At 35.4% G+C, this 72,089-nt stretch overlaps 1 pseudogene; it reads right to left on the bottom strand.

The window, feature by feature from the left end:
- Window positions 1-36,749: 36,749 nt before the first annotated feature.
- On the bottom strand, window positions 36,750-42,277 carry LOC145164454 (uncharacterized; annotated as a pseudogene).
- Between the last annotated feature and the right edge of the window lie 29,812 nt (window positions 42,278-72,089).

The following is a 72,089-nucleotide window of genomic DNA, read 5'->3' as shown; positions in this document are numbered from 1 at the left end:
CACCAGAGTTAGTGACTTGACGTAGCCATTCCACCACGTTAGGGCTCGTTCGGAGAAAGTACAGGCGGCAAATTTTACTTTGCTCTCTTCAGGCATGAGCATATCTCGAACGCGGCTTCCGTTTTCTCTATCCATTGGGATAGAGCCATTACTCCCCCAGTTCCATTAAAGGGGATGGGTTTGCTGTTGGAGAAGTCCTTATAAGTACATTCCCTGAAACGACCCTGGTTTTGACCATTAGTAGAGCTATTTATTCCTCCTCCTGATCCGTTGTTACTCATTTGTGCCATTGCTGCAGTTACGGCAGCTGTTACAGCAGCCTGAAAGGTAGCAGCATCCATCGACGGAGGTGGTGGTGGAGGTGATGTTGGTGGTCCTGTAGTATTGAAGCGTCGGGGATTCCTTCTTGGCGGCATGATTCTGCCATAAGTTAAGAGACGAATTTTTGTTAAGTCTTCAGAAATGATTATGGAAAGTCTTAGTATTATATGTTTTGTGTTCTGAACATTACTTACATTTGTAAGTTAATGGAAACTCACAATAATAAGTGTATGATTTCCTTAGAATTTTTAAGAACTTAATGGAATACTCAAAGAAATAATAAATGCGTGTCCATCTCATTGATATTAATAATTGATACAACAATCAGGAAAATTTGACCTTACATGGGTCTAGGGTACATCAATGATAAAGGGAAAATTTGACAGCATTCGGGCCCCCGAATTGTGCACTCACAATCCGTCGGGTTTACATTTAAAAAGAAAGAGTAACACCAACACTTAGTCACTAAGTATATATACATAACGCCAGAAGTACGCGCTCTACTCCGAGCGGGTGGCACGCTGCGGACCATGGTATGTGGTTGTGGAAGTCTGAGCTCGGGCTACTTGACGTTCAGCCTCGATGATGCTCCTCTCCATTGCGGCTTGGTTCTTACGGAACTCCCTTACTTCGGATCTAGCAGCAGTAATGTCCTTCTGAAGGGAAAAGGTGTGCTCTATTGTCCGCTCATGTTCTTCGTCCAGACGACGAAGACGTACCGCAGTGACAGCATCGGTGGCCCCAATGTCCAAGAGTTGACTGGCATTCACTCTTGCTTGCTCACCTTGGTTGGCAATGCGACGAACCATGACAGGGAGTGCCCTGTTAGCCAAACCCCCATTGCTGATGTTATAAAAGCCTCGTACCACGCCTTAGGGTGGGCGTTGCCCTTGTTCCCTGCTCCATCACTTCAGATCCACAGCCCAGCGGGGCGCCGGGCCCTGGAAGTTCCTTTGGGGATTTGGTGCTCCTCGGGGAGGATTATAGATCTCTGGTTCCGAGTCAGTGCTCCCACCATCTCCTTCCTCTTCTGAATCTTCATCTGGCTCTTCCTCGGGATCTTCTTTGGAATCCTCTTCTGGCTCTTCCTCGGGAAGCTCTTCGGGATCTTCCTCTGGGTCCTCCTCAATCCAGCCTCCATTACCCTGGTTAGGGTAGTAGGGAACCCCAAGAATGTGAAATCCTGCCATTTCGTCTGATCGAGAATAGAGGTACGAGAATTATATATAAAACTTGGGAGTAAAAAAAATATAATTTTTGATAAGTAAAATTTTTTATTTAGTTGACAATTCCTAATTTTTAATTAAATATCGAGGTTCGCACGATTATTATAGTTTTTTTATGGTTTTATAAATACTCCTATAGTATTTCAAATTTGTATTGATTCTAGTATTTTCTTTGGTAAGTTTTCGACTTGTTGCTCACTACGACCATTCTTCGACATACGTTGGTCACATCCAGGATAAATATAGTTGATCAGACTATATTTATTCTCGATCTGATTACATACCCCGAGGCCTAATCGTAGTGTCGCAACTTGCCTTAATACTTTTGTAAAATTTTAGCTATGATACGAGACCGATGCATGCGTGTACTTATACTTTTATAAATATATATATATATATATATATATATATATATATATATATATATATATATATATATATCATTTTAATTTATTAAAAGTATAGTTTGTGAAAACGTTTTGTCAGAGGGTTTTAGTCCCTTTGCATTTATAGTTTGTATATCTTATGTGGTTCGATATACTTAGTTCACTATAAACAATGCTCTGATACCAATCTCTCACACCCCCAAACCAGAATGGGGGAAACATTCGGGGGTGGATGACTTCACGTAGTATCATAACAATTGAATATTTGTAAAGAATGTAACCCAACCATCATAAATATAATAAAAGTTACATCGTTGCATGTAATACATGTTTCAAAAGAATATTACAAATATGATGATTTAAAATGTTTTGATAACAGACGCCTTAGCGTTCCTTCTCTAAAAGCTGATGGTTACCTGTATTACTGATTCCCTGAGAAATACAAGTAGTTTTGAAAAAGTGTCAACAATTAAGTTGGTGAGTTCATAAGCGTTTTTGTACTAAAATTTGTATGTCTTTCGGTAAAAATAACTGAACGTGTTTTCCAGAAAATCCAATATTTTCTATGTATGTGTGATAGTTTGAAAAGGTTCCAAAGGCTGGAATGCAATAGTATCTTTCATGCTAAAATGGTGAAAGTGGATTTATACATATATAATGTAACACTGAATGCATTTAAGACTCTCGTAAATCAAAATATTTCGATTTTTCCATGTGAGGTTTATAACCATGCTATTGACCCAGACTGCCTGTAACAACGTTCTTCAGGCGTTGCAGTGTTATGACTTTTGTCACCCCAGACCTGCCGGTCTAAATGTAGCTAACAATTTAGGTGCGAGATTGTCAATCTCGTATACATCTATACACAAGTATCATGCTCTCCCTACAAGAGATTATGGTTTATAATACATGAATTGAAATGTGTACTTGAGAGTACGGTGAAGCCGGATGTCTCACAAAGATTAGTATCAATAGATTTACGGAATGAAAAGTCCACATTACTTGTAAATAAAAGTATTTCCTTTTTATCGTGTTTATGTAAAGTTGTCTTGAATATTTCGTAAACTATACATATTATAGTTTTTCAAAAGTATGTTCCATTTGGTGATAAAAACTTGACGTAATACCAACTTTACATGTAAAGTGTAACGTTGGTATTAATGTTGTTTAACATTTATAAACAGGATGTATGTAAAATATTCGAAACCATATATAACGGTGCGTATTTGAACATAAGCTTTTCTCGTGTTTCACTTGTATTCCCCCCTAAAACATGAAAAAGACGTGAAAATGTAGGGGTATGAACTGACTCGGTTGAAGTGGTGGCTTGAAGAAGTTGAGACTAAAAATCGAGCAGAACTTCGACTAGAAAAGCTGATCTCTCGGGATTCTCGGGAATTCTCGAGACCCTCGGGAGCGTAGAACTTCCTTCAGGGCTTGGATATGAAACCGGAATGCAACCAAGATTCGTAACCCTCGCACCCTTTATATAGAGGCTGGACATGGTGCGAACGCGGAGCGTTCCTGCTGGGTACGCAGGGCGTTCCCCTGAACGTTGCGCTCTCCGAAGCTGAAATACGCCATCGCTTACGAACCTCGGATGGGATGACGAAGGGACAGGTCTGCGAGTACGAACGCGGGGCGTTCCCTTCGGACCAGCCTCGGACGAGCTCCGTTTTCGACGTTCTTTATATGCACGTGAAGGTGAGAATATACTCTACAACTCTCGTTTAGACTTCATCGGCTAATTTTGAGTTTATTTTTAATAATATATTTTTAACAGGCCGGGACTGGAAAAGTCCGTTAAAAATCCATAACTTCTTCATCCGACGTCCGTTTTCGTCTGTCTTTTTACCGTTGTATTACCATTGACGAGATCTTCGATTCTCGTTTAGGTCGTGTTGGCTAAAAGTCGCTTGATCTTTATTTCGATTTTTTAGCTGTCTACTGCTACTCCGAAACTTAGAAAAATCATAACTTCTTCATACGAACTCAGATTTGGAGGTTCTTTTTATGTACGTTCACGGTTTAATGATATCTACAACATTCGTTTAGATACCCAAGGCTAAAAATTATTTTATTGAGATTTCACTTTTTACGCTTAACGGTGTTTTACTGGTTGTGTCGCGGATTTTCGATTGGTTATAATTTCTTCGTTATAACTCGGATTTGAGTGTTCTTTATATTTCTGAAAACCATGACACGATATCTAACACTTTCTGTATCCCAATTGAGACTTTAGAATACTTCATTTTTGACGCTATTTTTATTGATTCAAAATAGTTTATAATATTTGACTTTTTGAACATTACATTGACTCGAAATATCGGGTTGTCACAGATTATCTCCATTTTTTTTCAATGTCGGTTTGTTCAGATTAAAAAAACTATTTACCAATAAGCAAACGTTAAGGATTTAAATAGAATCTAGCTGATAAGAGTTGATTCTAATAATTCTTATGCTTAAAGACTATCATACCTTTACCATTAAATTTCAAACTAAAAAAGTATATATACACTAAAGTCCAAATATTTTCAACGATTTGATAAGAAAGTCCTAAAATTTATTTTTTTCACAGTAAAGTCCTAATTCATGATTTGAAAGAAAGTCATAAACATTATTTTTTTGACAGTAAAGTCCTAATTACCGGCTAACCGGCAAAAAAAGGTAAACGTGTCTTAAACTGTCGGTAATTAGGACTTTACTGTCAAAAAAATAAAATTTACGATTTTCTTGTGAAATCTTTGAAAATATTCGGATTTTAGTGTATATATCCCTTATATAACACATGATCTTTTATATATATATATATATATATATATATATATATATATATATATATATATATATATATATATATATATATAAGTTCAATAGAGAACCATTATTAATAATTTTTCCAAGGAACCAAATATTTTTTTTTAAGTTTTAGAGCTTATTTTTTATCAAAAAAATAAACTAAAAAGATCTAAATTTATAACTTCACATGATGAATTGTAAAAAATAAATTATATATTTTTCGGAATTACCGTGTGAATTCATATTACATTGTGAATCTGCACAGATTCACAATGTGAATACGACGAAAAAAAAAGTAAATTTTGTTTATCGAATTCGATATCATTGGAAATATGATAAAAAGTTATGAAATTTCTGTATATTTTTTTTTATAAAAAATTAGTTCTAAAAGTTAAAAAAAAAGATTGTTTCTAAAGTGAATAAGATCATTTGTTATATATATATATATATATATATATATATATATATATATATATATATATATATATAGAGAGAGAGAGAGAGAGGTAAGTTCAATTGAGAAAATAAAAAAGGTTGAGAATAGTGGAATCATTCTCAGCGAATCATTTATCTAACATGTACACCTTAAAAAAATGCGTGTGCCGTTTTTCATTAAGGGTGTCTTTGTAAATTAGCCACTTTTTTATATTGAACTTACATGTTCGTTGTTATCAGTTTCCGATTTGATGATATATTTAGCTCGTTTGAATCAGATATGAGGACTTCATTATCAATATTCTTTTCTTTATATAACTCGTTAGCAATTATACGTATTTTTTCCATTAATCATGAAGTTTCGCATCTCTATTCCAGTTTTCTTCTTCGTATTCAGTTTCCGATTTGATCAGGTATGTATATCGTTTGAATCGGATATATCGGAGTTCATTATCAAGATTATTGCTTTATATAATTTGTTAGGAATTACGCGTATTATTTTCGTTTTTGCTGAAGTTTCGAATATATATTGGAGTTGTTTCATTGGATTTTTGTTATGTAGTTTCAGATTTTTATTTCAATCGGATATATCGCTGTAGTTTTTACGCTCTGAATTGAGAGAGATTGCTTAATTGCATCATCTGATCGAACCGATTTAAGTTTCTTTCAGATATTTTGTATGTAGGGGGTGAGATATAATCGAAATTAACGAGGTTTTCATATTTACGACTTTTTTGTGAGATATATTTGATATTAAAATTGTTTTTGTTTATTTATACAGATCATTTGGTTTATTATGTCAAATTCTAGTGTTATTGATGGTGATTTGTATTCTTCTATGTGTGAGAGTGAAGAAGAAGATGTTGAGAACTCATTTTTTGAAGGTATCACTTATCGAATTATTTTGTTGTTTTTAATTTTGTTGATTATCATTTATTGACATATCAATATGTTAATATGAATAAATTGTTGTCTTATTCATATATGAATAAACGTGTGATACTTGTAATTTCGAATTTATTATTATTTCGTTTTATTCATATATGAATACGTTATGTTTATTTTATATATTTTGAATCCTCATGAATTTTATGTATTCATATACGAATGTTTTATTAATCCATTAATAAACATTGTTTTTTTTTATTCATATGAATTTCATGTATTCATATATGATTGTTTTATTCATGCATTATTAGATTGATTTAGATTTATAATTTTTTAGGCGGTGAATCTTCGAGTTCAGTAGATGATGCGCAATATTGTGGTGATATAATTGGAGAACATGTCTATAAGCCAGATGTACCTGTTTAACTTATTCCATTTAAAGGTTTAATCTTTAAATCATTAAAGTTGGCCATCAAAATGTATTATGAGTATGATGAAATTGGTGGTTTTGATGTGAGACTGAGAACGCAGTCAAGGTTTGATAACAAGATTATAAAGAAGAAACATGTTATATCTAATCGTGGTGGCAAACAGAAAAAGAAATCTTGTGATACATTGGGTACAAGTGGTGTGAGGAGTAAACGAAATTCAATTTCAAGAGTTATTGGTTGTCAAGCAAAGATTATATTTGAATCTATGTATGGAACTCCAGATTATAAAGTTTTTCAGTTTGATGAACTTCACAACCATCCACTTCAGAAGAGAAGTGATTTAAATAAAGCGAGGCAAATGTCATATTCAGAAAAAGAGTTTATAGTGCGTGCTTCCACATCAAAAATAGGCCCCACTATGGCTCATAAGTTGAGGGCAAGTCTGAGAGGTGGGTATGAGTTTGTAAATCCCAAAGTAGTTGACTATAAAAATTTAAGCAGAGATATCAATAGGGTTATAGGTTATAAAGATGCCCAAATGATAGTAAACACAATGAATGACCGTCGAGTTCACTATCCAAATTACTCATTTGAGTTTAATTGTCAAGATGATGTTTTGGACTGTATGTTTTGGGCTGATAAAATGGAGAACGTAACACTGCAAATTTTCAAACCAAATTTTTTCATGTTAAACACAATAAACTCATGAAACAATTTCTCAAAACCACAATTATCCCAAATGTCATCAAAATCCACAAAATAAAATCATTATCCCAAAATCATCAAAACACTCTCCCTCCAGTGTGTACTATCAAGCCGGCGCCTTCCCGTGATCCTGAGAACTACCTGAAACACATAACACATAACACGGTAAGCACAAAGCTTAGTGAGTTCCCCAAAATACCACACATATCTCATTAGCCTCGCATGGCTATAATCAGATAAGACCCTCTGGTCAATGTGTCTCAGTGGGACCCTCTAGTTCCACAACTCAGTTGGACCCTCTGGTCCCTCAACTCGGCAGCTCAATATAATACAGACCATATTTATCATAAAGACAATAAGCAGGATATCTCAATACACAATTATGCACATAAGACCCTCCGGTCACACATAGATTACCACTCAAGGTAAGTATAGTGAGAAGACTCACCTCGTAAGCTAGCAAGTAACAATCTCGTACACAGAATCTCAACTAGCCTCCGCCTAACACATAGAATAATTATCTCTAGTTAATACCCTAGTCATACTCAAAATATACCAAAGGTTGCTCTCTCTCTCTCTCTAACTATTGGAATGGGTAAAAGACCATTTTACCTCTCCATGGTCTTCATTACTCATGTTGACCAAACCCTAAAGTCAACAAAAGTCAAACTCGAGCCAACAGTCCATGTTTGACCTGACTCGCCGAGTGCACCCATGTGAATCGTCGAGTCCACTCATATCCTCAGAAGTCTCATGAAGGTCCAACTCAGCTCGTCGAGTTAACCCCCAACTCACCGAGCTATCGTGTGATCAAGCTTGTCGGTACAAACCCTAACCGACTCGTCGAGTCGTATCATCGACTCGGCGAGTCCATTCAGACTCATTTCTCATTCAGACGATTTCAAGGCAGAAAACTTGTAAGGGTTAAGATGTTGTAATTAGTCAAAATATATTTTGCCTCTTCGAATGTTTTGTAATGTATTTTACTAAGGCGCTTTTATTCGAAACTTTAGTGTCTATGCCTTAGTATATGTTTTGTACGCTTTATGTTACCTATAAATGGGGATATTTACTAGAGTTAGATAAGAGTTTTTGCATACCTGTCTTTGTACTCTGTAAACATTCAAAAGCGTAATACAACTGAAACAAGATCATATTTACATCCGGTGTTCAATCTCATATTCTTACTAGATTTTATACTCTGATCTGATTTTCATCTATTCAAAAAGTTTTTGAATCCAATTTTTGGTTCTAAAGTTTCCGCACTTTTTGTTAGTGAAAAATTTGTCTAGATTCTAGTTTGTGATTTGATTCTGCATTTGAATTGTTGAATCGAGTGTTCTTCTTGGAATTCTGATTTGATTCAACTAGTTTGTTTTTCAAATTTCCAAATCTTCTTAAAAATTTTCAAAATCATCTTCCGTACAACAATGGCGAGTTTCAATCTCAATTCGATGACCTCGTTTTCTCATTTGTTAGGATCATCAACCAAAATTCCAATGCTAATCCCTGAATATTATGATTAGTGGTCTGATCGAATGCAGAATTATCTGAATGGTCTTGATGAAGAATTATGGTCATGTATCACTGGAAATGTCAATGCTCCGGTGAATGTTCAAGCAATTGGATCATCTTCTACAAGTTCTGGTGTTGATAATCAAACTGATCGTCTGAAGAAACTGGAGAAAAGGTGTATGAGGGAATTGCGAGGAGCTTTACCTCCAGTTGTGTACAATTATGTAAGGAGTTTTACAACTGCAAAGGAGATCTAGAACAATCTGAAAGATAAGTTTCAAGGAAGTGAGAAGACGAAAATCAATTCAGTCAAACAGTGTTTGGTTGAGCTGAAAGATTTCAGACAAAAAGAAGGTGAAACAATTGAAGTCTACTATGACCGACTGAACGAGTTAATCTATCGTTGTAATCGCTATGGAATTACCAGGACTTCAATGGAATTCAATCTCATTTTTGTGATGGGTCTTCGAAAAGAATGGAGAAGCGTGAGTATGATGGTGAAGAATCAGCAAAGTTTTGATACATCAACTCTCAATGATTTGTACAATCAGTTGAAGACAGACGAAACTGAGGTAAATGAAATTGCTGAAGAATCGAAGCTGAATTTGGGAGGTCCATTAGCACTTGTGTAAAAGTTATCTGAGAAAGAAGCTGAAAATGGTGATTCTGAGGAAGAAGAGGGATTCATCATGAATTCGGATGATGAGGCAATAGCATTTTACTCGAATAATAGTGTCAAGAAGTTTTTCAAAAAGCCGTTCAATCCGAAGGCTAAGCTTGCTGAAGTAAAAGGAAGTACTGTGAGTAAAACTGTTGTTGAGGAGAAAAAGAATGTTGAGAAGAAAGATTCGAAAATGTCTGAAGGAAAGAGTGAGAAAAAGCTGAAAGGTGATGCTGGTATTGATTGTCATTATTGCAATGGAGCCAATCATCTTGCAAATGATTGTATGCTTTGAAAGGAGGGTGAGAGAAAGAATAAAGTCAAAGATGAGGCTTATTATGCAGAGAGGCTTGAGGAGGTTCATGCAAAAACCAAGAATTTATCTCCTGTTGCAAAGGGTGAACAGGAGGAGGATGGAACTTATCAAATCTGGTCATCTGGATCAGATGATGAAGAAATGAGGAATCCAACACATGGAGCAATGTATGCAAAGATGGAGGAGGACTCAGATAAAAAGGAATTCGAAGTGAAAGGAAGATGCTTCGTATCCAAGACAGCAAAAAAATCTCCAATGACAACAAAGGTACGTAAAATTCTCGAATCTTTTAATATTCCTACACATGCTTATGAGTCTGAACTAATATCTTTTGATGAGACTGTTACTTATTTGATTCAATTGTTGTGTCTGCTAGCAATGAGGCCAACAAGTTGTCCATGGAATTATTAGAGACTAAAAAGCGATTAGACATGAAAATAAGTAAAGTTGATTGTTTAGAATTACAGATTTCGAATATTATGTGTGATAGGGATACTTTATCCAATGAAGTCAAACTTTTGCTAGCACAGAGAAACATATACTGTAATTCTGCTAAGAGACTTTATGGAAAATTAACTGATTTGCATTATTCATGATAAATAAGTAAAGAACAACATAGAAAATTACTACCTTTTCTAGCATTCAAAAGAGATAAGGTAGATAATATTTCGTATGATTGTGAGAAAATAATAGCTGATTTTGACAAAGTTCCTGATGATAGATATAAATATGGAATTGTCAAAATTGATGAATGTCTTGGTGCGAATGAATTAGTTAACATAGTGAATGATACTTTGACTAAATCTGAACAAATTCATATTTTGTAAAAGACTGAGAATTCAACATCAAATTCTCAATCTAATTTTGCTGATATTGAAGATAATTCTGACAATATTAGTGAAATTAGTGATCTTGAGGATGTTGATTGTTCTCAGTTGTCTGTTGTTAATGTTGCATCAACATTTAAAGGGAAAGAAAAAGTTAAGGATTTGATGGTTAAGAAAGAAACTGATATACCCTCAACTTCGAAAGTTTATGATATGGACTTCATGGATGTCAGAGATAGTCAAACAGATGATAGCGATGATGAAAACGAAGAGAAAATTTCGAAGGAAAAGAAATCTTCAAAGGAAGAAGAAATTCCTCGAATTGTGGTTGATCAAGTGTATGGAGATACACAAAAGTTCGAAAAAGTAATGAATGAAAAAGGTGCTCACTATCTTGAAACAAATACTGTGGTTTATCCAAATTTCAAGTGTACCGATGATGTCATTTTTCCAAATCAGGTATTCGTAACTACTGGAAATGTTGAGAATATCCATCAAGAGTTAAAGAAGTTAGTTGAAGAAGACAATTTGAAAACCACTGATGAAGGTTTCTTTGCAAATCAAAGCACAGTTGAAAACAACCTAACAAAGAATTCGTATGTTTTTCATCGTCAAAAACCACAGAGAAAATGGGTTGAAAAATCAAAAATTGAAAAAGAAAATTCAAAACAAGTTGTAAAGGAAAATGAAAAAGGTGTCAAACTAAACTCCAAGGAATTCAAAGATCAAATTGACAAATTTTCGAAGGATAATAACATTTTAAAAAGACAAGCTAGGAAGAAAATATTTTGGCAGGTTATTGAGTCTCAAAAGATTTTTGAACCACAATCATCCAAAAATGTTTTTAAAGCTAAAAATTCAAGGCCTGAAGTGAATAAACAACCAAAGTTTTCGAAAGTTACAAAACCAAATGTTCCAAAAACATCAAATCCAAATCAAAAATTCTTTCAACGTCAACATTTTAAATCCACTGTTGATACATCTTATGGTCAATCTTTTCTAACCAAACCAAAAGTTGATTTTGTTCCTCAAAAGCCAAATTTTCTTAATCATACAAAGAAAGAAACTTTAAAAATGTCACATGAAAAAGGAATCACTTCAAGGAAGAACATTGATCATTGGCTTGAAGGCAAAGGAAAAATGTATGAATCAAATACATTTTCTAAGGAGCAAATTCACAAAGCCTATGAAAAGTATGTAAATACTTCATCAAATGGAAGTTTATCATCTAAGGATTCGAACATCTCAGTCAAAGCATGGAAACCAGCAATCAAGACAACGAATGTACATTCACAAACACAGAATACGAAGGGTAATGTCAGTGAACATTCGAAACCATCAAAATCTTATGTTTCGGTTCCTTTAAATGAAGATGTGAACTTAATTGATAGTCTCAAAACCAAAGTTTGTGATTGGGTTAAAAGTGCTTCATGACATTCGAAATTGAAATCTAATTTCCAAGGACCCAAAAAGCTTTGGGTACCTAAATTTTTTCACTAATTGTAGGTACTATGTGACGAGCAATATGATAATAAGTGGTTGCTCACGTCACATTACTGGGAAGAAGGAGAATTTACGTGATTTTCGAAACCTAAAGAATGCAGGAGTTGTGAAGTTTGGAAACAATCAAAAATGTCAAGTAAAAGGATATGGGAAAATCACGAACGGACAATTCACAGTGAATCATGTTGTGTATGTTGAAGGTCTTCAACATAACTTTTCTTTTGTTTTTGTATTGTCATTTAATTTTCGAAAATTTAAAAATCCAAAAAGATTTTCGTTTGTTTTTGTATTGTCATTTAATTTTCGAAAATTAAAAAATCCAAAAAGATTTTCGTTTGTTTTTGTTCCGTCATTTAATTTTCGAAACTTTAAAAATCCAAAAAGATTTTGTTTTCTTCTAGTTTCTTATTTCAATAAATTTTCAACGTTTTGAACTAGTTAAGATGTCCCTAGAAGCATGCTGCTGCATGTTGTCTAAAGCCTCCAATGACTCAATGTGTGTGTACGAAAGTTTCTTTCCAATAAGGCTTATATTCACATTAGTCTCTGAGCTACCTGACTCTTCTCAAAATGAGTTAAGAGTTTACTGTTTTGTCCAAATATAACAGAGGTACATTTCGTGTCTTAAAACAATCGTTTTCATCTATAAAGTTCTTACACGATCACACACGAAGACATATATCCGAGAGGTCTCTGATCAAACACATCGAGACTTAGATATATCAAAAATCTGTGTTTATGATCTGAAATCATGAGACCGTGATGAAAGTGAAACCCAATTTTCTAAACTTTTAAGGAATTGACGGGGAACTATGTTCCAGATTTTCACGAATCATTTGGTTCAGTACCAAAATTCGAAACTCCAAATCTTATTCATTTCGTATGAGTGGTCTTGATCAAACATTCGAAACCCATGACGTTTGTTACCCAACAAGATCCAGCACAAATTTTTATTTGATTATGATTTCTGTGAGAGTTTCATTCGATCTTCAATGTCACTTCAAATTTATCAAAACAAACTTGTCCCTGACTACACTGGTCAAACAAGTAATTTCTGTTACAACTTATCACCTTATGTTTAGGATGACATGTAACGAAATTTTTTGACTACCCACGAAGCATTATAAAAGAAGCCCTTTGATACTTATTAACAAGTATTCGATTGTATTTCACGGGAACCTACACAAGCAGTTGATCATTTCTCTTAATGATTAATGAAGCAATCTTTACCCGGGATTTTATCTGCCTTCGTGTCAAATTAATATTTTGACATCACAATATTCCAAATTTTTCCTATCTTTGTTTCTCGTCTAAATTCTTTGGAACACTACACTCACGAAATCCTTGAGGTTCTGAGTAATACCAACTCAGGCTGATGATTTCGAACATCTGGCATATGACTTCGTTTTTCATCCCAAAAGCGAAAGAGCCTTGATTCCATTCGAAGGGTTTTGACGGTTACAATCTTATTGGGGATAACAATACAGGCTGTTTTCTTAATGACGTATGGTATTCTGTCCGGATTTCAAGATGATATGACAGATACTTTTTGACGCATGGTTACTTTTACGCAGTAATGGTCCGATTTTCAAGGTGCCACGTCAGATGTCATTAAATATACATCCCGCTTCAAATTCAAACTTCAGGGTTACATATAAAAGGGGATTCAAGGGTTCCTTATCAGTTTACGCGATCAAAAAGAACAAATTCCCAAATTTTTTGATCTTCAAAGTTTTCAAACCCTAACACTGGCGACTTCTGTTCATGTTGATGTTGATCCTTCTCATACCACTGAAGATGTCTCTTCTTTACCAATCATGAAGATTCAAGCAACTAACTATTACTTAGAGGGTGATGTCACTAAATACCCGGAAGAATTGAAGATGTTAATTGTTGCTTTGAAGAGCTCAGTTTTATCCAAGGCGATGTTCAATTCATTCTCAGTTCCAATGTCATGGCTTTCTCAAGCGGAATCAACTGCTACTTACAATAAAGCTACTGATACAATAACTTTTCATCTGGTGAATGACAAAAAGGTCAGATTATCAAAGAAACTCTTTAGCCAGATTCTTGACATTCCGAATTCCCCTCCATATGTTACTTTCACATTTCCTCAAATAGTTCATATGTCTAATGAGATGGGATATCAAACTCAACTATCCAATATCAATGATTTTAAGAAATCTGGTCTTCCAAAAATCTGGAATTTCTTATTTGGTATCTTTTTGAGATGTTTAACTGGAAGAACAGTTGGTCTTGACAAAGAAAGAATGGAAGTATATGCCATGGTTTCTGGACTATACTATGATCTTCAAGTAGATTATTCTACACAATTGTGGAAGGATTTCCAAAAGAGTGTAGAACACACGAATGCTATTCATGGTATTTCGTGTGCAAGATACTAGAGCTTGATTTTGCAACATGTTTACAACAAGGAAGGGATTTTGGTACCAGATGATGAAGAAAAAGCCGTTTTTCAATCGTACCACTATCCGAAGGAAGTCACAAATAGTGCTGAGGTTTTTCCATCTGTTGCTCGTATTCCAGACACAATGCTCAAAAGAGTTGATCCTTCGAATTCTGTTTTAGTGGCATATTTGAATACTATTGATTCTACAATCGAAACTGGGATACTATTGGAAAGAGATGATAAGAAATCCAAGAAGTCAAAGAAGACTGAAACTACTTCTTTTGAAACCAAAAACACAGAGTTGAAATCTTCGAAATCTCTAAAGAAGAAGCCTCAAACAGTTGAAGTGTCTGTTGCTGAGCCTCAATTGATTGAGCCTATTGTTGAAGAAACACAAGAGCATGTAATCATTCCTTCGAAGACCGGTATGTTTCGAAGAATCAAAATGAAGTCAACCCATAAAATCAAGTCTCCAACACATAAAGTGGTTGGAAAACCTCAAATCACTCATCAAGGTGTTTTAATTAGAGAAGTGCCAGCACCTGTTTCTCCGGTGTCCAAGAAACGATGGGCTAAGGATATGGCAAAACATCTGTCAAAGAAGAAGAAGAAGAAGACCCGAAAGCTCGTGATTTCTACTGAGTCAACAGAAGATGATGGTGAAAGAATTCCAGAAACACCAGCGGTAGCTCTTCAAGCAGGAAGTTCAGCTCCTGAGCAGACCATAGTCATACCACCCGAAGATTTGGTTGCCAAATTAGTTTCTGAGGAGGTACGAACTTCAGGCATCCCTGCAAACGTATCTGATACGGATGCAAATGTCAATATGGGTGAAGGAGATTCGAAGAAACACAATCCAGGTCATACAACTTCTATAGCCTTCGAACATGTTGTTTCTTTACCTCCACCAATTATACCCATTACTTCAACCAGTGATTCTCCTACATTCACATATATTATCAATCAACCCTTTACTTCGATTTTTTCTTCTCAATCCACTGATACACCCACACCCAATTCAACTGGTAAAGAAACTGTTTCTATGGAGACAGAAACTGATAATGATGGTTTTGGGGGCATGTTTGAAGAATTAGAGTTTCATGAAGAAGAAGAGGATTTTCCAGATCATATGCTGATGACAATGAAGCAATTTAAAATTTTGAATAAGAAGTTGAATTCTATAATTCAATCTCAAGCTGATCTGGGTGGTGGTTCGTCTGTTTCTAGTTTAGAGGTTGATTCTTTGTTGAAAATGTTCGAAGCCAGAGTTGTAAGTAAAGTATCTGGGATGATTACAGACTCTGAATCTCGGATTTTGGAGAAGGTTGATCATAGTGATCAAAATAATGAACTCCGAATAAATTCTCAAAATTCGAAGTTTGCTGGAGATTTGAAAGAATTAAAGAAATGCAACAAAGGACAGGCATGTTCTCTTTATTCAAGATGTAAAGAAAGTTAGGGAGGATGTCAATTTGCAGATTCATGAACTTCGTGAAGATATGCAAAAAGAGATTGCAAATGTTCAACAAGATTATGCTTCTCTGAATCAGAAGGTTGATATCATTTGTGACCCAGTCACAAGATTTGTCAAATTATATGAAAGTTTGAGTCCTGAACTTGCTCAACTTTCATCATTTGAAAGTGCCAACTTTTTGGAAGTGATTGCTTCGCTTAAGGAATTAAAGGAACTCTATGTTAAGTCGGTTTCTTCTTCCCTGATTACATCTGAATTTTTATCTCAAAAGTTCATAAAATTCGAAGCCATTCTTAACAAGTAACTTGCTCCTCTCTCTCGCATGTAAAGCCTTCTTCCAACAACAAATGCCCCGCCTGTTTTCACAGGGGTGTAAGGGGGAGAAAGAAAAACTAGTGATTCGAAGGCTAGTGGTGATGATGCGAAGGTGGTACGAAAGATGTTTTCTTCAAAGATCCCAACAACAAAGCCAGTTATAGCATCTGCTGGGCCGATTACTTCAACTGTCATAACAACAATGCCAATTACAAGACCAATTTCGAAAGGAATTGTGATTGGTAAACCCACTGATACTGTTGGTAGTAGTTCAAAAACTATGGAGGTGAAAGATGATTCAGTTGTGAAAGATAAAGGGAAATCAATAGTGGTGGAAAAATCGAAAGAAGAAAGGAAAGCCGAAGCAGAAGCTGAAATCGAAAAGCTAAGATTGATTCAAAGCATAATGACTCAGCGTGCAAGTGATCCGAAGGGAATAGACAAGGATGATCCGGCCAAACATTACAATTATGAAACAATTAAGGCCAAGGTGGCTTTTAATCATATGTATTCGTTTGAGAAGAAACCAAAACAAAGCTATATGGTTACGAATACAGATTCAAGTCAGCTGGATTTTCCTATAAATGAAATGATGTTCATCATGCCTCAATTTAAAGCTGAAGGTAATTTCAAAGATAAGGATGAAGGAACACACATGAAAATTCGATTTCATGCTGTTCTTGTAAAAGCCCCTGAGGAAGTTTGGTCATTGATAAAGATCAAGAAAGTGATCAGTATGAAAAAGGATGTGGTATTCGAAAACATAGTCCAGAATTTCAAGTATGTGGTTGCCAGGGCAAATGGAAATATTTGTGAATTTACAGTTGCCGATTTTCCATTAATGAACTTGTATGATCTTATACAAGTTGCATTAATTTTGAAAGACAAATCATTTTCATACCTTCAAAACACGGAACCTGATGAATTCAAGCTTGGAGTTGCTCACATCAAGATTTTCATCGAAAATTATTATGAGTGCTTGGCTCTAACAGATGTGGAGTTAGCTATGGCTAAAGGTATGGAAATTAAAGCTCCAATGGCTCCTACGAAGATCAGGCAGAATTGAAGAAGTATGCTGATGGTGAAATCTGCTTGAAGCCTTTTGGATTGGTCTTCGCAGGAAAAGACAAAGTTGGAAAAGCAAAACGTTTCTTGTTCCAGGCATGCGAAGTGGAAAGGTATTCAACGTCTCAATATACGAACTTAATTGTTCGTATGAATCATTGTAAGAAGAACAATGAAGGAGATAAGAAAGAGCTTAAGAATATTATTTCCTGGTACACGGAAATTCAAAGAGTGATGCTGTATTCCATCCAGATTCTTACGAATTAAGATGTTCGACTATGATTACAAAGGGGGAGATTGTAAGGGTTAAGATGTTGTAATTAGTCGAAATATATTTTGCCTCTTCGAATGTTTTGTAATGTATTTTACTAAGGCGCTTTTATTCGAAACTTTAGTGTCTATGCCTTAGTATATGTTTTGTACGCTTTCTGTTCCCTATAAATAGGGATATTTACTAGAGTTAGATAAGAGTTTTTGCAGACCTGTCTTTGTACTCTGTAAACATTCGAAAGCGTAATAGAGCTGAAACAAGATCATATTTACATCCGGTGTTCAATCTCATATTCTTACTGGATTTTATACTCTGATTCATTCGATACTCGATTCTTTGATTCATCAAAACCTTCCCAAACTCTAGATCTACACTCTCAAGGCTCGATTATCACGTAAAGTCACGATCTTTACGTCCATGCATGGCACTTAGGGCTTGAAATTCCAAGAACATGCTCTATTAAGGGGTTTTCACTAAAAAGCTCTATTATGGCTGAATAAAGCAGGGACCTTTGGACTCTAGGGACCTCTCAAGGTTCAAATCTGATGTCCAAATCTCTATATGAACTCAATACACTCAAAGCCCAATATTAGATGGAAAAACCCCTAAACTCCAATAATATGAGATCTACCCAACAAAATGAGAAAGGTGTGGACTTTTTACCTTTCACAGAAGCTCCTGGATGAAATAGCCACGAATCTAACAGCCTCTTCTCGTCCCTTGGCTTGGAAACCTTCCTTTCTCTTCCAAAGATGCACCAAACAATCTAAGTTAGCTCAAATACTCTCTCTTAGCTCAATGGCCGATTAGGGTTTTCTCTTAGTGAAGTTGGGCAGTTGGTGAGCCGCAAATGAGGCTATAAGTGTCCTTAAATAGGCCCCAAACCCGGGGATTTAGGTTTTCATCACTCAGCATCTACTCGGCAAGTCGAATCTCTGACTCGTCGAGTAGGTAATTTATCCCATGTGGCCAAACACGACTCTACTCGACGAGTTGTAGCACCAACTCGTCGAGTTGCTCAATAGTCCTCAAAAATAAATAAATAAATAATATATCTGGGAGTCTGGATGTTACAATTCTCCCCCACTAGAATCAGACTTCGCCTTCGAGGTTATGCTCTGGAAATAGCTCTGGGTACTGCTCTCGCATCTCGGATTCCGGCTCCCAAGTCAACTCAGACCCCTCCGATGTTGCCATTGGACCTGAACCAGGGCACCTGTTTGTTCCTCAGAACCTTCACCTTTTAATCCAAGATCGCAATCAGCCTCTTAATATAATTCAGGCTCGCATCCACCTGAATGTCCTCTAATGGCACCAGTGCCATCTCATCGGCTACATACTTCCTCAGCTGAGACACGTCGAAGTTGTTATGGATCTGACTCAAATATGCAGGTAACTCAAACCGGTATGCTACCGTACCCACTCTGGCAGTCACTCTAAAAGGAACGATGTATCGGGGCCCCAACTTGCCCCATTTCCTGAATCGGATCACCACTTTCCATGGGGATACCTTCAGGAGGACAAAGTCTCCAACCTGGAACTCTAGCTCGGATAGTCGCCGATCTGCGTAACTCTTCTAGCGACTCTGGGCTGTCAGTAACCCCTGTCTGACTTGCTGAATCTGCTCAGTCGTCTTCAACACTATCTCAGTGCCACCCATCACTCTCTATCCCACTTCTCCCCAAGAAATAGGAGTCTGAAACCTCCTCCCATATAAAAGCTCAAATGGAGGCATAACAATACTCGAATGATGGCTGTTGTTGTAAGAAAACTCAGCCAGGGGTAAGTAAGTGTCCCAACTTCCTCCGATGTCCATAACACATGCACGCAACATGTGCTCAAGCGTCTGTATCGTCCGCTCGCTCTGCCCGTCCGTCTGCGGGTGGTACGCAGTACTGAAATGCAAACGCGTGCCCAACTCCTCATGAAATTTCTTCCAAAACCTGGAAGTAAAACACACGTCTCGATCTGACACTATCGAGGTCGGCACTCCATGCCGTGCTACCACCTCTCTCACATGGATCTAGGCCATTCTCTCTGCAGAAGAGCTCTCACTAATAGCAAGGAAGCGAGCACTCTTTGTCAGTTGGTCCACAATCACCCAAATCGTGTCAACTCCACACACAGTCCTCAGTAACTTGGTGATAAAGTCCATACAGATTTGTTCCCACTTCCACTGGGGAATCTCCAGAGGCTGTAATGGACCATGTGGACGCTGGTGCTCTGCCTTAACCCGGTGGCAGGTCAAGCACCTCTCAACTACCCAAGCCACATCCCTCTTCATACTGGGCCACCAATAATCTCTATTCAGGTCCAAATACATCTTAGTGGCCCCGGGATGGATCCAAAATATCGATCTATGTGCCTCCTCCATCAGTACACGCCGAGCTCCGCCCATATAGGGCACCCAAATCCGCCCTCAGAAAGTCAGAAGCCCTCGACTATCCATCACAACTCAGACACCTACCCAATCACCCGCTCCCTCTTGCGGTTCTCCGGTCTTACGGCCTCCACCTGGTCCTCTCGAATGGTATCTAAGACTGGGGTCATCACCGTCATCCTCATACACACATCTCGGATCGAAGCACTCTCTGCTCTACGGCTCAGGGCATCGTCTACCACATTAGCCTTGCCCGGATGATACAGGATCTCACAATCAAAGACTTTCACCACATCCAACCACCTCCTCTGTCTCATATTCATGTTGGGCTGATCCATGAGATACTTCAGGCTCTTGTGGTCTGTGTATATGGTACACCGAACCCCGTAAAAATAGTGGCGCCAGATCTTGAGGGTGAACACCACCGCCCCCAGCTCCAGATCGTGGATGGGATATCTCGTCTCATGAGGCTTCAACTGCCTCGATGCGTATGCTATCACGTGCCCCCTTTGCATCTGCACTGTACCCATCCCTAAAATAGATGCGTCGCAGTAAACCACAAAGTCCTCCACCCCCTCAGGAGGGCTAACACCGGGGCTTCGCACAATCTCTGGCGAAGAGTCTCAAATGAGGCCTGCTGCTCGGGCCCCTAAGTAAAACTAACACCCTTCCGGGTCAATCTGGTAAGTGGGACGACAATCTTGGAGAAATCCCTGATAAATCTCCGATAGTAGTTGGCTAAACCCAGAAAACTCCTGATCTCAGTCGGGGATCTTGGCACCTGGCATCTCATAACAACCTCAATCTTGGCCGGATCGACCAATATCCCATTCTGGTTTATAAGGCTCCCCAAGAACTGGACATCACGTAACCAGAAATCACACTTGGAGAATTTGGCATAAAGCCTCTCCGTCCTCAACACTCCAAGAATCTCTCTAGGATGCTCCTCATGCTTCTCTCTGGATCTCGAATACACTAGGATATCATCGATGAACACGATCACCGATCGATCCAACATAGGCCCGCACACCCGGTTTATGAGCTCCATGAACGCTGTCGGTACGTTGGTTAGCCCGAAAGGCATCACCACGAACTCGTAGTGCCCATAACGAGTCCTAAAGTCCGTCTTCTGAATATCCTCCTCGCAAAATCTCATCTGATGATACCCATATCTCAAATCAATCTTGGAGAACCAAGATGCCCCCTGTAACTGATCAAATAGATCGTCGATCCTCGGAAGTGGGTAACGGTTCTTGACCGTCAGTTTTTTCAACTCCCGATAATCAATGCACATCCAGTGTGAACCATCCTTTTACTTGACAAAAAGGATCGGAGCTCCCACACGGTGAGCTACTCGGTCTGATAAAACCCTTCCCCAGCAGCTCCTGGAGCTGTGAGGATAACTCCTGCATCTCTGGTGGCGCAAGGCGATAAGGTGCCTTGGCTATAGGCGCCGCTCCTGGAACCAAATTAATCCGGAACTCCAGCTGCCTCTCGGGAGGCACACCCAGTAACTCCTCGGGAAAAACATCCGGAAACTCACATACTATTGGAACCTCGGCGATAGAAGTCGGCCTCTCTGTAGCAACCCGCGTATCCATCACATACGCTAAAAAGCCCATGCAACCCTACTGGAGACTTTGTCTCACTCTGGCAGCAGAGCAGAAAGCTGATCCAGATATAATACCCTCACCGTATACCGTAAGTACTCCCCCACTAGGGTCTTGTATAGTCACTAGTTGTCGCTCGCAGTCTATCACAACTCCAAATCGACTCAACCAGTCCATGCCCACTATGACACACACATCACCCATAACAATCGGTACCAGGTCTATCGGAAACTTAACACCAAAAATCTCTAGTATACACTCTCGGATCACGTCAATAGCAAAAACCGCATGCTCATCGGCTATAGAAACCCTCAGAGGTCAACTCAAAGCCTCACGTTGGATACTGATGTGACGACTAAAAGCTAAGGACACGAAGGATCGACTCGCACCCGAGTCAAATAACACCAAAGAACGTACAGAGCTCACAAGAAAAGTACCTATGCACAACACAATATAAGCATAACATATCTCAAAAGAATATAAATAAGAATACATATCGGCCACGACGTCAGGTGCTGTGCGGATCTCCTCCGCTGCTAGCTGAAAGGCTTTCCCACGAACCCTCGGTGGTCGACTCTCAGCAGCACGCAAAGCAGCAAGTGCAGATCCCTATGATGATCCCTACACGAGCTGAGGGCACTCGACCTTTCGATGGCCGGTCTGGTTGCAGTGAAAGCAAACTGAAAACCCCTTGGGGCAATCCTTCGCCACGTGCCTCTCTTCGCCAGATTTGTAGCAAATCCCCGCACGACACGACCCCTCGTGACTCTTGCCGCACTTGCCACAAGTGTAGACCTTCTGGCCCCCAGCTCTGGTATCAGTGGGCTTAGCCCGCTTCGTCGCCGGTTGCGACTGCACCGGTCTCCGGTCCATACCCCGGGACTCCTCCTCCTCCCTGGTCTGCATCTCAAGCTCAATCTCCCTCCTCCTGGCATTGGCCTGAAGTTCAGCTAATGTCCTGTATGACGATTTTGCCACAAACTCTTGTATATCCCTCCTCAGTATGCTAAAATATCGGCTCACACATGCCTGCTCAATGGACACGTGCTCAGGGCAAAACATCACCCTCTCGTGAAACATCCTCTAAATCTCAGTCACTGACTTTGTCTTCTGTCTGAGAGACATAAACTCCTGTGCCAATCGTTCCCTCTCTACTGGGGGATCATACTCGTCTTGGAACATCAAAACAAACCTCTCCCATGTCACTGCAGCAAGATCTGCAGAGGTAAAGCTAGCTGTCACAAACTTCCACCAGTCCTTCGCTCCCAACCGAAGCTGGTTCAGCACAAACCGAACTCTCAAGTGATATAGGCATGAACATGTGTAAAAACATCCCTCGATATAATAGATCTATCTCATCGCAGCAATCAGATCCTGTGTCCCATCAAACTCTGGTGGCTTCGTGTCACTGAACTCCCGGAACAACAATGAGTCACCTCCCTGTGGCCTAGCAGCGGCGACAGCTGCGGTGGCTGCAGTAGCAGCGGCCTTAGTAACCGCGGCATACCGCTCATCAAAAGTCTTAATCAAAGTGGTCTTAATAGACCCAAACATCTTAGGAATCTCTGCTCGAATAGCTACGGCCACCTCCTTGTGAATCATCCTGCGAATCTCGTCATTACTGGTCCCACTTCGCTCGGGGTTGTGGCGTGTACCCACCATGATGTCTCTGAAACACAACACAAAATCATCAGAGACTCGCTCGAGCATACTCACACTCGATCACTCATCCCTACTTGTTCCTTATCATCCAAAAGATTCTTACTTAGGTTGGGTACATATTTGGTGCTTTTAGTAGTATCAGACTACTCTCTTAGTAGACCCCTTACCAATCATCTAGGTATGTCCCCTAGATTATCCCTCGCCTCAGAATTCTCTCTCTAAGTGATCCTGTTGGATACTCTCACTCAGCTCATACTCAAAGCACATGACAGATAGCATCGTCTCCTAAGCTAAGGCATCAAAAATCAGGCAACTCTAGCCCCAAAATATGAAATACCTAGCCTATCCTCTAGCATGCATCACTAACATCCCATAAATATCTCATAATACAAATAAGTAAAGGTATTTTGGGAAATCACCGTTCGGGCTCTGACTGATTGTACACACTACTCCATCTCGATTTCTCTTAAAAATCTCTCATTTTAGAAAAATTCATTTCTTTTGAAAATACTTCTCAAATCCCCAGTTTGAGTTCAGACATACCCGAAGGTGCATCCGAATCCCTCAAACCAAGGCTCTGATACCAACTTGTAACACTGTAAATTTTCAAACCAAAATTTTCATTTTAAACACATTAAACTCATAACACAATTTCTCAAAACCACAATTATCCCAAGTGTCATCAAAATCCACAAAATAAAATCATTATACCAGAATTATAAAAATACTCTCGCTCCAGTGTATACTATCAAGCCGACGCCTTCCCGTGATCCTGAGAAGTACCTGAAACACATAACACATAACACGGTAAGCACGGAGCTTAGTGAGTTCCCCAAAATACCACACATATCTCATTAACCTCTCATGGCTATACTCAGATAAGACCCTCTGGTCAATGTGTCTCAGTGGGACCCTTTGGTCCCACAACTCAGCTGGGCCCTCCGGTCCCTCAACTTGGCAGCTCAATATAATACACAACATATTTATCACAAAGACAATAAGCACGATATCTCAATACACAGTATATGCACATAAGACCCTCCGGTCACACATAGATTACCACTTAAGGTAATTATAGTGAGAAGATTCACCTTGTAAGCTAGCAAGTAACAATCTCGTACACGGAATCTCGAACTAGCCTCCGCCTAACACATATAATAATTATCTCTAATTATACTCTACTCATACTCAAAATATACCAAAGATTGCTCTCTCTCTCTCTCTAACTCTTGGAATGGTTAAAAGACCATTTTACCCCTCCATGGTCTTCATTACTCATGTTAACCAAACCCTAAAGTCAACAGAAGTCAAACTCGAGTCAACAGTCCATGTTTGACCTGACTCGCCGAGTGCACCCATGTGACTCGTCGAGTCCACTCGTTTCCTCAGAAGTCTCGTGAAGGTCCAACTCAGCTCGTCGAGTTAACCCCAACTCGCCGAGCTATCGTATGATCAAAATTATCAGGACAAACCCTAACCGACTCGTTGAGTCGGCTCATCGACTCGGTGAGTCCATTCAGACTCCTTTCTCATTCAGACGATTTCAAGGCAGAAAACCTTCCCAAACTCTAGATCTACACTCTCAAGGCTCGATTATCACGTGAAGTCACAAGCTTTACGTCCATGCATGGCACTTAGGGCTTGAAATGCCAAGAACATGCTCTATTAAGGGTTTTTCACTCAAAAGCTCTATTATGGATGAATAAAGCAGGGACCTTTGCACTCTAGGGACCTCTCAAGGTCCAAATCTGATGTCCAAATCTCTATGTGAACTCAATACACTCAAAGTCCCAATATTAGATGGAAAAAGCCCTAAACTCCGATAATTCGAGATCTACCCAACAAAATGTGAAAGGTGTGGACTTTTTACCTTTCACAGAAGCTCCTGGATGAAATAGCCACAAATCTAACAACCTCTTCTCGTCCCTTGGCATGGAATCCTTCCTTTCTCTTCCAAAGATGCACCAAACACTCAAAGTTAGCCCAAATACTCTCTCTTAGCTCAATGGCTTATTAGGGTTTTCTCTCACTGAAGTTGGGCAGCCGGTGAGCCGCAAATGAGGCTATAAGTGTCCTTAAATAGGCCCCAAACCTAGGGATTTAGGGTTTCATCACTCAGCGTCTACTCGGCGAGTCGACTCTCTGACTCGTCCAGTATGTTACTAATCCCACGTGGCCAAACACGACTCTACTCGACGAGTTGTAGCACCTACTCGTCGAGTTGCTCAATAGTCCTAAAAAATAAATAAATAAATAATATACCTCGGAGACCGGATGTTACAAACAAGGCATATTATGCTGATTTTGGTGATGTTATCTCGTTTGATGGGACTTTCCGAACAAACAAGTTAGTTATTCTATCTACTTTTTTATTGCTTATTCATATATGAATATTTTAACTTTTATGTTTAACATTCAGTTTTTATTGTTGAAATTATTCTTTAAAAATATACTGTAACTGTATTCATACATGAATATTTTTATATTTACTTATGAATACATCAAAAATTGACTTTAATGAACACTTTTTTTTGTGTGTTAGGTATCGAATGGTTTTTGTTCCACATACTGCTATTAACCATCATAAAAAATCAGTTACTATTGGAGCGGGTTTGCTAGGCAATGAAAGCATTGAGTCCTACTCTTGGTTGCTTAAAAGAGTTTCTTAAAACTCATGGGAAAGAACCAACACTTGTTTTAACCGATCAAGATGCTGCAATAAAACAAGTTATTGCGAATGATTTTCCTAATTCAAAGCACCGATTATGTATGTGGGATATAATGAAGAAGTTGAAAAACAAGGTATTATTTTAATATATTTCAAATATGTATGATAGTATTTAGTTATTCATAGATGAATATAGTAATTTTTTCAAATACTAGTTTATTCATTTATGAATATTTATTGATATTTTACTTTTTCATATTTATTCATTTAAGAATAAATATAGAAATTTATTTTATTTTTGTTTTAATACAGATATCAGATGATTTATTTACGAACACAAACTTTAGAAAAAGATTCTCGAAGCTTGTTTGGGACATTAATATGAAACCTGATGTATTTGAGGTGAAATGGGGTTTGCTTATGAAGGAATTCAATCTGGAAGACACGAGATGGTTTAAAGTCATGTTTACAAAACGTGATTCATGGATACCTGGATATTTTAATGATATTGCAATGTGTGGGTTGATGAAGGCTACATCGAGGTCAGAGAGTATGAATTCATTCTTTAATACCTACTCAGAAAGTGGTAATTTACTTTTAAATTTCATGGTGAATTACGACACTACCATTCAAAAGCAAAGGAATACTCAACGAGAGCTTGATAAGGCATCAAAGAAAGCATCATATAAAATGCAAACACCTCGAGAAATAGAACTACAAGCATCAAAGGTTTATACAAGTACATTATTTTTTGAGGTGCAAAATGAAATATATAAAGCAAGTTTTTTCTATACATACTCGTATGTTGGTATTGAAGATGGGTGAGAAGTTTACATCGTGCAACAAAACAACACTAAAAGCGAATTTAAAAATAAATTTAAGGTAATTTAATAGTTTTTTATGAAAAATGTAATGTTTATATATGAATATGAGAATATTCATATAAATGAATATTCTTATCATTTTAATATTAGAACATTTTCATATATGCATATTTATTTATTATTATTCATATATGAATATGTATTATTGTATATGATTAGAATGTAATATTCATATATGAATACTTATATATGATTGTTCATATATGCGTATGCATATATGAATGTAAATGTGTAATATTTTTAAATTGTTATTTTATTTTTTTTACTATGTTTTTGTATCAGGTTGAAATAAAAGCTGAGAGAAAGAAATAAATTGCAGTTGTGAACATTTCAATCATATGGGTGTTTTAATCTGTCACACCCCCAAACCGAAACGGCAGAAACCTTCGTGGGCGGAGGACGTCATGTATAGTATCACAACAATTGAATCATAGTAATCAAAGCAACAACAACAGTTGTATTAATAGTATAATGTTTACATTGTATTTGAATCATACATGATTGACTCCAGAAGCAAATAACAAGGACTCGAAGCTACTATGCTCCATCTTCTTGAATCCGGTGCGTGAACCTATCTACTAATGTCCTGAGAATACAAGTAGGTTTTGAAAGATTATCAGCATAAAGCTTGTGAGTTCATAAGTGTTTTGTTTTATAAAATTTTTATGTGTTCATTCAAAAAGTACGTTATGATTCTCCTGAAAACCTTATATTTTCTGATGTAATGAATGTTAAGTAAAAATGATTCTTGCTAGCTCTTCCTACGAGTACTTAGTGTATAAAAATTATATACAATCCAGATCGAACAAACAGTCGGTTGTGTGGTTCTGCCCCCAGCCCACAACCAAACAAGGAACAGGAAAAGAGGCGGAGGCCACACATTCCACTTGTTGTCGGATCCTCATGTACATAATCCTGAAGTATTCACTAGATACTTACAAAGTTAACTGTATTGGTCCTTTGATATCTGTTGATATTGTTCCTCAAGAAAATCCAATATTTTCTTATGAAAAGCATGATTAAACCATTCCTTCTATGACTTCTTAGTTTATACTAGTTACATATAAACCAATATCAGGTAGACAGTTAATTGTGTGGATCTGCCCTAAACCCACAACCTAACAGGGAACAAGGAATGAGGCCGAAACCGCACATTCCACAGTCTATCAGATATTCTTCATACGTAACCCAAATGCATAAACTAAGGAGTCATGTAATTAATAATGAATATTCGTTAGTTGAATAATGAACCAACTGTTTATAAAGTATTGATGTTACCCTGGAAAATCCTATATTTTCCCTAAGTGTAAGTTCTTGAATTATCTGTTCCAAAATCGTGAAGTACTAGTATCTACCATACTTATGTTGTTTAAGCAATGTTCCGTTTGAAAACCTTTGTATGAAAGCCTTTGTACGAAAACCCTGGCTACCACCAGTAATGTATAGTGGTCTTGTTACATAAATAAAACTAGTTGAAAACGTGTTATTCTGTATATTCAAAGTGTTGTTAATACCCTACTGTAATCACCTAGTACATACGAGTTATAGAAATCTAGATCGAACAGACAGTCGATTGGGTGATTCTGCCCTAAGCCCACAACCAAACAAGGAACAAGGAATGATGCCGGAGATCACACATTCCACTGCCAGTCGGATGTTAATTTCATATTACCCTAATGTACATACTAAGTCACCACATAGTTACTAACTCTGTTGACTGATTGTTAGGTATATAATTACGTGAACGAGTCTTTGTTTCACCTGTGGATTCTTATAACCATACTATGGACGATCAACATTAAGACATACTCGGACGTTGTGAAAAATGACGTTTGTCACCCTAGATTGAATGTAGCTAATAGTAAGGGTGCAGGATTGCCACTCCCGTATAGATCTATACACAAACTCACGCTCTCCCTCCAGGAGACTCTGGTTACAAGGCGTCTCACATTGTAGTTCTCTCAAAGAATCCAAGAATAATACTAAGAAAACCCTTTATGTTATTAACATGAACCCTTATAAAATAATATCTTTTATTTCATAATTCATACGTTTGTTTCTTTGTTTGAAAACTGTGTTTGCAACGTTTGTATCTTAACATGTTTATAAAACTGTCTGCAAATCTAGTAGTAACTATGTTTACCATGTTTAGTAAGTTCTATGTTCAATATATACTAATGATAAGAAAATATAATAAACCAAATTATATTTTTAAACACAAGATTACTTGTGCTTTTACTTGTATCCTCCCCCTGAAAACATTGAAAACTTGGAAAAATATAGGGCTATGAACTCACCTGAAGTGAGTGGTTTGAATGAAAGATCGATATGGGATGCTGAGTGTCAAGTGAAGTCTCGAACACAAACAGATCATATTTAGCATGTAATAACACATATATGCATCAAATTAGGGTATATCACAACTAGTTATGATAGGAAACCACCCTAGCGACTTGGAAACACTTGAAACTAAGTGTTAGAATCATATGTGATTGAATTAGGGATTTTTACGGCCACACAAAGGTGTGTACGGCCCATGAGTGTACGGTCGTACACTCATGAAGAAGTGTGCATTTGAGATGTTTTTAAGGTCCTAACTAGCATCAAGGAAGTGTTCTAGGTCCCATGCTTAGTTTCAACGCAAGTTTAAGGCCAATAATGAGCATCAAAGAGGGTTTATAGCCCTATGAGGTGTGTACGGCCGTACACTTGGGTTTATGGCTATACACCCTTCATGTTCATGCTAAGCTGGTCGATTTCAAGGTGAATATCAAGCATTTCTAGTAGGTAACAAGCATAGGAAGCAGTTACTCACAATATGGAAGCTTGAAGAGGGTTTACAGCCACCAAGAACTAGTGTGTGTTCTTGGTGTTCTTGGTGAAAGATGAAGATCTTGCCAAAGATGAAATTAATGAGATGAAAACATGGATTCACCACTAGCTAAAGCAATGTAGCAACAATTCAAGGTGGGAAACACTTATATCTTTGAAGATCTTGGTGAGAAATGTGATGATAGTTGAGAGAGAATTCCGAAATCTAGGATTCGAAGTGTAAAAAGTGTTGGAAAATGGCTAAGTATCACTTATATAGGGAGAGTGTACGACCATGAGGGGGTGTACGGCCGTACACTCCTCCTGAAGGAGTGCTTGGACCAAACTGCAACTTTACGACTTTATTAACTCATCCCTAAACCCAACCTTGATTGTACTTAAGCTTAGAACACTTAAACGGACCCTAAACAATGCTAAAAGATAGCAGAAACGAGTCTGACTTTCAATGATCGAGGTAACTTAGAGATTGAGATTTCTGGGTTGTCACATCATCCCCCCGTTAGAGGGAATTTCGTCCCGAAATTCAAGTAGAGAATACAAATCATGGACTTGGAAAAAGATGAGGGGTATCATAAGTGTCTCATCGGAGAGACACTTCTCTAGGATCGGTAGGGTACCTAGGTTTCATAAACCCCTCGTGCTCTCCAGTGAATTCAGATCCTCTCTGGGTGTTTCAGTGGATCATCACTGTAGTATCCGCTGTTCTGGTCTGCGAATGGTGTGTAGGTTTGACTTGCCTGACCACGTTCATCCAACTGGTAGAATTCCCTTTTGTGGTCCTGAGCATCCTTTGTCCTGAAGTCCATCGTAGGACTCATACCTGGTTCATCTATCATTGTCTCGTGTACACATTTCGTATATAATTAGGATTGATAAGACGGCCGGATGGGTGGCTCTTCGCCAGGTCCACAACCAGACAAGGAACAGGAGAGAGGGTGGAAACACACATCCCGAGTCCGTAGAATCTTAATTATATACCACCCTCGCATGTACATTTAACCTTGCTAGGCTAACCGTATCTGTCCCTAGCCTATGTGCTTGAACTTGACTTGCTGCGCAATTGGTGTTTCCAAAATGGTCTGCTGGGAATACATAAGGAAGGTTACAGGAGCATACCGTACTCCTCGCATGAGTACTTCGGAGGTTTGAAGTGAGAGATGAAATTTCGAGGTTTGCATCTAGTTTTTCGTTATGAGTGACCAGAGTTTTGTTATTCGATCGGTTTTAAGGCAAAGGGTCTCCTCGGTGACACATGGGTTTGGTGTAGCGTGGACTCAGCTGAAATAGATAGGATGACGTCGTCGGATCGTGTGTTAAGTTAGTTCGGAAAGAGTGCTTTGTTAGAACATCGGTGCATCTGGGTGTATGTTTCTGGTGCTTTCTGTTTTGATCCTGATATTACTACTACGATAGTTTTGTGTTGACTTACGTGTGTATTAACTGAAAGATTGTTCTCGTGAATGATACTTGATATTATGATTCCTATCAGGTCTTTCTATAATCCCTTGGTGTCTACAAATCATATATAATTAAGATTGACAAGACCGTCGACTGAGTGACTCTGCCCTAAATCCACAACCAGACAAGCAACATGACATAAGGCGAAATCATGCACTCTAAGTCTATCGGTTCTTAATTATATATGGCCCTAATGTTTACACCAAGTCATTATAGCTTACCAGAAAGAGGATTTAGACGAGGAAGAAACTATTATAGCTAGGATTTAGTTGGGAAACGTACCACTGTTCTCAAGTGGTTCCGGGGTAGACTCTCCTCCAGTTATCATTAGCACTCTTCCTTCCTCATCAGGGTTTCTGGCCAATGCACAATCTCTCCTGTAGTGTCCTGTTTCACCACACTCGTAGCAGGTCTAACTTGCTTCCCCAAATGGAACTTGAGAGATTGGTCGTGCCGGTGCCCTACAGAAGCGAATGGTGTGTTCCCTTCTGAGGCAGTTCTTGCAATACAACTTTCGACACCTTCCATTATGATGAAAGTTGCACTTATTACATTTAGAGAGGGTTCCAGCATAACGACTGCCTGGTGTTGAAGTGGTTGGCGTCGTGGCAGCATAGGCCGCACCCGTCCGTTGTCCCTCGGAGGGTTCTTGTGTTGATTGTCTCCTTTTTCTGTTTTCGGACCTTTGTTTGTCATCACATTCTTCGGTTGACTCCTGATCCGGGTCCATTATGACTTGGTGGATCCCATAGTCCACCAATGTTCGAGCCAGGTGTTTGGCACTGTCAAATGTAAGAGGTTTCGCTGCTAATACGTTTCCTTGGATTTGAGAAGGTAGTCCCCAAATGTACCTCTCTACCTTCTTGCTCTCCGAGGTAACCATACCCAGGCATAGCGCAGCTAAATCGCTGAATCTATCGGTGTAGGCATCTATGTATGAGCCTGCCATGGTAAGATTCCATAGCTCATGCTCTAGTTTTTGTACTTCGCCCCTCGGGCAGTACTCTTCCAGCATCATCTGTTATAGATTCTCCCAGCCCATCGCGTTTTCTATTGGAAGAGTCAATGACTTGACATGGCTATTCCACCATGTAAGGCCTCTATCAGAGAAGGTGCAGGCAGAAAACTTCACTTTGCTTCCCTCGGGGCATGCGCATAACTCGAAAATCGATTGTGTCTTCTCGAACCATCGCATTAGGGCGATGACTCCCCCATTTCCATCAAAGGATTTGGGTCCACAAATCATGAAGTCCTTGTATTAGAACTCCCTTGTGTGTCTGTGGTTAAAGTTGTTGGTACCACTACCCGATCCACCGGTACCACTTGCATTGATTTTAGTCATGACAACTGTCACTGCGGCTGTTACTGCCGCCTGAAAGACGACCGGGTCATACTGAGGAGGTGGTGGCGGTGGTGCGTTGTTTTTGTTTTTGTTCGACTTCTTCGGTGGCATATTGCTGTCAAAAGGTTTAAAAGACGAAACGAGGGTAAGTTCATAACAAAGGTCTACGCAACATAGACTTATGAATTTGATAGTGACTACCCTCTTAATGAAGTTATGGAATCTGGTTTACTGTTACTTAGCTGATATGATAAACGCAATAAGCCTGACACATAGTGTGAGCTGTGTAATCACTAACTCACTAGATAATATTAGTTAGTTAATTATTAGTATGACGTATATGGTGCTCTACCACCTTACGCGCCTCGGGGGGAGTTTTTGTTCTAGTTATGATGGTCCTGAATTCGGATGTGAGGGTTTGTTGTTTCTGGGCTTTCTTATGGCTCTCCTATTCAATGTAGACCATGCTTCGGGTTTTACCACAAATCTCCATCACTTCCTGATGAAAGATTTGCATCCTCGTATCATTCCTTCTAGGAACCCTCTTTATGAATCCTCTCTGGTTCCTCCTTGATTCCTCTGTTGGTGATTGTAGTGGAGTGGCTACCTCTATCTAGGTTGGTCGCGTGAGAATGGGGATGTCTAAAGAATCTTATGAGATTAAGTAAACATTTCTTCTTATAGTTATTGATGATCCAAACTGGGTCCTCCTATAGTTAAGCAGTGCATGCAAGCTGTATATAACCAAGATCAAATAGACCTTCGAATAGGTGATCCTACTCCAAAACCACAACCAAACAAGGAACAGGTAGTAGAGCGTAGATCACAAATTCTGAGTCTATAAGATCCCAATTATATATAACCTGGAAGCGTGCACTTCGCAACTATAGACCTGCCAGTAAAGGACTTTTAGTTCTCATTCAAGTTCGTTATAGTGCCTAAAATACTCCTATAGTATTTTATCTTTATGTTTCGTTTTAAGGATACTTTTGTATATGGAGTTAGGTAAGTTTTAGACTTGTTGCAACACCACCATCACTCCCTAACACATGTTGGTCATATCTCAAATAAATATAGTTGATCAGGTTATATTTATTCCAGATATGATTACATAACTACTCAGGTTTGACTATAGTGTCCAACATCTAAATACTTTTGTTTGTTTTGTTCTTACTTGTTCTTATTGTAATACTTGTTCTTAGTATGTATGATTATTAGTATACTTCTCGTAAAATACTTATATTTCAAAAGTATACTTTTAGTCAGAGCACTCCAGCCCCATTGTTATCTATAGTTGTATATCTTTTACTGGTTCATATACTAAGTTCACTATACACAATGCTCTGATACCAATCTGTCACACCCCCAAACCGAAACGGCGGAAACGTTCGGGGGTGGAGGACGTCATGTATAGTATCACAATAATTGAATCATAGTAATCAAAGCAACAACAACCATTGTATTAGTAGTATAATGTTTACATTGTAATTGAATCATACATGATTGACTCCAGAAGCAAACAACAAGTAAAGACTTGAAGCTACTATGCTCCATCTTCTTGAATCCGGTGTGTGATCCTGTCTACTAATGTCCTGAGATTACAAGTAGGTTTTGAAAGAGTGTCAGCATAAAGCTGGTGAGTTCATAAGTGTTTTGCTTTAGAAAACTGTTATGTGTTCTTTCGAAAAGTACGTTATGATTCTCCTGAAAACCTTATATTTTCTGATGTAATGAATGTTAAGTAAAAATGATTCTTGCTAGTTCTTCCTGTGAGTACTTAGTGTATAAAAATTATATACAATCCAGATCGAACAAACAGTCGATTGTGTGGTTCTGCCCCAAGCCCATAGCCAAACAAGGAACAGGAAAAGAGGCAGAGGCCACACATTCCACTGGTTGTCGGATCCTCATGTACATAATCCTGAAGTATTCACTAGATACTTACAAAGTTAAATGTATTGGTCCTTTGATATCTGTTGATATTGTTCCTCAAGAAAATCCAATATTTTCTTATGAAAAGCATGATTAAACCATTCCTTCTATGACTTCTTAGTTCATACTAGTTACATATAAACCAATATCGGGTAGACAGTTAATTGTGTGGATCTGCCTAAACCCACAACCAAACAAGGAACAGGGAATGAGGCGGAAACCACACATTCCACAGTATATCAGATATTCTTCATACGTAACCCAAATGCATAAACTAAGGAGTCATGGAATTAATAATGAATATTCGTTAGTTGAATAATGAACCAACTGTTTATAAAGTATTGATGTTTACCCTGCAAAATCTGTTAGGGTCGAATTATGTTGTAATATGCCGAAGTTTGTTTTACCCTTCGTATGTTTTGTAAAGTTTATTTACTAAGGTGTATTTCGTACGAAGCTTAATTGTCAATGCCTTAGTATTTTTTGTATGCTTTCATTGTTCCTAAAAATATGGAACTTTACTAGGGTTATATAAGTGTCCTTTACAGAACTTGTCTATTTTCTCTGTAAAAGTTGGAAGCATAAATGAGCAGAAAACAAATCTTATTTACACCTTCTGTTCAATCTACATTCGTTTAACTCTGATTTTGATTAATACTTGATTCTACGATTCTTCAATTGGTATCAGAGTAGGAATCATGATATGAGATCTAATTTTCATTCAGTTTCAAAAGGTTTTGGAATCAAAATTCTGCTTCAAAAAGTTCCGCATCTTTTGACGTGAAAAAGTTTTCTAGATCTTGAGTTGTGATTCGATTCTGCAACAGATTTGTTGAATCGAGTATTCTACTTTGTTTTTTTGTTCAATTCAGCTATTTGCTCTCAGATTCTCTTTGATTTCTCATGAATTCTCAAAAATTTTCTTCCGTACATCAATGGCGAACTTCAATCTCAACTCGATGACTTCATACTCTCATCTGCTAGGATCTTCAACTAAGATTCCTATGCTCATTCCTGAATACTATGATCAGTGGTTTGATCGTATGCAGGATTACTTGAATGGAATCGATGAAGAGCTTTGGACTTGCATCTCTGGGAATGTTACTCTTCCAACGAACCTTCAACCAATTGGATCTTCATCCAGTACTACGAGTGTGGAAAATCAAAATGATCGTATGAAGAAACTTGAAAAACGATGCATAAGGGAGTTGCGTGGTGCATTGCCTCTAGTGGTGTATAACTATGTCAGAAGTTGTACAACTGCAAAGGAAATCTGGAATAATCTCAAAGAAAAGTTTCAGGGCAGCGAGAAGACGAAAATCAATACAGTTAAGCAATGTTTGATTGAATTGAAGGATTTCAAGCAAAAATTTGGTGAAACGATTGAAAGTTACTATGATAGGCTGAATGAGCTGATATACAAATGCAATCGTTATGGAATCACAAGGTCTGCCATGAAATTCAATCTTACCTTTGTTATGGGACTCCGTAAAGAATGGAGAAGTGTTAGCATGATGGTGAAAAATCAACAGAGTTTCGACACATCTTCTTTGAATGATTTGTACAATCAACTGAAAACTCACGAAAGTGAAGTGAATGAAATGGCAGAAGAGTCGAAGCTCAGTCTGAGAGGTCCATTAGCACTTGTCTCAAAAGTGACTGAAAAGGAAACTGTCGAAAAAGATGATTCTGATGATGAAGAAGGGTTTATAATGAATTTGGATGACGAGGCAATTGCTTTTTACTCTAACAATCGAGTCAAAAAGTATTTCAAGAAACCATTTAATTCGAAGGTGAAGCAAAGTGAAGGAAAAAGAAGTTTCGTGAACAAAGCTGCAGGAGAAGAGAAGAAGAAGTATGAGAAGAATGATGTGAAGGGTACTGAGGAAAAGAAAGAGAAGAAATTGAAAGGAGATTCTGGTATGGATTGTCACTATTGCAATGGAGCCAATCATTTAGCAAATGATTGCATGCTTCGAAAAAAAGATGAAAAGAAGAATAGAGTGAAGGATGAAGCATATTATGTGGAGGGGTTGGAAGAGATACGTACGAAGGCGAAAATTTTTTCTTTGGTGGCCAAGGTTTTGAAAACCGGACCGGACATCGAACCGGCCGCCATACCGGGTCGATGGGTCAACCGGTTCAACCGGTCGGACCGGTCCAAAAAACCGGATGAACCGAATGACGTCATTATTACATTATTATTGTATTTAAAATTTTAAAATATTCCAAAAAATACAAAAATAAACTTTAAACCAAAAATACCAACAAACATAAGTTTTCAAAATTAGATAAAAGTACCAAACATATTAAGTACCATGAACATAATTCTCCAAATCATGATTCTAGTCTTAAAAAAAACAAAGTTCACAACATAAACATCAAAATACCATGGTATGTATCAGAATACAAACTTCAATCACAACTTAATTTTCATCTAAAGGAATCCATGTCAATTTCTTCTAACGCAACTCCATTATCATCTTCTTCATCATCTTCAATATGAAATACAAATTCAGTTTTAGGAAAACTTAGACTCAAATAGAAGAATAACATAAAATACTGACCTTTAGAAGCTTGGGATTCAAACATTGTTGATTCATTGTAGTTTGGTGGTTCTTCTTCAACCATATTTTCTAATTCATTATAATTTAGTTCACCTTCTGGTATTTCATCAACCACCCAAAACTCGATTTTATCAATACTTTCATAATCGATCGGATAATAAGACTTTTTGTAATCCTTGAGCCTAGAAAAAAAATATTAATATGCTTTTACACATAAATAAAGAAAGTGAAAAAAGAGTTTGAAAGTATAAATTACCTATTTCGTAAACGCAAATTATAATGAACATAAACAAGATCATTAAGCCTTTGATGCTCCAACCGATTGCTTCTTTTAGTGTGGATTCTCTCAAAAACACTCCAATTCCTCTCACATCCGGAAGAAGAAGCAGTTTGGCTTAAAATTCGAATTGCAAATTTTTGCAATTCCGGAGCATCTCCACCATGTAATTTCCACCATTCATCTAATGGAAAATTACAAAATTATATCATAATATTTTTACTATAATTCACTATTAATACTATTTTGAAAAAAAAGTTACCTGGACGAGTAGTATTGCGAGAAGCGAAAGCAAGTTTTCTACTAAAACTACCCTCATGTTCACGAAACAACTTTAGTTGGTCCGTGAGAGTTAGACCATCCACAGTACCAACACTACTATAACGCTCAATCATATCTATAACCCCCCCAACCACCTCTGGTTTCTTAGAAAAATTTTCATGATCATATTGGAAGACTGGATTCAACCAGTAAGCAGCAGCATGAAGACTCTTACGCAACATCCTATCCCACCGATTTTTAATGATGTTAGTATACGGGGTGTACAACTCTCTATTGTTGCGAAAAAGTTTCTTAATTCCTTTTTTTCCCTATACATCCCTTCGTATACATAACCTAAAAAAAGAAAAAAAAAACATCAATTAAAATAATAAAAATGATAATATATTTGTAAACATCATTAAAAAAATATATAAAAAATAAATAAATTATACCTAAAGCCAGCTTCTCATCCGAAACACAAATCCGTAAGAGTCTCAACATTGGGATCATCACTTTTACTCTTATAGCACAATTATTCCAAAAGCTTTCATTCAAAATGATAAGCTTAACTTCTTTTGCCTTTTCTAATCTAATCACTTTTTTATAATTCGGGGATGTGACCATAGCTTGCAAATCATGTTTGTGATCACACAAACTCTTCAATGCAATAAATGCAGTACCAAAACGAGTGGCACCCAGCCAAATAATCTCTGTCCAACCTGGTCTTTTTCTTAACCAATAAAATGGCCATTTGTGGTTATAAATAAACTGTAACCCTCGATGCAAGTGTAACCAAATCAGCGACTTCATGCATCTCTGACATGTCCTTCATAGTCAAGTTTAGAGATGGGCACAAAAACCGGATTGGGCTCTAGGATCCGATCCGATCCGAAAACCGGATTTGGTCAAAACCGGTTTTGACCGAACCGGATCGGATTAAACCGGCCACCGGATCGAAACCGGATTGAGTATTCGGACAGCATTTCGGATTGACCCTCGGATTGAGAACCGGATTCGGTTCAAACCGGATCCGAAACCGGATCCGATCCGGTTTTTTTTTGACCGTTGAAATTTCGGAAATTTGAATTTTTTTTTTTTTTTTTTATAGCCGTTGGAAAGGGGAAAAAACGGCTAGTTTGACTTTTCTTTACTTTTTTGCCCTTCCAAACACATATAAATACAACCTATTTGCTCCATTTACATTTTACACACATTTCTACTACTTTCTACTTCTACTTTATACTTTTATTTTCATAATCTTCCAAGAAATGAGCTCCCGAAATTCTACCGCGGCTCAAGAGTCGGATGCAACGGTGGTTAAAATCTTACCAACCACTCGGAGTAAAGATGTTTGGGAACATTACGATTTGTGTTTGTTGTCGAATGGGAAAGAAAAAGCAAGGTGCAAGCAATGCGAGATGTTTTTGGGAAAAGATGGCAATAGTACGTTGAGGAGTCATACAACAAAAACGTGTCCGGTTGTAAAAGGTCAAGGCGATCCGGATCAACCAAATATTACTCCCGACGGTTCGATCTTTATTTACAACAATGATGACATTCGTGAAAGCTTTTGCAAGTTCGTCATTCAAGAGGGCTTGCCTTTCAGCCACTTCGACAACCCACGATTAACATGGATTTTGCAGGAAAAAATGCAACCACAATACCGGCAAGTAAGTCGCACTTCTCTTAGACGTGATGCTTTAAAGTACTGGGATATAGCCAAAAAAGATATGCAATTGGGATTTTTAAATATAAAAACCGGTGTTTCTTTAACGTGTGATGTTTGGTCCTCCACCGGTACTTGTCCCAAAAGCTATCTTGCCGTCACGGCACATTGGATAGATCCCACTACTTGGGTAATGAACAAACGAGTTATTGCTTTTGAACTTTTTGCGCATCCTCACACGGGGGCACGATTATTTGCAATTTTAGTAAGCGTTATAGAGACTTATAATTTACGCGACAAAATCTTCTCTATTTCGTTTGACAATGCAAGTAATAATACCGTCGCGGTAAAAAGATTAATTGCAAAATATAAACCTATTTTGGATGGCTCGTTTTCATACTAGATGTGTTTGTCACATTATTAATCTTGCGGTACAAGATGGTTTAAAAATGATAGATTCGACGATTGAAAAATTCAAAACTGTGTTAACTAGAGTTTTTGGAAAAAATAAAGCTACAATCGAAAAATATCGAAAGTTTGCCATTTCCATAAACGTAACTCCATATAGTCCTCATTGGGATGTTGACACTAGATGGAGTTCAACATGTATGATGTTTGAAAGTTTGACACGTCAAAGAATCGCTTTACAATTATTTTACGACACAATTTCAAAAGGAAAAAATCCGGTTTCGGATTATGATTGGGATTTGATGGAAGAGTTTGTGGAAATGTTAAAAGTTTTTAAACAATCAACCACTTTTTTATCGGGCGTGTATTACCCTACAAGTCCGTTGTTACTAAATGAATTATGGTTGATGTCTGCACAATTGGAGCGTTTTGAACAAAGAAGTGAAATATTTGTTTTGGTTACGAGACCAATGAGACAAAAACTAGTCAAATATTTCAAAGAAATGCCACCACTTTTTACTTGTGCCGCAGCATTAAACCCATGTATCAATGTTACTGGTGTAGAGGCTTTGATTACCAAAATTTCTATGTCTTTAAATTTGCACAAAGATGACTCAAACTACATCCGTAACCAAATACACACTTTTAATAATACTTTTACTAATTTGTTTGACATTTACGCTACAAAGTATGGCGATATGTCAAACACTTTTGCAAGTGTAACCGACTCTACTAGTGGTGCATCGGGTAGTGGTGGGGGTCGAACGGATTTTCATATCGACCTCTATAACTACCTTTTGGAGGAACAAAACAAAAGAGCACGCACATTAACCCCTAGTAGCGAACTTGGAATTTATATGGGGTCAAATTTTTTAAAATTCATGAGTGCACCACAATTTAAAATTTTGGATCTTTTGGCTTGGTGGAGAGAAAAGGAAGCACAATTTCCTATTCTCTCCGTCATGGCCCGCGATTTACTAACCGTCCAAGCTTCCACGGTAGCTTCGGAATCCACTTTTTCTTTTAGTGGTAGAGTTTTATCAAAGTTGAGGACGAATCTTACCCCGGTTGCGGTAGAGGTTTGCGTTTGCTTGAAGGATTACTTGGATTCGGTGGAACGTATACAACACTTGGCATCACTAGAAGGCCCACTACCACAAAATGTTGAACCGGAGATCATGGATGAAGAATATGCATAAGGCTTATCAACACCTCCGGAAGACGAAGACGATGACGATGAAGACGAAGACGAAGATGAAGAATATGGTATTGATGACACCCCTACTTATTTGCGTGGCGGTTAAAGAATATTTTAGTGAAGGCGACACGAAGTGGAAGACCACAAAAACTATTTCTATTTGGCTAAACGTTATAACGCCACTTTATTATTATTATTATTAGTTAACTAGTTTAAAAACTCTTTCTAATTCGACGTTTGATGTATGTTTTAACTATTTTAATGAACCGATGTTGCATTTTGTGTTATATATGAGGTCCAAAAAATATTTTTTTTAAAAAAAAAAAAAAAAACCAAATTCGGATCGGATTTCGGATCGGATTGTAACCGGATCGGATTAAACCGATTCGGATTGGGGCCTCGGAAAACCGGTCAAATCCGGTTTGAAACCGGTTCGGATTATTACCTTATTCGGATCGGCTATGACCTCGGAAAACCGGATCGGATCCGGATCCGGATCGGATCGGGTCTTTGTGCATCTTTAGTCAAGTTCATGCAGTGCGCTGCACAAGGAGACCAAACAATAGACGAATACTTCTCACATAACAATCTTCCTGCAGCCTTATAGTTTGCAGCATTATCAGTGACTAAATGAACGACATTCTGACGACGAACAATCTCAACAATCTCACTAAATAAGTTGCATAATGTTTAAGCATTACTCTTAATATCTGAAGCATCAACTGATTTAATGAAGGAAATTCCTTTTGCACAATACACCATAAAATTGATATAAGTTGTATCCCGCCACCCATCACCCATAACTGTACAACCATTTTCTACCCAGTAACGTCTATAAGAATCAACTATAAGTTGTATGGACTGTTTTGCATCTTTCAACAACGTGACACGCATAGCATGATATGAAGGCCCCGTGTATCCATGACCCATACTAGCAACTTTGTTCATTGATATTTGGAAAAGGGGAGAATTCACGGCATTCATAGGTATGCAAGAATCATAAAACCACATAGCAAGAGCTAAATCTGCATCATGCCACCTTTCCTTACTTTGCAATGTTGCCTTAATCGATGGTTGAGAAGGATCATGCATACCTCGTTTGAAAAAAGGTGGCACTGTTTTTGTTTGAAAGGTAGGATGAGCTTTTCTCTTTCCATGTTTTTTTTGAGTTGATTGTTGGGTGAGTACTTGAACGTCATCATCAACATCATATATGTTATCTACATTCACCCCCGCAGTATCACCAAGCACACCGACACGTTTCTCTTTTGTTTTTTTGGCATTATGATCCAATGAACTTTTCATGACAAACTTTATATCTCCTGGACAACTGGGACATGCTGAAATAGCACCTGTCACTCCAGCAAGGTGTTGTTTCATTCTATTGATACCTCCACCGTTATACGTTTTTTCACAAAAAGTACAAAAGTATGCCTTTTTTCCGCCTCCACCATTAAGTTGAGTAATATACCTCCAAGCAGGATCCTTTTTTGCTCGAACATTTGGTTGAGTAGAAATTTGTGATGGGACAGTATTCGACTGTGCTTCTTCAGATGGATGGGAACTTGATCCAGGAGTGCTCATAATCTCTACTATAAGTCTATAATAGACACACAAACAACCAATGTTACATTTATATCAAATTATTGATAATCCTAAACAAATAAACATGATAAACAATCTTAAAAAATCATAAATGTTAACTGTACAAAAGCTTTCTTAAAACAATAATAAGTTATTGATAATCCAACAACTTCAAACAGATACAACATGCTCTTACTACAAATTTTGATTTAGAATCTCATTATCTTGTTTGTTTCAGCTATGAACCTAACCCTCAAAGTGAATTAGCTAAACTAAAGTTAACTATACAAAAGCCCCTAAGACCAAATGTTTTCTGAAAATTCCATGATGGTGCCGACTGCCGACCCTAAAATAGGAGCCATATATTGGCCTTTGCTTTTAGACTTTTATTCTATAATTCTATATAAAAGAGAAACAGTGATACCTTTGTATTATGGAAGAGTGGATGTGGTGGAAATCGGAAGGCGTTACTATGATGAATCGTCGGTGATGGAGCACAAATCGGAGAAAATTCTTACCCCTCTGTATCACTGTGATGATTTCGACCAAGGAGAAACTGAAAATCGGAGGTCTTCTTCAATCTTCAGTCGTCGATTGTGTTAGTCGGCATTGTCATTAGGTTAAGATTTTGGCTAGTAAACGGGTACTCTTCAGTCGAATGAGAAATTGACATATGCTGTATGCGATAACGTGTTTCGATTTTTGAGCTTTTCCGATGATTTTGGAGAAAAGCAGAAAAAGAAATTAAAAAAAAACCGGTTCGCAAGGCGGTTGAACCGGACAGGTTGGACCGCGGGTCGAGAAAAACCGGTGGTTTTTTCCGATTTAAGGGACAAACGGTTTTGGGAGTAGAAAGAACCGGAACCACGACCGGTTCCCGGTTGAACCAGCCGGCCCGGTCCGGTTTTCTAAACAGTGTTGGTGGCTCAAGGTGAACAGGAGAATGATGGCACATATCAAATCTGGTCTTCGGGCTCGGGTGATGAGGAAATGCGTAATCCTACGCATGTTGCTATGTATGCGAAGCTGGAGGAAGATTCAGACGAAGAGGTCAAGGGCCGTTGCTTTGTGTCAAAATCTGCTGATAAGTCTCCAATGACAACAAAGGTACGTAACATTCTTCAATCTTTCAATATTCCTTTGAGTGCATATGATTCTGAAATTGTTGCTTTTGATGATACTGTTTCTTATTTCGATAATTTGGTTGTTTCTGCTAGCAATGAAGCTAAGAAATTAAGCAATCAGTTGTTAGAGACACAGAAGAAGTTAGATTCGAAAGTGGTCAAGATAGAATGTTTAGAATTGCAAATAACAAACATTAAGTGTGATCGTGATACGTTATCTAGTGATGTAAAACTATTGTTAGCTCAACGAAATATCTACTGCAATTCTGCTAAACGTCTATATGCGAAATTAACTGCATTGCATCATTCGTGTGATATTAGCAAGGAACAACATAGGAAATTATTACCTTTTCTTGCATCATTTTGTTAATCGCGTTGCTTATGTCGAATGTCTTCAACATAACTTGATAAGTGTTTCCCAACTTGTTGTGGGCACTGGCAATCAAGTGGTGTTTAACGAAGAAGGTAGCATCATTTCAAATGTTGAAACTAACGAAGTCTTGCTCAAATCAAAACGAAATGGTGACATGTTTACTCTTGATATGAAACCAATCATCGGCAAACCCTCAGTGTGCTTACTTTTGAAAGCTTCCTCTGACATCAGCTGGTTATGGCATCGACGTTTATCGCATTTAAACTTTTGAAACTTAAATAAATTGGTTGTTGATGATCTTGTTCGTGGTTTACATGTACTAAAATTTGACAATGATACATTGTGTGCAGCTTGTGAACATGGGAAACAGCACAAGAAAGGCCATCCAATTGTGATAGATTCCAAAACTGTAGAACCGTTGGAACTTCTACACATTGACCTTTGTGGAGCATCGACTGTTGAAACACTCAACAAGAAACGGAACATTTTGGTTATTGTTGATGATTTTTCACGATTTACTTGGGTATACTTTCTCAGGTTAAAATCTGAAGTTGCTCAAACAATGATCGAGTTCATTAAGAAGATTGAGATTAGTCTGAAGAAAAATGTTCGAAAGATCAAAAGCGACAATGGATCTGAGTTTAAGAACAATGAGCTGGATTCGTACTTAACAGAAAAAGGAATTTCGCATAATTTCTCTTCACCTTATACACCGCAGCAAAATGGTGTGGTTGAAAGAAGAAATAGGTCACTTTGTGAAGCAGCAAGAACTATGTTGACATATGCGAATCTTCCTCAATATTTATGGGCTGAAGCAGTTTCGACAGCTTGTTTCACTCAAAATCGATCTTTCATTCATCGTCGATTCAATATCACTCCGTATGAAATTATCAATAATCGAAAACCTAATGTCAAATTCCTTCATGTTTTTGGCTGCAGGTGTTTTATCATGAATCTCAAAGATAACCTTTCAAAATTTCAAGCTAAAGCTGACGAAGGCATATTTTTGGGATATTTGCACAATTCGGTTGCATACAGAGTGTTAAATAAGCGAACAAGAAAAATCGAAGAAACTTTCAATCTTACTTTCGATGATTATTATGTCAAACAAGTTGAAAAGAAATTTAAACAAAAACCAATTATAAATGAATCATCGGATGACACTGAAGAATCAAATTCATTTGATTTTGATTATGATTTAATTTTTGGTATTCCTGACAGGGATGTGGATGCTGAAGTTCATGCGAATGATAATCATCACTCTGAATCTTCGAAGCATAATGATGACTTGGAAATTCCTCAAAACATAGTAGATGTTAATTCAACAACGAATTCTCTTGGACTTGGCGAAAGTATGCTTGATAATCCAGTCGAAGGAGAGCACTTGGATTCGAATACTCTAGTTGAGGGGGAGCATTCTTTCGAGGGGGAGAATGAGAGAATGGATGATGTTGTTGAGGGGGAGCATCTAGTTGAGGGGGAGCATCAAAATGATAATAGTGTTGAGGAGGAAAATGATACAATAAATTTTAATCAAAATGATCATTTTCATGATCTAAATGATAATGTTATCGTTGTAGGATCTGAAAATGAAGAGATGTACGAAGATGCACCTTTGAAATTTGATCCGGCCTATCCACCGTTAGAGAAATGGACAAATACTCATCCAATAGATCAAGTCATTGGAAATCCTCAAGATGGAGTATTAACAAGAGCTCAGATTCGTGCGAAGAATGAGGTATTAAATACTCATCAAGAATTTTGCATGTTCAATGTTTTCATATCTAAAATTGAACCAAATACAGTTAAGATGGCAGTGGAACACTCGGATTGGGTTGTTGCAATGCAATCAGAACTGGCTGAATTTGAAAGAAACAAGGTGTGGAGATTAATTCCTAAACCTAAAAATGTTTCAATTGTCGGGTTAAAATGGATTTTCAAAAACAAAACTGAAAAAGATGGAAATATTGTACGAAATAAAGCACATTTAGCTGTAAAAGGATATTCGCAACAAGAAGGAATTGATTATGAAGAAACCTTTGCCCCTATTGCAAGACTCGAGGCTGTTCGAATATTCTTAGCATATGCAGCTCATAAGGATTTTGATGTCTATTAAATGGATGTGAAATGTGCCTTTCGCAATGGAGAACTCGAAAAAACTGTTTACGTAGAACAACCTCCAGGTTTCATAAATGAATTGCATCCTGATTATGTATATATTTTAGATAAAGCTGTATATGGGTTAAAACAAGCACCAAGAGCATGGTATGCAACTCTTACCAGTTTGTTAAAATAGTTGAAATTTAAGCAAGGATTAGTTGACCCCACATTATTTCGAAAGAAAGGTTGATTTCATCTGATGCTTGTTCAAATTTATGTTGACGATATTATTTTTGGCTCTACTGACCCTGCTTTGTCTAGAGAATTCGAAAACTTGATGAAAAGCCAATTCGAAATGAGCATGATGGGTAAAATCAATAATTTTCTTGGCTTAAACATATGTCAAAACAGAGAAGGCATATTCATCAATCAAGAGAAATATACAAGGAATTTACTCGAAAAGTTTCGAATGACAAATTGCACGAAGTTAAGAGTACCAATGGCTGTAGGCACAAGGCTAACACCTTCGTTAGAATCGCCTGCGGTTGATCTTACTTTTTACAGGAGCATGATAGGTTCATTGCTTTATCTTACTGCAAGTAGACCTGATATCATGTTTTCTGTATGTAATTGTGCAAGGTATCAAGCAAATCCTCGAGAACCACATTTAACAGCTGTGAAGAATATCTTTCGTTATCTCAAGGGAACAACTTCGTTAGGATTGTGGTATCCTTCGAAAATAGGACTTTTCATTCAGGCATTTTCAGATGCAGATCTAGGAGGGTGTACATTGGATCGAAAAAGTACTAGTGGTGGTTGTCAATTTTTGGATGGAAAGTTGGTTACTTGGCAGTCGAAGAAGCAAACGTGTGTTTCGATCTCTACTGTTGAAGCCGAATATGTAGCAGCTGCTGCTTGTACATCACAAATTATTTGGATTCAAAGTCAGTTGAGGGATTATGCAGTGAATATGAAAAAGATTCCATTGTACTGTGATTCTCAAAGTGCTATACGCATTTGTCATAATCCAGTACAACATTTGAAAACAAAACATATAGCTCTTCGTTATCACTTTATCAAAGATCATGTGGAAGATGGAAACATTGAAGTTCATTTTGTAAAAACAACTAATCAGCTTGCTTATATTTTTACAAAAGCTTTAGATGAAAAATCATTTGTTCGAATTTTGACAGGTTTGGGTATGATTGAAGCGAGTTCAGTTCCAGGACGGATTTCGAATGTATAGCAAAGGCGTGTTATACAAATGTGTCGATTCAGAGGCAATAAGACGCCATTCAGTGGTTACTGTTCATAGTCAACGCTTCGCCACGCTTCGAATTCGACATTTTGCATGTTGGTTGTGTGGTACACAATTTTCGTTAGTTTATCAAATTTTCGTAAGAATGGTAATTGGTAGTTTGTTTACAAATTTTCGTTTGTTTGTAAAAATGTTTTTCGTAAGTTTGTATTTTAGTTTTCTTTTTGAAAAATTAAAAACTCCAAAAAGATTTTATTTTCGTTTTGTTGTTATCTTTTCGAAAATTCAAAAACTCCAAAAAGATTTTATTTTCGTTTTGTTGTTATATTTTCGAAAAATCAAAAACTCAAAAATGATTTTATTTTCGTTTTCTTGTTATCTTTTCGAAAAATTAAAAACTCCAAAAAGATTTTCTTTTGTTAATTGTTTCATTTCTCGAAAAATTCACAAAAACTCAAAAATATTTTTTTTAGAAAAATCAAAAATATCAAAAAGATTTTTGTTATTCTCTTTGTTTCTTTCTCACTGTGTAGATAACACGAATATTTTTTCAAGGGTCATGCTTGTGTTTCTATGGGAAGTTAAACTTTTGACAACTATGTACTAGTTAGAATGTCCCTAGAAGTATGCTGCAGCATGTTGACCCAAGCCTCTGTAGACTCAATGTGTGTTTACGAAAGCCTTAATGGAATCTTTCATACGAAAATTTCTTCCCAAGTCAGACTTATATTCACATTAGTCGATTGAGCTACCTTACTCTTCTCACATGAGTTAAGAGTAATCTGTTTTGTCCGAAAATAACATGGGTACAATTCGTTCTTCATAACCACTCTTTTTCATCACAAAATTTCTTACACTTGCACACACGAAGACATATATCCAAGAGATCTTTGATTCAACCCATCAAGAATTATATATATCAAAATTCTGTGTTAGTGATCTGACATCATGAGGCCGTGATGAAAGTAAAACCCAACTGCATATCATAAAGGAATTGATTGGGAAATATGTTCCAGAATTGACGAAACATTTGTTTCAGTACCATTTCTCGAAACTCAAAATCATATTCTAATTTAATGCGTGATCTTGATCAAACTATCGAAACCCACGATGTTTGTTACCCAACAGGATCCATAACTAATTTTTTTATGAATATGATTTATGTATGAGTTTCATGTGCTTTCCACGTTACTATGAATATATTTCAAAGCATACTTGTCACTGACTACACTGGTTAAACAAGTAATTTAGGTTACAATTACTCACCTTATGTTTAGGATGATATGTAACGAAATTCTAAACCACCCAATAAGCCTAACAAAAGAAGCCCTTCGATACTTCTCTACAAGTATTCGATTGTAATTCACGGGAACATACACAAGCAGTTGATTATCTCTCTTGATAATTAATGAAGTCACCTATGCCCGGGGTTTCTCTGCTTTTGTGTCGAAATTTTTTTTTTACATCACAGATCCAAATTTTCGTTAATTTGTTTCTTATCTTTTCTTTGGCACACAACACACACGAAATCCTTAAGGTTCTGAGTACTACCAACTCAGGCTTATTATTTCGAAAGTCTAGCAAATGACTTCGTCTCTAAACCCAAAGACGAAAGAGCTTACCCTCCATCCGAAGGTTGATGACGGTTACTATTCCTTGAGGTGACACGAACAAACTGTGTGAGGAGACGTTTCCTGGTTTCAAGGCGATGTGACAGTTACTTTTTGACGCATGGCAACTTTATTGGCAGACAGGTGCGACTTTTAAGGTGCCACGTTAGACCTCAATCAATGCATATCCCGCGTTCAATTCAAATGAAGGGTTACATATAAAAAGGGCATTTACGGGTTCTTTATCTTTTTACGCACACAAAAGAACTCAAATACCCAAATTATCTCTGTTCTTCAAAGCTTCTAAACCCTAATCGTGGTTGGCGTTGATTCTACTTCTCGCACAACTGAAGACATTACTTCTCATCCGATCATGAAGATTCAAAGCACCAATTATCAAGTGGAAGGGGATGTATCTTTGTATCCAGAAGAATTGAAGATGCTAACTGTCGCATTGAAGAGTTTTGTTCTTTCCAAGGCGATGTTCAATTCTTTCTCAGTTCCTCTCTCATGGCTTTCTCAGGAAGGATCCATTGCTACTTATAGCAAAGCAATGGATATCATCACCTTTCAACTGGTGAATGACAAGAAAATCTGTTTGTCCAAGAAGATCTTTTGTCAGATTCTAGATATTCTCAATTCTCCAATTGTTACTGATCTTACATTTGCAAAAGTTATTCATATGTTTAATGAGATGGGTCATCAACCCCCACTCACAAAGATCAGTGATTTCAAGAAATCATCCCTGCCAACTGTTTGGAATTTCTTGTTTGGAATTTTTCTTCGATGCTTGACAGGTCGAAGTGTTGGTTTAGACAAAGGTCGCATGGAGGTTTATGAGATGGTTGCAGGATTGTATTATGATATCTCTGTCGACTACTCCACACAACTGTGGAAGGAATTCCAAAAGAGTGTCGAAAACACAAATGTCGTTCAAGGAATTTCGTGTGCTAGGTATTGGAGCTTAATCCTTGGTTATTTCTATGATAAGGAAGGAATTGATGTCCCTGCTGATGAAGAAACAACTGAGTTTCTGAAGTATCACTTCCCACAGGAAGTTTCGGATGATATGGAGGTATTCACAAATATTGCTCGGATTCCTGATGCAATGCTAAAAAGGGTTGAACCAACGAATTCAGTGTTGGTTGATTACTTGAAAACCATTAATCCAGATGTTGAGACTGGAAAATTGTTGTCGAAAGAAGAAGTTGGTCCTTCCAAGAAGTCTAAACATTCTAAAAAGGATGCAAAGACTACACCAGAAAAGCCAGTGCACGAATCAAAGAAGTCTCCTGAGAAGATTGTGCACGAATCTACGAAGTCTCCAAAGAAGCCTGAGACGACTGAAGTGAATGTTTCGACTGTTATCATCACACCAGTGGAACCTGTTGATGCTACTGTAGAGAAAATTCCTTCGAAAACTGGTGTTTTTCGATGATTGAAGAAAAGGGCTAGGGGTTCACGAAAATCTTCTGATGGTGTGTTAAAATCTTCTCCTTCTAAGGTTCGTAAACCACAACTCTCTCATCAAGGAGTCATTTTTCGAGAGGTTCCAACTCCAGTTTCGCCTCTGTCCAACAAACGTCGAGCTGAAGATGTGGCCAAACATATTTCAAAGAAGAAGAAACGGCAACACAAGTTGGTAATCCAAGAGGCGTCTTCCGAAGAAGAAGTAGTTCCTAACACACCAGAACCAATTGTTTCTCAATGTGTAGCTACTCCTGAGCAGACTATTGTTATACCACCCGAAGTCTCATTAACTAAATCAAATACTGAGGAGGTTCGAACTTCAGGCATTTCTACACACGTATCTGATACGGATGTAAATGTCAACATGGGTGGGGGAGAGTCGAACAAAGAAGTTGAGGCTACTACTCAAGGTATTCCTGTATCTTCAATGGCAGATACTTTTGTGTCCTTACCTCCTTTTATTATTCCAAATACTACAAGTTCTCCAACCTTTGAAAGCATTCTTCATCAACTCTTTACAACTCTTTTTCCATATCAATCCACTGATTCACCCAAGATTGATTCGCCTGTTAAAACTTCACCTGTTGTTGAAACGGATACTGACAATGAAGGTATTGGAGGCACATATGTTGATGACAATGAAACAATTCAAGATTCTCAACAAGAAATTGAATTCTATTCTTCAATCTCAAGCAGATTTGTGGAGTCATTCGTCTGTTTCTAATATGGACGTTGATAGTATGCTGAAAACTTTCGAAGCCAAGGTGGTGAGTAAAGTCTCTGGAATGGTCCGAGATTCAGAGATTCGACTCTTGGAGAAGATTGATCACAATGATCAGAATGATGAATTACGGGTGAATTCTCTCATTTCGATGTTTAGAGGGGAGGTGAAAGAATTCAAGCATTTGATAAAAGAATGACATGTGTTATTCGTTCAAGATGTCAAGAAAGTAAGGGAAGATGTAAATTTGCAAATTCAAGAGCTTCGACAGGATATGCAAAAGGAAATCTCAATTGTGCAAAGGGATTATGCTTCAATTAATCAGAAAGTTGACATTATTTGTGATGTTGTTACCAAATATGTCAAGTTGTACGAAGATTTGATTCCTCAACTTACTCAATTATCGACAACGGAAAATCGAAGCTTTGTAGAAGTGCTCAATCTGCTGAAGGAGCTCAAAGATTTAACTGTTAAATCAGTTTCATCTCCTTTGATCACTCTGGATTTTTTGTCTCAAAAGTTCGTTCAATTTGAAGCTATTCTACACAAACAACTTTCTCCTCTTTCTCACATTTCTAGCCTTCTTCCAACAAATGCCCCGCCTGTTTTCACGGGGGTGCAAGGGGGAGAAAAGGTGGTTGGTGGTACGAAGGCTAGTGGTGAAGGTTTGCATGCAGATGCAATGGTTGTTAGAAAGGTATTTTCTTCGAAGATTCCGATAACAAAACCAATTTTGTCAACTGCTAAGCCAGTCATTTCGACTGTATTGACAACAATGCCAATATCAACGAAGCCAATTTCAAGACCAATTTCCAAGGGAATTGTGATTGCGGAAGGTGGCAGCAGTTCGAAGCCTACGGAAAGTGTTTATAATTCCTCTGTAAAAGACAAAGGCAAAACTGTTATGGTCGAAAAGTCAAAGGATGAAAAGAAAGCTGAAGCGGAGGCTGAGGTTGAAAAGCTCCGAATTGTACAAAGCATTATGCGACTTCGTGCAAATGATCCAGCTGGGATGAACAAGGATGATCCTTCAAAGCACTACAATTATGAAACAATAGATTCAAAAGTTGCATATAATCATATGTATGCTTTCGAAAAGAAGCCAAAGAAAAGCTATGTTGTTCTCAACACTGATATGAGTCAATTGGATTTTCCCATCAATGAGATGATGTTCATCATGGCTCAGTACAAAATTGCTGAGAAATTTGACAATGATGATGAGTACACTTACATGAAGATCAGATTTCATGCTGTACATGGAAAACTTCCAGAGGAGATTTGGTCACTCATAAAGATAAAGAAGGTGATAAGCATAAAGCGAGATGTATTGTTCGAAAATATGATGCAAAATCTTTGTTTTATTGTCTCAGGGGCAAATGGGTAAATGTATGATTTCTCTGTGGCTGACTTTCCTTTAGTGAACTTGTATGATCTGCCAAGTTGCATTGTTGCTAAAGGATAAAGATGCTTCATATCTTCGAGAAACTGATGCTGAAGGTTTTCGACTTGGGTTGGCTCACATCAAAATTTTCATTGACAATTATTATGAGTGTTTAGCACTTACTGATGTTGAGTTAGCTACAGCAAAGGGGTTGGCTGTAAAAGTGCCAATGGAACTTCCTTTAACTCAACCTGAGTTGAAGAAGTATGCAGATGGAGAAATATGTTTGAATCCATTTGGTATGGTATTTGCTGGGAAAGACAAAAATGGGAAGGCGAAAAGATTCTTGTTTCAAGCTTCCGAAGTGGAAAGATATACAACATCCCAATATATGAATTTCATTGTTCGTATGAATAGTTGCAAGAAGAATAACGAAGGAGATAAGAAGGAACTGAAGAAGATAATCTCATGGTACACTGAGATTCAAAGAGTTATGTTGTATGCTATACAGATACTCTTGAACTAACGAAGGTCGACATGATTACAAAGGGGGAGATTGTTAGGGTCAAATTATGTTGTAATATGTCGAAGTTTGTTTTACCCTTCGTATGTTTTGTAAAGTTTATTTACTAAGGTGTATTTCGTACGAAGCTTAATTGTCCATGCCTTAGTATTTTTTGTATGCTTTCACTGTTCCTATAAATATGGAACTTTACTAGAGTTAGATAAGTGTCCTTTACATAACCTGTCTATTTTCTCTGTAAAAGTTGGAAGCATAAACGAGCAGAAACCAGAACTTATTTACACCTTTTGTTCAATCTACATTCGTTTAACTCTGATTTTGATTAATACTTGATTCTACGATTCTTCAAAATCCTATATTTTCCCTAAGTGTAATTTGTTGAATTATCTGTTCAAAAATCGTAAAGTACTAGTATCTACCATACTTATGCTATTTAAGCATTGTTCCGTTTGAAAACCTTTGTATGATAACCTTTGTACGAGAACCCTGGCTACCACCAGTAATGTATAGTAGTCCTATTACATAAATAAAACTAGTTGAAAACGTGTTGTTCTGTATATTGAAAGTGTTGTTAATACCCTACTGTAATCACCTAGTACATACGAGTTATAGAAATCTAGATCGAACAGACAGTCGATTGGGTGATTCTGCCCTAAGCCTACAACCAAATAAGGAACAGGGAATGAGGCGGAGATCACACATCACACTGCAAGTCGGATGTTAACTTCATATTACCCTAATGTACATACTAAGTCACCACATAGTTACTAAATCTGTTGACTGATTGTTAGGTATATTATTACGTGAACGAGTCGTTGTTTCACCTGTGGATTCTTATAACCATACTATGGACGATCAACATTAAGACGTACTCGGACGTCGTGAAAAATGACGTTTGTCACCCTAGGTTAACTGTAGCTAATAGTCAGGGTGCGGGATTGTCACTCCCATATAGATCTATACACAAACTCACGCTCTCCCTCCAGGAGACTCAGGTTACAAGGCGTCTCACATTGTAGTTCTCTCAACGAATCCACGAATAATACTAAGAAAACCCTTTATGTTATTAACATGAACCCTTATAAAATAATATATTTTATTTCATAATTCATAAGTTTGGTTCTTTGTTTGAAAACTGTGTTTGCAATGTTTGTATCTTAACATGTTTATAAAACTGTCTGCAAATCTAGTAGTAACTATGTTTACCATGTCTAGTAAGTTCTATGTTCAATATATACTAATGATAACAAAATATAATAAACCAAATTATATTTTTAAACACAAGATTACTTGTGCTTTTACTTGTATCCTCCCCCTGAAAACATTGAAAACTTGGAAAAATATAGGGGGATGATGAACTCACCTGAAGTGAGTGGTTTTAATGAAAGATCGATATGGGATGTTGAGTGTCAAGTGAAGTCTCGAACACAAACGGATCCCATTTAGCATGTAATAACACATATATGCATCAAATTAGGGTATATCACAACTAGTTATGATAGGAAACCACCCTAGGGACTTAGAAACACTTGAAACTAAGTGTTAGAATCATATATGATTGAGTGAGGGAGGCTTACGGCCACACAAAGGTATGTACGGCCCAAGAGTGTACGGCCGTACACTCATGAAGAAGTGTGCATTTGAGGTGTTTTTAAGGTCCTAACTAGCATCAAGGAAGTGTTCTAGGTCCCATGCTTAGTTTTAATGCAAGTTTAAGGCCAATAATGAGCATCAAAGAGGGTTTACGGCCGTATGAGGTGTGTACGGCCGTACACCTGGGTTTACAGTCGTACACCCCTCATGTTCATGCTAAGCTGGTCGATTTCAAGGTAAATATCAAGAACTTCTAGTAGGTAACAAGCATAGGAAGCAGTTACTCATGATTTGGAAGCTTGAAGAGGGTTTACAGCCACCAAGAACTAGTGTGTGTTCTTGGTGTTCTTGGTGAAAGATGAAGATCTAGCCAAAGATGAAATTAATGAGATGAAAACATGGATTCACCACTAGATAAAGCAATGTAGCAACAATTCAAGGTGGGAAACACTTACATCTTTGAAGATCTTGGTGAGAAATGTGATGATAATTGAGAGAGAAATCTGAAATCTAGGCTTGGAAGTGTAAAAAGTGTTGGAAAATGGTTAAGTATCACTTATATAGGGAGAGTGTACGACCATGAAGGGGTGTACGGCCGTACACCCATGTGTACGGCCGTACACTCCTCCTGAAGGAGTGTTTCGCCCGAAATGCAACTTTACGACTTTATTAACTCATCCCTAAAACCAACCTTGATTGTACTTAAGCTTAGAACACTTAAACGGACCCTAAACAATGCTAAAAGATAGCAGAAACGAGTCTGACTTTCAACGATCGAGGTAACTTAGAGATAGAGATTTTCGGGTTGTCACATATGCAGACATGCTTTTACAATAATGATGAGATGTGGTGTCAAAGAAATTCCTGAAAGGTACATTCTGAAAAGATGGAGAAGGGATGTGATATCAAGAAATTATCGTTTTAGTTCTCTTCAATCTGATTTAGGGGATTATGAGAATGTGAAGCTATTCAATGATTCATATTATAATTTTGAATCATGTTTGGATATTGTAAGAGATGACAAAAATAAATTGGCTTTGTTTGCTGAGAATTAGTGTGTGTTCTTGGTGAAAGATGAAGATCTAGCCAAAGATTAAATTAATGAGATGAAAACATGGATTCACCACTAGATAAAGCAATGTAGCAACAATTCAAGGTGGGAAACACTTACATCTTTGAAGATCTTGGTGAGAAATGTGATGATAATTGAGAGAGAAATCTGAAATCTAGGCTTGGAAGTGTAAAAAGTGTTGGAAAATGGCTAAGTATCACTTATATAGGGAGAGTGTACGGCCATGAGGGGGTGGACGGCCGTACACCCATGTGTACGGCCGTACACTCCTCTTGAAGGAGTGTTTGCCCCGAAATGCAACTTTACGACTTTATTAACTCATCCCTAAACTCAACCTTGATTGTACTTAAGCTTAGAACACTTAAACGGACCCTAAACAATGCTAAAAGACAGCAGAAACGAGTCTGACTTTCAATGATCGAGGTAACTTAGAGATAGAGATTTCCGGGTTGTCACATATGCAGACATGCTTTTACAATAATGATGAGATGTGGTGTGAAAGAAATTCCTGAAAGGTACATTCTGAAAAGATGGGGAAAGGATGTGGTATCAAGAAATTATCGTTTTAGTTCTCTTCAATCTGATTTAGGGGATTGTGAGAATGTGAAGCTATTCAATGATTCATATTATAATTTTAAATCATGTTTGGATATTGTAAGAGATGACAAAAATAAATTGGCTTTGTTTGCTGAGAAACAACAGATGCTGTTGAAGGAATTTGAGAGTGAGAGTGATTATACATCAGCTGGTTTGAAAAGCAAGATGGATGGTGAAGTCGTATGCAAGCTTATGGGTGTTTCTATTCCTATTCCAAAAGAGATTAATATTAATGTTCCTCAAGTTCAAAGCAATAAAGGTTCTGGAATCAAGAAAAGAATTCCAAGTGCAGGTGAAGTAGTATATGAAAATTCTAAAAAAGAACATAGAATGTGTCAGGATGAGGAAAACGAGTTCCTCACAATTTACGTACATGTCCAGTAAGAATTGCAGCTGCTCAATTAACAAAATACATTTAGGGTTTTCGTTTTTTTTAATGTTTTTTGGTTTTATTCATTTATGAACATATGCAGATAATAACCATAAACAATAATATTCATGTATGAATAATACACATTTATATTGATATGGTAAATTGAGATTTGAAATATATGTTCTTTTAAAATTAATATATCATATGTTTTTTAATTTACTATTAAATAAGTTATATTGATATGGTAAATTTATATGTGAAATACACATATTATTTGTAAATTATTCATAAATGAATACATAATATGTGGATTCATTTATCATTGAAGATGTTATTATTTACATATTAAAGGTGAATGAATATGCAATGTTGGTTTTCAATTATGAATAAACTTAAATAAAATTGAAAACTAGCATAAATGAATACAAATATGTGAACTTTGTTATACTAATAAATAAGTTATATTCATATCTGAACTTTGTTATGTTCATATTTGAACTTTGTTATACTAACATATTACTCCTAACTTAATCATAAATGAATATATCATATTCGTATTCATTTATGAATAAACAGAAATAGACTTTGAAAATATTTCAATATAAAAAAATAACAGAAATAAGCAAACTTGTTTCTACTAATAAATAAGTCATATTCCTATCTGAAATTTGTTATATTCATATATGAACTTTGTTATACTGACATATTACCCCTAACTTAATCATAAATGAATATATCATATTCGTATTCATTTATGAATAAACATAAATAAACTTTGAAAATATTTGAATATAAAAAACTGACAAAATGAAGCAAAGTTGTTTCTATTACATAATCATTCAACACAAGTTAATAAAACCTGTTCATAAGCATTTCACTAACTATTTAAACGATGTTCAATAACATTTAACAAACCATCTAAAACTTGTTTCGCAGAATCATCTTACATGTACTTCAAATTCATTCATCTTCAAAACAAATTGTTTTATACCATCACACTTCATCATAAGCAATCATCAATATTCTTTTAACCTTTTTTGAATTTTTTGCATACCCTTGTATGCATGAGCATTATGCACTTTGAATTCAACTTTTTGATATTTTTTCAGAAAGATCCAACACTTTACCCTTCAACATGTTAATTTCAGAAGTTAGCATTCGGTGTGCATACCTTTTCCTGAGCTTCTCTAAAGTAGTTTGTTGAATTGCACTTTCTTTATGAAGACCTGGTTTCCACTTTGAGAGTGGTTGTCCCATATAGGTGTCCATATGTCTCATTGCAAAGACCCCACAATCAACTTTGTTTTTAACTGTTCTCCATGGCATTTCAAGTCGTTGGGGGTGTGATACTTTCTTTTGAGATTGTAGTTGCTCTTGGATGGTTTATTTCTTTAAAGTATCTCACAAACAAATTTTCTGATCATTAAATAAAATAAAAGTTAGATATGTAATAAATTGGTTCTTTTATGTTGTTGTGAATTGGGTACATACCAAAGGTTTCAATAGTACTCCGTATTTCCCTTCATAATCCCCCTCAACTGCATTGTGGTCCAGAATTTCAATTGATGGTTTCTTTAAGTTGAAGACAATCACAAAAATGTGAGCACTTCTAACAACTGGAAAGAATACTTGTTTTTATGTATATAATGGTAAGTATTTTGTTGATAAAAAATATATAAAAAAACAAGTTTAATTAACATACCATGTCAATATCTTTTATGTTCAAGATTTTTTTGTACCCATCAGTACTGTCATGAAAGTTCTCCTTGAATTTTTCATACTTTCTTTCATCAGACAATGTTGAAGTTAGATAAGCAGTCTGTAACCAATATAATTTTAAAGGTATAGTAAATTGTTAATCATAAATGAATACATCATGTTGGTATAATAATCATAAGTATATACTAAAGATATTTATTTTTGATTTTTTTATTCAAAGATGAATACATAATCATATGTGAATTTCAGTTGAATATACATAATTATCTTAAAGAATACATCGTATTTGTATAATCATATGTGAATTTCAGTTGTAAAAAAATATAATATTCATAAATGAATATATCATAGTGGTGCATTCATTTATCAATAAAGAAGAAATTAAGATTAGAACATAACTTACAGAAACTTCAACTTGCAAGAAGAGTCTGTATGGTGAATTTCCAAAATCCCTTCTCAGTTCTTGGTGGTTAAGTAAATCAGCCCAAGTGTCTAAAACTTCTCCAAAAATCTATGTGCTTGCATATAGACTTTCCATAATTTCTCTTTCTGTTATCTGACTATATTTTTTCTGGACAACCACATCTCTGCAAATATATAATCAAAATGTCATACATTATTATATATATAATAATCATATATGAATGTCTATAAAATAAAGTTACTTACAATGTATTCCTTTGCAAGTTGAACAACCACTCACACACAATACTCTCATGATGTGTCAGTTTAGGTTTTGTGTCTATTATTCTGCATTTGAAAGGTGATTTGAAAGCATCGACAAGCTTCTTCTCTCTTGGTTCATCCAGATCATGCTTTGATGGTCCTACTTCAGTAGGAATTGCTACAGAGATTGGATTTGGATTAAGAAAATTTTTGTTTGCTAATCTGATAACAACCTTCTGATGGTCGTCTTTGATTTGTTTCTTTGTAAGTGGTTTTTTAGTGAAGATTCATTAGATTTTTTACTTGAAGTTTGATCTGAATCTTGAATGAGACCTAGACTAAAGCTTGGATGAGTATCTGCATGTCAGGAGATTTATCATATAAATAGTTGTAAGTTAATTATAATATTTTTTTTATATTTTGAAATGTTTTTCCAAATTGTTACCTCCTTCATTTCCTTTTGTCTTCTCAGCTTTTTCTCCTTTTTTGTTTTCATTTTCTGACTTTTTCTTTCCTGAAAGATAAAGAACTTTGATTAAGTAATTCATTTTTGAATAAGTAATGTATTCATTTATGAATAAGTAATGCATATCATTATTTATGAATAACTAATACAAAAAATTTTATTTATTCGTATATTGTGTTATTCATTTGTGAATAATAAAACTTATTATATTCATTTATTAGTGAATCAACTATTTACCTCTATCTTCTGCATTTCCTTTCTCAATTTCTGTTTGTTTATCTGCACCTCCATCTTTCGTGTTCTTAGCTTCTGCTCCTCCTTTATTTCCATGTTCATAGTTTTCCTTGCCTGAAACATATACATCATATATGAATATTTTATATTTTTTATTCATTTATATAGTGTATTATTCACTTATGAATAAATAATGTTATTAAAAAAATCAATATAAATATTGTAATATATTTTAAATCATTCATTTACATGTATCATCTCCCTTTGTTTTTTCAACTTCTTTTCCTTGTTTATGTACACCTTCTGATTTTCCCTTTTCTACAAGATCCATTTAATATTATATATTAATATAATTATATAATGAATTAGTGAATAAATAATAAGTTGATAGTAACATACCTTGAATAACTTGACTGATCAGAGTATTAGTTTTACTTCTACCCATTGGTGACCCTGGTCAAAATTTAATAAACAAAATTGTTATTGTTTATTAATATTTTTATATATATTTTTAAAATAAAAGTAAGTCAAAATTTACCTATATCAATATTATCCTAAATAGTTTTCATTTCAGGGTCATTCCAGATTTCATCTTCATGACTATTTAAACTTGAAAATCCAATTCCAACGACATTATCCACAATGTTCTCAACAACTTTATCCAACATATTTTCATTTTCAGTTTGTTGAATAGTCTCTTCATGATTATTTGTTTCTTCAACATCATCATTTTTTTTCTTTTCATCATTGTCATTTTCATTGTTGTTTCCATCTTTCTCTTTTACTTCAGTTTCACATTCTTTTTTATTCTTATCTCCATCATTCTTTATTCCTTCATTCTCTGCTTCATTTGAATCAAGCAAATAATCTACTTCTGGTTGACTTTCATCATTATCATTGTCTCCTTCACCATTTCCCTCTTTATCTTCATTTTCTTTTTTATCATTTGTTTTTTGACCCATTATTGGTGTCAAATTGATTCCTTCAACTCCAGTTTCATTACTTGGAAATTCAAAAAGTGTTGTGCTTTCAGTTTTTTCTTCAACAATTATATTTGTCATCTTTTCTTTGAAAATCCTAAAACTTTCCTTTTCAGGGAACTTTGTTATCGCATCATTGAGTTTTGAATTCAGCTTTTCCTTCATCCTCTCAAAACTATTAAGCATTTTAGATAATTTTGATTCATATGCCTATGTAATAAAAAGAAGTATGATTATAATTTAATATAATAATGTAATGTAATCATATATTATTAACATGTTCAAACTAATTACCTCAATAGAATGATCTTTATCTTTATCAAAATCACTGTCTTCGAGATCTGTATCTCCTTCATCTTGTTCATTAACAAATTCTTTATTTAATTCTCCAAGTCCAAATCTACCTTCTTCTTATTCAAATGTCTCTCGATATCTAATCTTCTCTAAACTCCAATAACATATTGTTGGACGTTTACGTGTTATCGTTAAAGCTTCTTAGTGGATGGTATCAGCATAGAACAACTGCACATAAATGATAACTAATTGATATTCATATATGAATATATATATATATATATATATATATATATATATATATATATGTATATATATATATATATATATATATATATATTAATATATGAAGAAGTAATATTATTTTTTACTTATTCATATATGAATAAGTAATGTAAAGCATTACATGTGAATATGTGCTATTCAGTTATAAACAAATATATTTTACTTATTCATATATGAATATGTGCTATTCAGTTATGAATAATTAATATTATTAAAAATTGAGTATAAACATTATAATAACTTACCACCAAGAAAGCTGAAGGTCGAACAAAGTAGTTGTTATCTGAGTATGGTATGTAAGAGTTCTTTGTGTTGACAAGACAGTCCAAAACATAGTTGCACCAGTCTATGTTGCCGATATCTGTTTTTCTTGAAATATAACTCAAAGGAAACAGGTTTCATCTTCCCATTGATGTTGACTCACAAAACGTGTTGACAGAAAGAACTAAGAAGTTCAATTTGAAATTGAAATCAACTTCTATGGTACTCACAATAACTTTTTTGATCGCATTCAATCGGATGATTGATCCTTCTTGAAACTGTTTCTTCTATTCATCATAACTAGTATCATCTTTAGGCCATTGATCCAGTTGTGTAAGTATGGTTCCACCTTTTGGAATGCCCAACATGTCATGAACAGATTGTGCTGTTACTTTCAGTTCCTTTCCTTCAACATCTATCAGCATTCTCTCAGAATCAAATTTTTTAAGAATATAAAATCCCAGCTTTAGTGGTATATCTGTGATTTTCATTTTTAGCAAACTTCCAAAACCCATAGATCTTACACATTCTTTTTGTTTTTTGCTCAACCCAAGGATTATAGATAGTAATGACTCTGGTGAACATCTGCTTTTCATCGAGTAAAATTCCTTTACCACTAGTTTTTTTTTCTCTTTCTTGATTGGTGACTCCTTTTTTTTTGCCTTCTTTGATGGACGACTACTTTCAAAATCGGAGTCCGAATCATGTAGTTGTCTTTTTTTAGGAGTTTTCCTTTTTGATGGACTTTTTTCTGCTTTGATGCTCTCTTTTCTTTCGTGTTTTTTTTTCTTTTTTATCTGGGAAATGAAAACATATAATATTTGAATAAGTTATTGATATATTAATATGATATATGTTCGTTGATTTATTAATATTTATTTATTACAAAAATATAACTAAGATATACAATTTTATTCATACATGAATGTATTAGATATGATAGGAATTTTGTACCTTTCACATTTTTCCTCTTCAAATATGTTTCTATCATTGTTGTGGGGTCTTTATCAAAAATACAAATCTTCTTACCTTCATGAATTAGTGAGTAGAAGATAAATAATTTTGAAATACATTTTACAAAGAAAATATTTTATACTCATAAATGAATAAATGAAGATAACAGTTATATATATATATATATATATATATATATATATATATATATATATATATATATATATATATATATATATGATTAGCTTTTGAATACAAACAAAGCTAAACCATATACATTTATTATTATATGAATACAGGAATTCAATAGTTTTTTTTATTATTATAAAACATATCCAGATTGTGATTGAAGTATTCATATGTTAATAGAAGAAAATTATAACTGGGATATATAACTTATTCATAAATAAATATAACAGATGTATCCATATTTATATATTCACATGTGAATATATATATATATATATATATATATATATATATATATATATATATATATATATATATATATATATGTGAAGATACTAAAGATCAATCACCAATTTCAAAAGAAAAATGTTCCAAAACAAAACAACATAAAGGTATGAATACTTGTTTCCATTCACATATGATTAGCTTTTGAATACAAACAAAGCTAAGCCATATATTTATTCATATATGAATAGTAGAATTCAATAGTTTTTTTAATATAAAACATATCTAGATTGAATTATTCGTATGTTAATAGAAGAAAATTATAGGTGGGATATACAAGTTATTTATAAATTATAGTAGGGATATAAAAGATATGATATGTATTTTATACCTTTTTGATTTTTCTGTATTGATCGTGTTTCTCTCATTGTTGGTGAATCTTTATCGGACATGTTAGTCTTCTTACCTTCATTCAATAGTGAGTAGAATATAAATGAGTTTGACATTCACAAATGAATATTTGAATAAAACATATATATTCATATTTTTTATTCACATATTAATATGTATGTTAAATTCATATGTGAATAGAACATATATAAGTCATTTTTGTTGTATTCATATTTGAATTTGAATAATGTATATATATCAGCAAATTATGTTCTATTCATATGTGAATAAAACATACATATTAACAAATGAATATTTGAATAAAACATATATATTCATATTTTTTATTCACATATGAATATATATGTTATATTCATATGTGAATAGAACATAAATAAGTCATTTTTGTTATATTCATATTTGAATAATGTATATATGACAACAAATGATGTTCTACTCATATGTGAATATAACATATATATATATATATATATATATATATATATATATATATATATTGACAAATGAATATTTGAATAAAACATATATATTCATATTTTTTAGTCACATATAAATATGTATGTTATATTAATATGTGAATAGAACATATATAAGTCATTTTTGTTGTATTCATATTTGAATAATATATATATGACAACAAATTATGTTCTATTCATATGTGAATAAAACATACATATTCACAAATGAATATTTGAATAAAACATATATATTCATATTTTTTTATTCACATATGAATATGTATGTTATATTCATATGTGAATAGAACATATATAAGTCATTTTTGTTGTATTCATATTTGAATAATGTACATATGACAAAAAATTATGTTCTACTCATATGTGAATATAACATACATATTCATATTTGAATATTTAAATAAAACATATATATTCATATTTTTTATTCACATATGAATATAACATATATATTCATATTTGAATAATGTATATATGACAGGAAATTATGTTCTATTCATATGTGAATTTAACATACATATTCACAAATGAATATTTGAATAAAACATATATATTCATATTTTTTATTCACATATGAATATCTATGTTATGTTCATATGTGAATATAACATATATAGGACTAAGTTATTTTGTTTCTTACATTTATTGTGTGCTAGAATGCACCAATAAAAATTTAGTAAACTAAATAATTATTTAATTAAATAAATATAGATATTAAATGATTTCCATAATTATATGTATATTAAATGATATCCATAATTATAGTTCTCTTTTTATGGAAACTAATTAAATTCGTTATTAATATCAGCAATAACATTCTTTCAGAATGAATTCGCATCTAGGTTTTTATATATAAATTCGTATTTTGTTTCAGGACTCACTCACTTAAAATACAATAAAGTTGCATAGAATATGAGGAACGAGAGTGTATTCCACTAGAATACACTCTCATTCGGTTGGAATACACTCTCATTCTTCTAGATATGAATTCATTCTGAAAGAATATTATTGTTGACATTAATGACGAATTTAATTAGTTTCCATAAAAATGAATTATAAGTATGGATAACATTTAATATACATATAATTAATACTAAATTCTTATTGGTGCATTCTAGCACACAATAGATATGAGAAACATTTGAACCTACCTCTCTCTCTCTCTTTATATTATATATATATATATATATATATATATATATATATATATATATATATATATATATATCTCTATTCTAATAAAAGAATATGTTTTTTCTCCTATTGACAAGTGACATACTATTAGAACTTTTCATTAATATTATATGTCACTTATCATGTCACTTGTCAACCTATTAATTATTCATTTCAAATTTCAAATTTTAAATTTATCACTCTAATTACATTAAATTAATGATTGATTTTTCTATTTAAATTTCAAATTTGAATATTTCTCACTCTAATTATATTAAATTAATAACATTAGATTAAAAAATAAAATAAAATTAATAAAGATTATAAGGTGATATAACTTCACGTATTTATTTAAGTCAACGGTTATAATTTTATATAACTAAAAAAATATCTCTTAAGTAATAATTTATTTAAAATAATTGATTAATAATTTTGATTTTTTAATATCAAAGTTTAATTAATTTTATAACCGTGGTACTCACGGGTTATATATATATATATATATATATATATATATATATATATATATATATATATATATATATATATATATATATATGGGGATAGGGAATATACATTACAGCCTCACCTAAGCTTAGGTAGTAAACCTCTAAAATATGTCGTATTAACTTGCTAAATATACCCGGTTGGGTTTCACTTGGTACATATATCATCCTCCATAACATTTCTTTCTTTCATTATCGTTTTACCATCTCTGTTTTCTTTCATCCATTACCGTTTATTACTTCACCCAAGTGAACATTACTATACCCTAAACCTAAACCCTAAACCCTAAACCCTAAACCCTAAACCTTAAACCCTAAACCCTAACCCTAAACCCTAAACCCTAAACCCTAAACCCTAAACCTAAACCTAAACCCTAAACTCTAAACCCTAAACCTAAACCTAAACCCTAAACTCTAAACCCTAAACCCTAAACCCTATTGTGTCGATCTTGAATTTACATCTTGAAGTATTAATCGTGAATCCATTAACCGTAATCTTTATATAGTAAAACAATGTATTTTCAAGAGGGTTAGTACCTAAGCTTAGGTGGGGCTGTAATGTATATTCCCTTTTCCATATATATATATATATATATATATATATATATATATATATATATATATATATATATATATATATATATATATATAGGGAAAAGTTCAATAGAGAACCATAATTATTGGTTCTCCAAGGAATAAATTTTTTTTCAAGTTCTAGAGCTTATTCTTTATTGAAAAAAAACAAAAAATATCTAAATTCATAACATAACATTGTGAATGTTAAATATATTTTTCGGATTCACCGTGTGAATTTAGATTCACATTGTGAATTTGACGAAAAAAAAAATTTCGAATTTGATATCATTGGAAAAATCATAAAAAATTATGTATTTTTGTAAATTTAGTTTTTTTTTTTTGATAAAAAATAAGTTCTAAAAGTTGAAAAAAAGATTGGTTCCTTGGTTCCTTCGTTAATTATGGTTCTCTATTGAAAGTTACCGTGTATATATATATATATATATATATATATATATATATATATATATATATATATATATATAAAGTTGCATGGAATATGAAGAACGAGAGTGTATTCTACTAGAATACACTCTCATTCTGCTGGAATACACTCTCATTCTTGTAGATATGAATTCATTCTGAAAGAATATTATTGTTGACATTAATGACGAATTTAATTAGTTTCCATAAAAATGAATTATAAGTATGGATAACATTTAATATACATATAATTAATACTAAATTCTTATTGGTGCATTCTAGCACACAATATATGTAAGTAACATTTGAACCTACCTCTCTCTCTCTCTCTCTCTCTCTCTCTCTATATATATATATATATATATATATATATATATATATATATATATATATATATATATATATATATATATATATATATATATCCCTATTCTAATAAAAGAATATGTTTTTTCTCCTATTGACAAGTGACATACTATTAGAACTTTTCATTAATATTATATGTCACTTATCATGTCATTTGTCAACCTATTAATTATTCATTTCAAATTTCATAATTTAAATTTATCACTCTAATTACATTAAATTAATGATTGATTTTTCATTTTAAATTTCAAATTTTAATATTTCTCACTCTAATTATATTAAATTAATAAGATTAGATTAAAAAATAAAATAAATTTAATTCAGATTATAAGGTGATATAACTTGACGTATTTATTTAGATGAACGATTATAATTTTATATAACTAAAAAAATATCTCTTAAGTAATAATTTATTTAAAATAATTGATTAAGAATTTTGATTTTTTAATATGAAAGTTTAATTAATTTTATAACCGTGGTACTCACGGGTTATAAACTAATATATATATATATATATATATATATATATATATATATATATATATATATATATATATAAAAGTTCAATAGAGAACTATAATTATTGGTTTTCCAAGGAATCTTTTTTTTTCAAGTTATAGAGCTTATTCTTTATCGAAAAAACAAAACAAAAAATATCTAAGTTCATAACATAACATTGTGAATGTTAAATATACTTTTCGGATTCACAATGTGAATTTAGATTCACATTGTGAATTTGACGAAAAAAAAATCGAATTTGATATCATTGGAAAAATGATAAAAAATTATGAATTTCAGTAAATTTAGTTTTTTTTTATGATAAAAATAAGTTCTAAAAGTTGAAAAAAAGATTGGTTCCTTGGTTAATTATGGTTCTCTATTGAAACTCACCATATATATATATATATATATATATATATATATATATATATATATATATATATATATATATATATATATATATATATAGGGAAAAGTTCAATAGAGAACCATAATTATTGGTTCTTCAAGGAACCAAATCTTTTTTTCAATTTCTAGAGCTTATTCTTTATCGAAAAAAAAATCTAAAAATATCTAAATTCATATATTAACATTGTGAATGTGAAAAATATTTTTCGGATTCACCGTGTGAATCCGGATTCACATTGTGAATTTTCAAAGATTCACATTGTGAATTTAACGTAAAAAAAAATCGAATTTGATATCATTGGAAAAAGGATAAAAAGTTATGAATTTCTGTATTTTTAGTTTTTTTTTTGTTTTAATAAAAAATAAGTTCTAAAAGTTGAAAAAAATATTGGTTCATTGGTTAATTATGGTTCTCTATTGAACCTCACCCTATATATATATATATATATATATATATATATATATATATATATATATATATATATATATATATATATATATATATATATATATATATAAAGAAATGATCTTATTCACTTTGGTTTAAATCTATTTCTGTCCTGCATTTGTTTTGGTAAAATATATGGGTAATTAGTTGAATCATATTTTAATTTCGAAGATATGTATATGTAAGAGTTTAAGTTGAGATTGCTGTGCTATCTTTTGAGGTTACGTCAGTATTAATTCTATCCTATTAACTTTGGCAACAAAGCCGAAAATATGGAATTCGTTTGTGGTTTGAATTGCTTTGCGATAAAATGGAAATGTTAGGACAAAAACATGTATATTGTCGTGGTACACCTATCAGATTTTTTTTTTTTTTTTTTTTTTTTCATTTGAGGAAATGCTCGTCTCTTTCATAGATTAAGAGATTTTTCAACAACACATATTTGTGTTTATCGTGAAGATATGAAGTATGTGATTGCAACGAATACTTGGAGAATTAATGAAACAAAGACTTTAATAGAATTCTCATTTTGATGCTGTGTTTTAAAATACTCTAATATGAATGTTCATGTAATAAAAAATGGTAATATGAATGTTCATGTAATAAAAAAATGGTATTGTACCATTTTTATGGTCCACCTCAAACCTATCTCATGACCCATCACATGAATTCCATCTAATATATGTTGCTAGTGTAGAAATATATATAGTTGGCCACTTTGGGCTAATTATGTTTTGGCCAATTTTACATCATACGTTCGAAAGATATCAGGCATGGGGAATCGCATGATTACGTGGTATCAGAGATCATCAGCGTATCTCTCTTTGAAGTAAGTGTTAATCTCTATGTGTCTCAATCTCCATCATCAATGTGGATTTCCTCATTGTCGTGGTGATTCTTACCCTTCAGTTAAAAACCCCTATGGGATTACGAATGTATAGGCATTATTCCTTTGACTCTCGATCTCAGGCGACATAACTTTGATGCATAAAGAGAACTCTTTCAAATCCACTGCAGATGTTTTGGTGTTCTTGATCACATCGATAGGACTCATAATGTTCAAGCAACCAAAATTGAGGACTGGAATTGTGACAACCCGAAAATCCTTGTCTTGTAAAGTTCAACTATTCAACTCAGCCGAGTGTTAGCCTTCGTTTTGCTATCTTATAACGAAACTGTGGGTCTATATGAGTGTTCTAGGCTTAGTATAACCTATATATGAGTTTTAGGAAGGGTTTGAAAGTGTGTAGCATCACAAAATCGGGCCAAACACACTAAAGAAGGTGTGTGCGGCCGCACACCCGCGTTTGCGACCAGCCAGCCGCACACCCAGCCGCACACACCCTCCAGCCTCACACTCGACCCTATATATTGAACACTTAGCCAACCTTACACCCCTTTTCCCACTCTCTCAAAGATGTAACTTTCTCTCTCTACTTTCTCTCTCTAGAAACTTCATCCAAGAACACTCTAAGGGCCTCAAAAACGTGAAGTACTCCATCATTCAGCTTGTTATATTGGTAAAACACCTGAATCTAAGCCTAAAACTCATAGTGTTCTTCGTGTTCTTCATCCTTTGAAGGTGTATGGCCGCACACCTTCATAAGGTGGCCGTACACACCTCAAAAACACTCCAAAGTGGGATTTTGAACCCCTATCTGCTAGTTGGACTTGGTATTGGCCTTGAAACACCTAAAAATCGACATTTTGGGCATGAATGAGGTGTGTACGGTCGCACAATCCTGTGTATGGCCGCACACATCCTCTGTACGGTCGCACACTCCTGTGTACGGCCGCACACTAAGGAAGGTGTGTGCGGCCGCACACCCGCGTTTGCGACCAGCCAGCCGCACACCCAGCCGCACACACCCTCCAACCTCACACTCGACCATATATATTGAACACTTAGCCAACCTTACACCCCTTTTCCCACTCTCTCAAAGCTGGAACTTTCTCTCTCTACTTTCTCTCTCTAGAAACTTCATCCAAGAACACTCTAAGGGCCTCAAAAACGTGAAGTACTCCATCATTCAGCTTGTTATATTGGCAAGACACCTAAATCTAAGCCTAAAACTCATAGTGTTCTTCGTGTTCTTCATCCTTTGAAGGTATACGGTCATACACCTTCATAAGGTGGCCGTACACACCTCAAAAACCCTCCAAAGTGAGATTTTGAACCCCTATATGCTAGTTGGACTTGGTATTGGCCTTGAAACACCTAAAAATCGACATTTTGGGCATGAATGAGGAGTGTACGGTCGCACACTCTTCGTGTTCTTCATCCTTTGAAGGTGTACGGCCGCACACCTGCATAAGGTGGCCGTACACACCTCAAAAACCCTCCAAAGTGAGATTTTGAACCCCTATCTGCTAGTTGGACTTGGTATTGGCCTTGAAACACCTAAAAATCGACATTTTGGGCATGAATGAGGAGTGTACGGTCGCACACTCCTGTGTACGGCCGCACACATCCTCTGTACGGCCACACACTCCTGTGTGCAACCGCACACACAGCCTGGCCGCACACCCTGGCCGCACACACATAAAATTCGAGTTTGGTGGCCTTACACTCAAATCTAAAGCCCTACACTCATTTAGGGACTTCAATAGGTGTTTGTGACACTTAATTCTAAGTGTTTTCATGTACCTAAGGGAGTGTCCATGTGTCTATTAGTGGTTATATACCCTAAGTGTATTCATATATGTGTTATTACATGTTAAACTAGGATCCGTTTGTGCTCACGACTTCATTCGACACCCGGCGATCCTATATCAATCTTGCTTTCGAGTTACTCACTTCAGGTGAGTTCATACCCCTTAATCAACCTTTGAAATGATTTTAAATGCTTTTATGGGGGGAGGGGGGAATACAAGTTGAACTGTTAAGTTATTGTATCAATCGCATGTGATTAATAACTGTCAATCAAATAGATTTTTGCATGTTAAATTGTTTTATCAAGCTAAAGGTTTTCAGATCTTGTTTTCAAATCTCTTTTAAAATACTAAAATCTCTTTTTAAATTACTAAAGTTTCATCAAAGCCTTTTAAATTTAGATTCTTATTAGATCCATGTCTATATAGATATAGTTATATAAGTAGGGTTTGAAGGACTTAGGACTGATAGCCCGCTTTATTTCCTGTTCCTTGTTTGGTTGTGGACTTAGAGTATCCGGTTATTTGTCCGAGTGTCGTTGAAGTCCTAGTTATATATTATGTATATCTGTTTAGATATTAAAACTCTTACTCCAATTCAGCGCCTTTAGGGTAGCAAAGGTACCTAGATAACCTCTCAAGTAAACTATAGTAGGTATAGTTTAGAAACCAACAATAACTTTTATGAAGAGAAACTAGCTATATCAATATTCTAAAACATGTACTGTTAGTAAAAAGAAACGTATATAGCAAATCGAGCATGAGATACATCCTCGTGACGCGGATTTCACCGTTGTCGAGTTGGTAACCAGAGTCTCCTGGAGGGAGAGCGGGCATTGTGTGTATAGATCTATACGGGACAGACCATCCCACATCCTGACTGCTAGCTACAGTCCCGACCGACCAAGCCAAGGGGTGACAAATGTCACATTTATTTCGACGCCAGCAGGTCGTCGTGTTTACATCCGTCAATCAGTATGGTTACGAGTATCTTCACATTTACCTTATAATTCATGTCCTTATGGTAATTAGTACCACGGTAGTTTCTACATATAAAACTACGGTACTATAATATTTTCCCTAATACATTAAACTTAGAACGTTTTTGACATAAAATGATAATGTAAAACTATATTTTGATAATGATAGTAACATTTGGGAAATATGTTCTTTAAACACAAAACAGTCGGGTCTTGGTAGAAGACTGCTTTTAGTAGAAAATATAGGATTTTCTGGAAGGAATTCAAATACTCTATAAACTTTATGAGATTATTTTGAGGAAAAACATGTATTTATATCAATGTCATTAAAATACTTATGAACTCACCAGCATTAAAATGCTGATCCTCTCTTTCAAAATAACTTGTATTCTCAGGTCGTCAGTAGACAGGTACACTCCGGGAG

The sequence above is a fragment of the Lactuca virosa genome, chromosome 3 (genome assembly GCF_052849685.1).
Source record: "Lactuca virosa cultivar CGN04683 chromosome 3, Lactuca_virosa_CGN04683_v6, whole genome shotgun sequence".
In the NCBI taxonomy this organism is placed as follows: domain Eukaryota; kingdom Viridiplantae; phylum Streptophyta; class Magnoliopsida; order Asterales; family Asteraceae; genus Lactuca; species Lactuca virosa.
Note: the sequence above shows the minus strand (reverse complement) of the source record. Positions and strands in the feature narration are given on the sequence as shown.